The following is a 67009-nucleotide window of genomic DNA, read 5'->3' on the forward strand; positions in this document are numbered from 1 at the left end:
GGACGTCCCTCCAAAATTGATGAAAAGACGAGAAGAAAACTGGTCAGGGAGGCTTCCGAGAGGCCTACAGCAACATTAAAGGAGCTGCAGGAATTTCTGGCAAGTACTGGCTGTGTACTACATGTGACAACAATCTCCCGTATTCTTCATATGTTTGGGCTATGGGGTAGGGTGGCAAGACGGAAGCCTTTTCTTACGAAGTAAACATCCAAGCGCGGCTAAATTTTGCAAAAACATACATGAAGTCTCCCAAAAGCATGTGGGAAAATGTGTTATGGTCTGATGAAACCAAGGTTGAACTTTTTGGCCATAATTCCAAAAGGTATGTTTGGCGCAAAAACAACACTGCACATCACCCAAAGAACACCATACCCACAGTGAAGCATGGTGGTGGCAGCATCATGCTTTGGGGCTGTTTTACTTCAGCTGGAACCGGGGCCTTAGTCAAGGTGGAGGGAATTATGAACAGTTACAAATACCAGTCAATTTTGGCACAAAACCTTCAGGCTTCCGTTAGAAAGCTTAAGATGAAGAGGAATTTCACCTTTCAGCACAACAACGACCCAAAGCATACATCCAAATCAACAAAAGCATGGCTTCACCAGAAGAAGATTAATGTTTTGGAATGGCCCAGCCAGAGCCCAGACCTGAATCCAATCGAACATCTGTGGGGTGACCTGAAGAGGGCTGTGCACAGGAGATGCCCTCGCAATCGGACAGATTTGGAGCGCTTTTGGTAAGAAGAGTGGGCAAATATTGCCAAGTCAAGATGTGCCATGCTAATAGACTCCTACCCAAAAAGACTGAGTGCTGTAATAGAATCAAAAGGTGCTTCAACAAAGTATTAGTTTAAGGGTGTGCACACTTATGCAACCAGGTTATTGTAAGTTTTTTATTTTTCCCCCTAAAAGATTTCAATTTGTTTTTCAATTGAATTGTTCATGTTATAGGTCACATTAAAAGGTGGAAAAAGTTCGGAAATGATCCATCTTCGTCTCATTTTTTTACATCACAAAAACCTGGGATTTTAACAGGGGTGTGTAGACTTTTATATCCACTGTACATTCAAAGCAATGATTGGCATTGCACCACAAGGTCCCATCACCTTTGTGTCTGCATTCTATGCAGGTTCTTGTGGACATCCTTGTTCACTGCAAGGTATAAGTTTCAGTGTGGCTTGCTTGATGGTAATCTACCCGAAATGACCACTGATGTAAGCATGGGCAGGTAACTGTTGATTGTAACTCGTGGAAGTTACAAACTACAAATTAATGGAAGTGGATGGGCTTTGCAAGTGTAGTAGGATTAAGGCTGCAATAATACTTATGTTATCACTATTTAATATTTTTGTCTGTTGAAGGCAGTCAACACCAAATTGTAAAATAAAGTCTTACTGTTTTTCACTTACTTCTCATGAAGTACTGTATGGATCTTGACCAGCTGCTTGACTGTTTTTGCTTCAAACAAATGAACCAAAATCCAGGCAGAAAAATTACCAGCCACCACTTAAGTTGCATTCTTCAACCATGTTTGTCCAGACTTTCTGTATTTACATTGCACTTTTCTACAGTGCATCCATGTGCAGCACTTTTTATATCAGAATTTGGGGCATTTGGAGTTCAGCATCACTATATATTGGTGTCTTGCCAATCCTGGCATGGGAAGAGTGGAATCACTCTAACCCCTGAGCCACAGCTGCAAGTAATACTTATTATTTTCAATATGGCTAAAAGGGTGTGTTCTGAGGTCACAGTGACCTTGACTACCAAATTCTTATCAGCTCATTGTTGACTTCAAGTACCAAATTTAAAGACATTTCTTCACAGCGTTCCTGAGAAATGTTCATGAGTGGTTCGGAGGGACAACATGAAAACACTGCCATTCTGTCTTCTCTACACTGCCTGTTCATTCTGAAAAATGTATTTGTTGGTCTTTAAGTATTAGTACATTCGGGTTTTTGCTTAATAAATGCTGTATTTTCAGCCACTTAAAATAGCCACTGTGTCTGTTTAATTACAGTTGTACAAGAAACCACCAAATTCCCAGAGAAACATACCTGTGTGGAAGTTAACTTCCTTGAGCTGTAATGGCATAGCTGTAGTTTTATATACTAGAGCTGTCCAGATATCAGTCGGTCACAATACATACAGTATCATTAGTTACATTTTATTTACTATTTACATCCACTTTGTTATATAAATATATTACATACTTTTCAGAAAAGCTGTCAAGTCAATGCACACAAGATCTTGATCACAATACAGAGGTTAGAGAGATGGGGTAGAAGGAGGGGGCGGTGCGGATTGGCTGGACATGAGGAAATCAACTGTGTGCACGTAAGGACATTGATGGTCGCCTGTGGTAATGAGGGTGTAGATCACACTGAGAAATGGCAGGAAGACAAGGTTCAGTTGTCTGCCTCCATCTTTGCTCAGGACTTCAGGAGAAACTGGAGGCTTCACAGCTGTAGACTCAATAAGAAGGCAGCTGAGTTATGAGATGTACAATATTCAGGATGTAAACAGCTTATTAGGATGTCACAGAAAGAGAACTGCTCAGTCCATTCATGACTATCAGTTCAGTATTGTTGCAGGCTGAGGTTGTTAAAACACATTAACTGCATCCTTCCAGGATTAAAAGCCAGTCCAACTGAAATGGACCAAACACACACATGTACCTCAGAGATGTGAGCCCTCTAGTAGTGTGGCTCAACATAGACATGCCTTGTTCACAAGAGGAGCAGCTGACTTCTAGTCAGTTTTAAACTTTAGTTTTACACCAGAGTCAATATTCTGGTCTAACACCAGCAAAACATGTACGAATTAGGTTCTTATCACAAGTGGGTGTTTGAGATGCTGGTGACAGGGGAAGATGGAGACAGTTTATGTATGGAGGTCCAGATGGTACAAGGGTAAACCTGTGTGAGGAGGAGGAGGATGATGATGATGATGATGACGATGACGATGACGATGATAGGGGCTGTGTACAGAAAAAGTCACGTGCAAGTGACACTCTTCGATGCTTTGCTGATGAAACGCAATAGTTCTGAGGCGTATAAACTGTCAACATCAGCTCACCAGTCTCCATAAACTGCAGTCATTTGTTTTAAATAAACCTTTTTCTATAATAATCAATACAAAACATCTGCGCATCCTGCTGTCCACTATTATTCAAGAAGACCAAGTATGGTTGTGTATAGACTCGCTGGGAGACTGGTCATTGGTTTGTTTGTCCACAGAGTCCAGACTCCTTGTCTGCAGCCCAAGATCCTTTTCTCAGGCATTGGTGATGATGATGAGAGCAGGACTAGCAGTCTGCTGACTTGTCTCACTCAGAGCCACCTGCTTGGCCGGCTTGGCAAAGACTCTGGGCGTGTTGAGGTTGTAGACTCCTGCCTGGAGGAAGCAGGCTCGCAGGGTCAGGCACAGCACCTCCTGAGGCTTCAGCTGCATCTTGTACTGGGTCTGACCCACCCACGTGAATGAGTTGTGGACCTCCAGAGACTCTTGGCTGAAAAACACAGGTGGATCAAGATCAGAGAAAGTGGGTTCACTTTACCCAAGACTTGTGATGTGTGCACTACAGTATGTGTTACCTAGTTAAATAACTATTTTTTATCTATCTATCTATCTATATAGATATACACACACTATTGAATAGGGCTGCATGGTATTAGGAAAACGTGCGATAACGTTTAATATCGCGATGACGATATGACTTATATCGTCATGACGATATAAACATTCCCTGGCTACGGACAAAAGGACCACGGACAGCTCCAAAGCAGGGAGAAGGTGCACAGCCTGGCCGCAGCACCACCAAACGTGATCACTACGTTTCCACAGAAGAATTTAGACGGGAGGAGGAGCAAGATTTGACGGAGCCATCAAGGCCTCTTGTCATCAAAGAAAGTCTGTCCGATTTAAAAAGCAGCAAGTCTCCACTATAAACTGTGAAAACTCAGTTTATATGAAACAACATGTGAGGAGTTAAACTTGTTTTGGGATGAGCTGTTCGCTCACTTCATCATGGGGATCTAAACTGATGATTATTCCTCAGTGATGTCTTTGGTGACTCTGGGAAAACTTGACCAAACCTTGATGTTATCAGTGATAGACATACAATATAAATTCATAACAGAGCCTGTTTCACAATGTGGATATCAGGAGTTTGAAAGATGCGAGTGTTAACAGCAGAAAGGATCAAATGAAGATGCAACCAACTTGAATTATGGGAATTTCACACATAGGATTAAAAGTCAGGTTACAGTGACCAGTGCTGAAGATTGTCAACATGTTCCTCCTGTCTTTAACAAGTGGCCACTCTTTATAGACATCTAACACTGGAGGGCTCTTATTAAAATGACATGTTCAGATATTTACAGCCCTGATAAAACTATCACAAATCTGTGAGATCATTGAAGGAGCTGCATGTGTCTGTAATCATCCCTCCTCCTCCACACTGGTTGTGAAGAGCCGAATTCCATCACTGGCATAAATTAAAATCAGCATGTTGCTGAACCTCTAGAGCAAACACATGTTTTAAGTGGTATTGTGTTATGAGGGACTAATTACACATAGAACATATTGTATTTGTAGAAACTTACCTGGGGGTTTTGTGCCGCAAGTCAATGAAGACGTCCACTTGCGCCATGGAGCAGTTGGACAGAGTCAGAGTAACTGGAACCAGACAGAGACTAGAGACAGAAAACAAGCTTCACTGAGCACTTCCTCTTAGATGTCATCTGTTCTAGCCTCTACCAAAGATACTGATACTGTTGATTTTCAGTTAGAGCCATTTAAACCTTTATTCTATGGCAAGTCAGATGAAGTGAACATACCACACACAGGCTCGAAACATCTTAAAAAGGCAAAGTGGTCCAGTGCTTTAGACAGTAGTTTGGATTTGTTGGGAAAACACAGAGCAATGCTACACAACCTGTCCCAACTTACTGTATGCAAGTTTGTTAGACATAAGAATTGTCTTGACTATCTTTGATATCAATCTGCATTTATACACACACACATACACTTCTTCATGCAAACACTGATGACTGATGGGTACAGCAGGTATCTTTTCTGTTTCCCTCCATAATCTGTCAGAAAAAACTTTTTGCAATGTGAGTATCCTAAAAAAATATGTTGGAATGATTTCTTCATTTTAGACCAAAGTTTGGTGTAAAGATATCTCTCATATACTGTGTTACAAAGCAATTACATTTATTCCATCTGGTACAACATGTCCAAAAGTGAGTAGAGTACAGGAGCAGTGCCAGGCTATAGGTAATCTTTGTTCACTGCCTCCTGTGTAGACAGCATTTGTCATTGCTATTTTGTTAAAAGTTCCCTCAGCTTCTCTGAAGTTCCCTACAACTAGAGGAACATTCAGCGAAATAATGTCTGAATGTGTGTGTGTGTGTGTGTGTGTGTGTGTGTGTGTGTGTGTGTGTGTGTGTGTGTGTGTGTGTGTGTGTGTGTGTGTGTCTCACCTATCTTGGACAAACGGATGTGTGTACGTCTCAGGGTAGTGCAGGTTGGTTTTGATGAGTTGGGACAGCTCTACAGAGGGCAGAGCGACTGGAAGAGGCAGCTCTGATTTAAACTTGAGTAGCACCATCTCCTGAGCTTCCTGAAACAGCAACACACACACACACACACACACACAAACACAAAGTTACAGTACACAACACTTGCTCGGACATCATCTCTCTTTTTATGACCTCATCTATACAGTTTTGAATCTCTACTGAGATATGAGGCCTTACATCAGATATTTGAGATACTTAGGAATTGTAACGCTGGCAAAATGTCTAGTCATGTAATTCCAAATGTAACACCAGGTCTACTGAGGAGGTGTAATGTGAGCAGCATGTTAACTAAACAGCAGCAGCAACTTCAGTGCTCTGTGTGGGTTTACACAAGATGAAAACAGATTATATTGTCCTCTTGCTTATTTATAAGATCATTTTAGGGTGTTCTGTCCGTGCAAGTGTGCGAGCGGGTGAGTGAGTACTGACCTCTTTGGGAGTGAGAGAAGTGGCCTCCTTGCCGATGGTCTGCAGTGCCACATGGAGCTGGCCCTCTAGGATCAGCTGTTTATTGTCCTCAACCACATAGGCCTACACAGAAGCACAAATCACAAGCTGTAAACTCACATACCAACTGTGTATTTAGAGTTTCATTTCATTTACTCCATATTTGACTGTGAACCCAATATTAAAAGAGTTCATGTGGAAATCAGTCATCCACAGAGGCCCTACACTGGTTGGTAGGTCTTTCATATGGATAAATGTGAGGTTGGACTCAGTGGTAATAAGCACTTTAATTCACCACCTTAGCTTACTGTCCCCGACTATGAAGAGAATGATAAATCTGAAATATCAACAGTGGACCAGTGCTGCTGCTCAACAAAACTGACATTTTGTAAATAGTGATGCAAGTGTTAGGAGCCACAAAAGTACCAGTAGTAGTAGTATTTATACTAGAGGTATGATTTAAAGAGTTAGGTTTGCTTCGATAAAGAAGTTAAGTTAGAATAATAGGTTTGGTTTTGAAATGTATATTAAAAAAATACGTTGCATCCTATTCTGTGTTTTGTTCTGCTCTCTGTTTTATCACATTATAAATCATACTCATATTTGATTGGTTCTGGTTAGATCCAACACGTGTCTCTTGTCTGTCTATATTAGGGAGGTGGTCCTACATAATCAGGCTCTCTGTCTGACCAGGCTGTCATGGAGGTGCTGATCATCTGGCTGTTTCATGTACCTTCCAGATGACAATTATATTGAGGTCCAGCTCGTTACACTTCTTGACAATGTTGGTGATGTTAGCGGCTCTGTCCTCAGGGGTCTGACTCTTGCAGCTTGACGATGTTCTGGACGATGTCAGGTCAGCTCGCTTCGGCTCTGGGTTCTGGGGACGGCAGCGAAAAAAGAAATCTCCACAGGGTGTAGAGGAACTGATGATCTGGTGAGGAGAAGCCAGGGGAGGGTAGAGAAACAAGTGCACGTTAGGAACATGACTTCATTACCAGCTATTTTTACTCATCTTCCCATATGTGTTTCCCCTACATGCTTACACGTTGCCATGGCGACCTTTACTATGTGAATTTGTGTGAAAATTTTGGTTTATTTGCCTCCTTAATTAAATTTGGCTCTATTAAGCCTCTGGTGCGAACAGACATATCCCAAACACCAAGGAAATGCATGTTTTTTTATCAGTTACTGTGTTGTTTAGGGTTACAATCAATATTCTATGATTACAATGAATCACATCATTATAGTGCCTTTCAGCTCATTTTCCTGGCTTTCAGATTTGGTAAAGCCCCAAAAAAGCTGAAATCAAAGTGAAATTTGGACTTCAATGCATCAGGTAGAAATAAACAAGACTGTTGCCCTGTGTATGGTTGATGGGTTGTTAGACAACTGTTTGATAGTATACAGCTTAAAAGGAGTTTCCACTATCCTAAATTAGACAGAAAATCAATTAGAACAGATTTGCATCACAGAGTACATCAAATTTCCTCCATAGATGAATGTATAAAAAATATTCTAGATTGAGTAAACTGTAGCTTGAATGTTGTTTGAGAAAGTACCAACCACTAGAGGTATGCAGAGAGTGAAATCGAGCCTTTGTGTGATCACTAAGCTCCAAAAGGGTCAGACAAAAAAGTTTAACTATTACAAAGTATCATAATGAAAACATCTGACAGATTAAACTGACAACAGCATTGTAGAATTGGGGCAAGCAACACTTCTTTCTCTTATATCAATGTGTACTTTAAAGTTACCCGTTCATTTCCCAGATTCAGGTCTGCGAACGTGTATCTCGCTATGGCATCCGAGGTAGCTACAAAACAGAAAACCCAGTCAAATCTTTGCTCATTGAAAATTGCAAATTTAATCAAAGTAGATTGATGTGATTTGTTTTTTTCTGTATGGATTTACCTTGTTGGGGCTTGCACCGTGTGGCCCTGAAACACAGCTTGGCTCTTTCTCTGCTGGTGAGTTTACAGTCTGAAGTTGAAGACAGAGGCAGACAGAGAGTAGCAGTGAGTGATACTAACAAACAGGTTTGTCTCAAAGAGAACATCACATGTTTAGATTCAGTAATAAGCCATATTTGACAGTTAAATATAGCTGTACACAATAAAGAACAAGAAGAAATATTGAAATAGACCACGGAAAGAAGAAAGAAAGAATAAGAAATAGAGCATGAATGACTCGGTGTGTCAGACACACCTGTATCCCTGGCTGGGTTGATACACTTGTGGAGACGCCAGTGTTGGCTGCTGCTGGACACCTGGACGATGTGGAACTCACGCACGCCAGACTCACTCTGAGAGCCGAGAGGAGGTAAATTCAAGCAAAGTTTGAGCAGTGATTGGTTGTTCAACTTGACAGCAAAAGCAAAAAAGAAAAAACTACATATGATAAATGTGCATCTCACCGTGTTGATGTTCTCCACGTCAATAAAGACCAGCGTTCCACCGCTGCCTTTGGCATCTACACTGTGATGTGGAGGGACACTGCTGCGGGAGGCTGATGCTTGCACACTCAGAGACCGACTGGCACAGATAAACACTGTGTGTCGTAACACCCGATGACTGCACATGAAGAGAGTATGTAAGAGATAATTGAAATGGTTGAGCGGTCTGCTGTATTAATGCAGTGTCATTCCTCAGCCTACATCCATAATTGTAAATTCCTAAATATTTTACAACTGGTATATTATAATATCAGTGCTTTCAATAAATGTTGGCTGTCAGCCAAAGAGCAGAGTTATAGATATAGCTGTTGCCTGACTCACTAGCACTTTTCTCTTTCCAAGTTATTTGTTTGTGCTCTTAGATTATTTGTACTTGGATTCTTACTAAGACACCAACTAGAGAAATATGTTTTAATGTAAATGCAGTTAATGCACATTACGAGAAATGTCCAAACCTTGTCCTAATTGATACTAATAGCCCTCAGTGCTGTTTACTGTGGGAAGGAACCTCCACACAAGGTAAAGAACAGATGAAGATCTCGAGTCTGGGCCCATGCAGTTCACGTATTTGAAAACATGGTTCCAGTGAAATGGATTGATTTTGGTCTGAATTTTTGCTCTTATAAATGCAAATGTAGATAAATACAGATTTTCTGTAGATTGAACATGCTCCAAACTGATCATATTTATTAATTATACCAGTTTTTCCTTTGTGGTATAAACTGCTTCCGTTTATGTTAAGATGAGTAGGATGTACCTACAAATCTTAAATTGCCTTCAAAACAGTTTCTCCTAATTTTATTACCTGATTTTGTTTCCTTTCTCTGTGCTCTCATAGTAAAACAGGAAGTTGATTTCATGGACCCCCTCCTGGTCTGGTCCTCTCAGCCACAGAGGTAGTTGGATGGACTCCCCTGGTTGCAGTGCCTTCCCCCCTATTGGGATCTCCATCACATTGGAGAGCTGGCTGAAATCCTCCACTGACACCAACATCTCAGATGCCACAGAGCCTGGCTGTGGGGTCATGGCCAGTGTTTTATAGGCTGAGCAGTTCTCAGCAGAGGTCGGGCTGAGCGGCGTGAGGGGTGTTGTGGCCTGGCTGCCAAAGGTGAAGAAATCTGGGTGTGTGGACGCCACTCGCAGGCCACACAAAGCAACGCTGCTGACGTTGCAGAATTCAACATAGGCCTTTCTGATCTCACCACACAGCAGAGCAGTGGGGAACTGCAGGAAGAAGACCTGACACACACCACACACACACACACCACACACACACACAGTTAAACATGCAGCATTGGCATAAGTAAATAACCCTTTATTTATTTATATTTTGTTAGTGAGGAGTTCAGAGGTTTGCGGATAATGAGCAGAAAACTATTGTCTTTAAAATAATCTACTCAATGGGGGTGAAATGTGAGTCTTTTCTCATCACACTTACTGTGATCTTTTAGAGCACTGCATTGCCTGTGTTTGAGATCTACTGCAGTGGTATATTAATCAGTAGGATTTTTGTGTAGTTTCAACAACACAACTCATTAATAAGTACTAATTCAACATGGGAAAGCAAGGACACCAGTCTCATATATATGTGCTGAATGTGAAATTAGACAGAGGGATTCTTAAAGTTGTTGTTTTGTATGATTAAATGATTTTGGGTTAGGGGTTTGCACCTTGAAGATAACTGATACATCACATGACAGTATTTTTTTGAAAATGTTACAGAATAAACATCGCTGCAATACTTTTTGTTTTCTGAGATAGACATAGCTTCCTTTTGGTAAAGCAGGTGCACTGAGGAGCTGTAGTCTGAAGGAAAATATTATTAAATTGCATTGAATGCTAGTATCATCACACACCATGCTCAACATTAAATGACTCAAAGTAAGTTTCGGGCAAATAAAAAAAATGTGTATATGCTTCAGTCTTTAGATTTTCCAGACTCTGTTAGCATTGCAGGATGGAATGAGTGTCTCTACAGTCAGTGAGTCACTGTTACCTCCATAAGGGGCATGGATGCCGTTATGATGGGATCCAGACGTCGATCAGGACCATGTCGAACCAACATCTTGTCCTCTTTAGTCAGGTTGAGCCGTTGGCCCTGAATCTTCAGGTCCTGTTTTCCACGAACCACCATCAAATCCATCGTGTGCTGGCCTGTGGGCAGGAGGAAACCCACACCGTGTGTTAGTGTGGAGGAAAACACCAAACAATACAATTCAGTCACATAAAGTCCACACTTCCAAAGTCAACAAATCCTTTTAAAATAAAACAATGGATGCTATATTAAAATGCTTTAATTTAAGTAGCTTTCCATCAATGTCGAATTAATTGTTTGTATAGTTCCTTTAATGTAGTGACCAGATTTTGACAAACTCTTCATGGTTCAAAGTTAATTGGACACTTGGCTACAAATAGTTTTTTCAGTACTTGTGACATTTAAATGTTAGTTAATGCACAAAAAAAGCTCATGTGATTGAGAGCTGCCATTTAAATGGAGGTGTTTTATATTGGTATGAGTAAAGAGGTGACTTGACAAAGTACATTTCAAAGAGGCAGGGGTGTAGAGAGAAACTAAACAAATGACAAACAAGCTGGTCAACTGAGCAGCACAAGTCACAGATGACTGAAAAATCATTGGCATGGAGAAGAAAACGTCTTTGTGACTTTGGAGAAAGAGCTTCAGGATGAAGGCTGATGCTGGAACCTTTGAGGATTCGCCACAAGATGTAACTACTGGTACATCTCAAAAACAGACCAGGCTGCAGCCAACAAGGATTAAAACTGAGCAACATTCCATCTGCTGAAGATAACACTAAACAACGTGATGTTTTGTGTGTATTACCATCAGTGCTGGGAGCAATCTCTCCAGGGGAGGCTTCAGCCAGGTTGTACACCACGCCAACAATGTTCAGCTGTCCAGTTCTGTGTGGCAGCAGCCTGAGTCGGGCCTGAAATCAGAAGGGCACAGTGACTGTTAATATCACAGTTAATATCTAGATATCTGACCAGCCTCTCATGAGCCACAGAAGGTACAGTCTAAATATTTTCTGGAGATTTTAAAGACTAAAACTGTCAGTCATTTTAATGGCCTTTATTCTTGTCTATAGCCAACAAGAGCAGCGGGGGCCTTACTTGCTTCTTAAAATCCATGCACACATACACACTGAAAAACCTCAACTTAAATTTAGTACCGACATTTATTAAAACCTTTTCTAAATTGAGAAACCCGATTTCCTCTGTGAGAGTTCTGCTGGAAAAAACTGAGTTGTTGGCCAGGTAACCATATCAACTGGTGTGTATGTGGCTTTTCACATGTGACAATATGCAGATAACAAACCTGAGACGGGGACACTATTGTTGGTAAAAGAGTGAAAGGAGAGATAATTACAGGTACTTGTGGTCAGAATAATTCTAAGGTATGACTAAAACTGAGGTTTCTCCTGTCTCCTGAATGTTTGGCTCTTTGCAAAATTCATACACTTAAAAATCATGCTGTACCAATGCAGCTTGTCCTCTCACTGTACCATTAATCTAGTCTAGTTTCTGAAATAAGATGAATAATCTGAATTCTCATGAGCATGGCTTTTTTTGTTACTGTAGTTGCCTAAAGTTAAAAAGTTTCAGACAAACAAACTTACAGCAAAGTGTTGCTACAGATTTGATTCTTCATCGGGTCTATGATCCCTTCTTCACTTGAATTATCAAAGATATTAGACAACTACTAATAAAATGCAGATACACAAGTTTGTTAATCTTCACTTCCATCTATCACAAATTTGCAATAGTCTTTGTGCAGCAGATCATAACATAAACTATCTACTATATCAGAGGTTCCCAAACTTTTCAGCCCGCGACCCCCAAAATAACGGTGCCAGAGACTGGCGACCCCCACCGACCCTGGATGTGGTATATAATGTTGCGCACAGTCACGCACACGCACTATTAGGCCTATGCAAACACGGGCATTAATACAACACAAAAGAACAACAGCCTTACAGCCATGATATTATTTTATAGCAATTTTAAGAAATAGAATATAACCAGGGGAACTCCCTGTATAAACAGCAGGGCTGAGTGAGCACATGCTGTAAGTATAAAAAAGTGCGCAGGTGATGTCTGTGCGCATCTGTATGCAAAACTAGCAGCAGACACCTTATTGCTGCCATGTGCAAAAACTTTAGGGTTATTTATTTTAGCCTAAACATTACTTTCATTTCTTAAACTCACTATAGGTGGGCAATATGCATGGAGCAGAGCAAGTCCATTCTCGGCTTTATTTTGGAGACGGCGACTCGGAGATCATTCTCCACGTTTAGCTGTATTTATTCTTTATGCATGTCAGGGCTGAGAAAGTCTTTTCACACAAGTACGCCAGCCTTGTTAACCAGTCAGGGTCAGTGAGGTGGTCAGCGAGCTGGGATCCATGCTCCATCAGAAATATGTGCACCTCGTCCCGCAGCTCATGCAGGCGGCTCAGCACATTTCCCAGCAAGAGCAAGTCTGATATTAAGTGGACGTGTTTTTATGTAGTTGACCATTTTTATCGCAATGTCAAGAATATGTTTAAGCTTTGGTTCAAGTGTTTTGCTTGCAAGAGATTTTTTCCCCAGCATCGCTCCAGCCCTGTCCCGACACACACCAATACAGTTTCCCGAAGATAGTCCCTCTTCTTTTAGTTTTGTAAAAATGTCCTCACCTGTGCACGTCCACTCCAGCGCGGAGCAAAACAGCATTACGTTTTCCGTCAAAACTTTATCTGATGAAAACAAGCAGCTGGGCAGAGTTTAATATATCTGTGGATTCATCTAACTGTAAAGCATATTTCCCTTTCTTAACTCTATCCACCAGCTGGCACTTTATGTCCTGGGCCGTGTCGGTGATGCGCCGGGCAATAGTCCCGTTAGACAGCGGCACTGATTCCAGATCACGGGCTAATTTATCCCCATGCATGGCCCGATTTACAGCTACAGCAGCGGGTTTATTTAATGTTTCGACGATTATGTGTGGCTTTTTTGCCTGTGCAATTAAATATGCCACCTCATATGATGCCCTTTGAGCTTCGGCTGGGATTGTCTGTCTGTTTAGTAAGGAGTTTCTTTTGGCCTTGCAACTCTCGCTCGTTCCGCTAATCCGTGTCGTAATAACCTCAAGGGTCAACAAAGAAAAAGGAAAAAACTGATGGAAATGTTTTTATTGCATGGTATTATTCTAATTTCAACTCATATTTATGAATATATTTATACAATAATGGGTTAAATATTCCATTTTAAATTATTTTAAAATTGTATTTGTTTTTTGGACGGCATCTCGCGACCCCCCCCGGGGGAACCCCTGTACTATATAAGCATCAAACAGCAAGACACTGCACTTGCAACTCCACAGTTTATCTTGAGTCATGTGAGGACCTTACCATTTTAGTCTCCTCAGGACCCATATGAAAATCAAGGATGGTCTCAGTGGTGACAATATCATCTTTCTGTGTCATCTGCAAGAGGACAGACACCATGAAAATCTTAGTTTTGGTTTTAAGTAAAAATCACTACATGAAAAAATGTTCAGGCTACCCACCTCTAGAGCCAAGGTCTCCTCATTAGTGATGAAATCTGCTTCTGACTCTTCAGTTGTCTTCTCCTGTGATGGAGCGGAACCTTCGGCAGTAAACCTCCAGAGGAGCGAGAGGTTGGACAGAGCCAGAGGAACCTTCAAAGGGTTCCTCAATGTCAACTCCACTATGACCGGCTCTGCATAGACAAGAATGTCCAGTTCAGTGATAGGATGGCTCATATTATCATTCTATTATACCATGACAAAATAGGGACGCAGTGGTCGGGTCTAATACGGCAAAAATTAAGGCAAATACCACATAATAGGTTGGACTCTCTAGCTCAGAAAACCTTGATGCATTTCATACTGCTTTTTCTCTCCCCACATTGCCTGTCTGCATCCCAACTACTGGTATTAAATAAAAGTCAAAAATGCCAAAAAGTCTTTGGCAACAATAAATAGTAATTCCTGATTGACTGTCAAGCGTCTGTTAAAAAATGTATGTTGGAATTCCTAGCACTTAGGTGTAGACGAACAGGTAGCAGCCTATATACCATTTAAAAACTAGTCCCTCTGTGTCTTACCCTCCACCACAGCCAGTGGGTGGCGCAGGTTGTCCGTTTGGCTGTTCAGGCAGCACTGGTTGGGCTGGAAGTTTGCTGGGACAATTCCCCGGTTGACAGAAGCCACAAGCTGCTCCTCAAGGCGGCACCACATGGCTGCCAAACCCTGGTCATATTCCTGGTCTAGGGACACATGAGTCGCTGCCTGTTTTTCCCCTGCACATATCAGATAATTAGAATCAGAATTAATGCTTTATTGTTGAATATGATAACTAATAATATCTTTCTCTGTAGTTGTATGGATGAAGCCTACTTTAAGCTTGGAAAGATCAGAATTGATTAATCAGTGTGTTACCTTCTGCAAGGCGGCGCTCATGTCCAAAGTAGACCCTTGTGGCCGAGCTGTGGATGCAGGGCAGAGGCAGCTGGGGGAGGCTCAGCTCATTTCCCCCTATCACACTCTGAAAAGCACACACACACCTCGGTGACTTATGTGACTACTTGGTTTTTATCCTCTTAACCGGTTTTGATTTCATTCATTCATTTTATTTGATTGTCTGTCTATAAAGAGTGCTATACTAATAAATATGAGTTTACGTTTGAAATCGTTTTAAAGAAACCATAACTTGCATCTACACTCGCGTGCTGGATGACCTTCCAGCCTGTGTCTGTTCCACTCTTGTAAGAGGAAAAACAAGCTAAACTTTAAGACACTCTGAACTTCAGCCGTGCACCACTTTCCTCAATAGCCGAGTGTGCTGCTGTGCAGGCTACCACTTGAGCTTAGATGTTACTGTGAAAGGACATTTGATACAGAGTCTGCTTCATAAGGATAAGGATGGTGGCACAGTTTTCGCAATTACAGTTTTCTCTGTGCACCACCACAATGGGTTTGAAATAAAAGTATAGACTTTTAACTTTCACTCAAGAAGTTCAACAAAAACAGCAGATTAGCCATTTGGGAGCGCCAGCTATTGTTTTCATAGTTGTACCATCCAAGTGTTTACATGATGTGTAATGATGTGTAATTTTAGCATTTATTGTAAAAGAAGTAACTGTAGTTACCTTATAAACATAGAGATATTCTCTAAGAAAGGCGCCCTGCTGCGTGGCCGTCTGTCTGCTATCATTGGTCAGGATCTGTTTGAAGGCTATTACAGCGTTGTCTGGTTGGCGAAGTGTGAAGGACTGACGGCCGATTGTGAAGTTGATATGGTCTTCTGCCAAAGACCAGCCCCTCTCCTTGTACACCTGCATGGCTTGGCAGTAACAGCGCAGTGCATGCCTCCTCTACATGTAGAGACAGAAGAGAGAGCAAGTGATAGGAGAAAGAAGTGTGTGTGAGGTAAACCCAGAAAGATAAAGAAAGAGAACAATAAATGTGATGTCCATTTAGTCAGCCCATTAGACATGATTCATAATGGATTGCTGAAAACACAATTCAATTATTATTTGTATACATCTTCCAACTAAAATAAGTTTCACCTGACCTGAGTGTGTTTATTGTGAATTCAAGATGCCAGGATTCCTGTCTCATATTCACATAGTATTTCACATAGTAAATCTAAGTTTGTGTGATTACATACATGGCATCAACTAGTCAGCCTTAAAATATAAGGAGAGTTAAATAAAAGGAGAGTTATCCCCAAATGTGTCATAGACAAGCTCATCACAACATTCAGAGGTATAAACTTGGGCTCCAGCATCAGACCACATAGAACAGTGGTGGTTGAAGAGCTCACCTGTCCCGCTTTGCTGAAACGATGACCAGCCAGGATCATATGGAAGGCAAACTTGCGCACCATGGGGTTCCGCATATTAATAAAGCAATGGGCGGCCTGTTCCAACAGCAGAGCACTGCGCAGGTCAGAGTCCTGTACAAAAAAAGTAACATTTTCAGAGCAGAATTAATCCACCACATTTTCACTTGATGATTCTACCTCTGTGTACTAATCAACCTAGATACTCAGGCCTACACATTTATGACTGTAAAATTATGGAACATCTGTCTACCTACTAATTGTACAAATGTCTGTGTGTATGTATGTGGAACACATCTTGCAAACCATTCATTTTATCGGCTTTAGACTTGGCATGTGTATCTTTAATGCCCCGAAGAAGTGCAGTGTTGAATTTTGTGCAAATTGGACATGTGATAGGTTGAACATTAAAAAAAAATGTTATTAACAGGCAAACAGCGCTTTGAAGTCAGTGGGGGGCAGGGCTAAACAGGCAGCCTGTGGACCAAGTTGAACATGTCTTTCTTTACGGCCCCTCATAACCTGCAGACAGCAATTGGTGGCCCGCGGGCCAAAACTGCCCCCGCAGCAATAATATTTGGCCTACATGATCATTTTGATAATTAGACTTTATTTATTTCACCATATTGGCCTGACACAGACATTCAAGGATGCTCTGTCATGGCAGCAACGTTTATAGAATCAATTCCTCTTTTTACAATTTGTCTTCAAAGTAAAAGCACAATGTGTATACTAGGGGGCGAGCCAGAGAAAAACCACAGAAACTCTGAAACTATGATGTGTGGGGTTCCTCACCTCGCTGGTCATCTTTATGAGGAGAGTCGCAGCCTCAGAGTACTTTCCCTGACTCTTGAGTATCTCAGCACTGAGTAAAGCAGAACGCTCAGCCAACACCATGTTCCTGTAGAGGGCAGAAGGAAGAGGTGCTGTCAGGAGAACAAACTCTCATATCCTCCAATGAAGAGGCGTTCACACGTGGATCACAGGATATTTAGGCTAAAAACATGATGTAAATGACCTCGTTTCGAGTCGAATATGAATGTTGGGGCTTGCGAACACTTGGATGACACCACAGGAGCAGTATGGAGGCATTTTCAGTTGTTTTTTTACAATTTGCAATGTTGTGTTCACTCAAAATGCATTTTCATAGTGAAGAGAGGTTTGCAAGCTTCATGAGAATTTGGAGAAACTGTGATGAGGTAAACTTGTTTCAGGTGAAGGGCCAAACAATACAGAGTGCCGTTTATGCGTGACTGATGTGATTGGGTCAGAAATATTAAACAGAGCCTTGAACTGAACAACAATCTTTGTAGTTACATCTGACTTGGTCTGGAAGTGGTCTTTGCATTTGATCAGGTGCAGCCTGAAAACAATATATAATAGTTTTGTTTTTTGTTACATTTTCTAAGTAGTGTTTATTGATAATTAAAAATCCGATGGGATTTACAAACCTAAAACCCAGAGGATAACTGTTTTGCAGTCAGAGGGTCAAGGCTCACAGTGATCACACAATAATACGTGAATAACTATGAAGTAGACATTTTAAATTTACACAAAATTTGAATAAAAATAAACATAATGGCATATTAAGCTACTGAAACTTTGGTTGGCCAAACTACAACTTAAAAATACTCTGATAAACTGTAAATTAGCATGAAAGCCAGAAAAAAAAGGATTTAATGAGGTCATACTTGCAGACATCCCTGTACGTCTGTATTGAGGTGTCCATGTAGTGAGCTGGATATGGTCGGGGAGCTCCAGCCTGCAGAAAGGCTGACACTGCAGCCATTTCCTACAGAGGATGACAGAATGGACGGATTTTATCAAGACAGGAGGGCAGAGAAAACAGAAGGATTGAGATTATGATTTCACATGTAGGATTTTAAGTGAGACTGAGTGTGTAGTTTTTAAACGGAAGAGCAAACCAATTCTCCTTCCTACAAATGACAACTTAAATTGATAAGCAACGACTGCTCAAGTCCATCCACTCAGGGGTTCAGCTGTTACAGCCTGTGTAATGTTAGATATTACTGTGAAACTGACTGGACCAAACAAAATAACTGATGATCACAGTGTTTGGCAAAAATCTCCCTGAAATTAAAGAAAAACATTGCCTGAATATAAGACTGTTTTAGGTTTCCTGCCAATCTTCTTCTGACTTAAACATGTAATGTTAAGAATGTGCTCTGTCAATAACCACACTAAGTTGATACACTTAACAAAAACAGAGGATTACAAGTTTCACTCAGCAAAAAACCTGTGCTCATTACTTTAAAAAAATTTGACCTGAAGTTGAACTACTAGCTCGACAGTCCTGCTATAGACCAAGCGTTCTTAATGCAGCTTTAAAATTTAAATTGGGGTATTATTGCCATCAACACATGGTCCACATAAGAACAGAAAGACAGATGTATGCGAGTGTCCATGTTCTCACCAGTGCCCCTGCAGCATACAGCATGGCCTGGTCTGACAGGAAGTCTTTCTTGGCAGTGTGGTAACAGCTGTAGGCCAGCTCGTAGTGCTGAACTAGGAAGCACAGGTCGGCCATCTTTCTGATCTGCAACTCAGGGGCTTCTGGGGGATATCTGACATCATAGAAGTGAAACAACAAACCAGACTTTTACAGTAAATACATACAACAAATATTTACACTAGATAGTAAAGGGTCTAGTTTGATTAGGACTCAAAGCACTTTAAATTACAGTTACAGCCTTCATGTGTATAAATGCACGGGAGCCTGGTTTATATCTCATATAAAGCAACAGAGAGCTTACAGAAGGCCACAGGTGCTCTTTGGTTCACTGATGCTCTTCTCCGGAGCTTTCCCACCACCAAACCACTTCTTGGTTGCAGTGAACAGAGACCGACTCAGACCTTTCCTGGACACCAGCTGCAGACAAAGAGGCAGATCATGTGTCTTAGTGCTGGAAGGTTGAGGTTGAGAGGGGCTCAATGCAATTACTGCAACTCAGGGTTCAACAGTTATGGGGTAAAACACAAACTCCTTATCAAATAACACTGCTCCCAGACAACACCAAAAAACATCACTTATTCCTTGCTTGGCCAAACTTTTCAGAAAATTTCAATGAAATATGTATTAATGTTTTTTTCAATATCATACAAACAAGATCTAATGAAAACATTTCAAATGTGACAGGTGAGAAGTGCAATTTGAAATCTACAGAAATTACACGCAGTTGTCAACTTGTGCAGTTGAATACAACAGTCCTGCAATATATAATCATTCAGTCATGAAGGATATGATGTTCAGTTTGTGATGAAACTGTTGATTTATTTGTACTATCATTTTGGGGGCTGCAGTGTGGGCGACTGTTTAACTACATTTAGTTATACTGAGAGGACATTCTATTATTTTGTCCACTCCTTTGATTCATTGATTAATAAGGGTAGGCTACATAACAAATATTTCTATGTATATTTCAATACCATTTAACAGTACCACAAACTACATCGTCCAAAATGAACAAACAATTGACAACAACAACACTTCAACTCTGATTTTCCCAATCAGTTCATTTTAAGGGAGATGCATTTGGACCAAAAGACGTATTCTGTTCACTGTAAAAGTTGTGAATTGTTTTGGTAATAATTGAACATATTTCAGGAGAAACAGAAACTGAAATAATGTCTGAAGCATGGTGGGGGGGGTCAAGACCTGGCTATGTACCTGGTCGTTGAGTTGCCTAATGTTCTTCTCAATGTGTGGTAGGAGGCCTCTGGAGGTAAACTCTTGGATGAACTGTCGGATGTGGTCGTGGTCGTTCAGGGTCAGACATGCCCCGTGGCTCCCTGCTCCTCCTGCCACACTCTCTGGATCTCTTGCACCTTTCTTGACAGCAGTGTTAAGTGCACTGAGAGTGTGTAGGCTCCCAGAGCTGCTCACTGTGTCTAGCTGGAGAGGATGGTTTTCCAGGCTGTTAGACACTCCATCTGGTAGCAAACAGGAAACAACATCACAACATGATCTTTAGTCTTCACTTGCTTTATCAGTGCTGGATTTGTCACAGTAACCAAAGAACTCACAGCAGCCGATTCAGACAACTTGACACAAAACATTACAGGACTCTATATCCTGTTGTTTATGCAGGAGATTTTTGATTAAAGTATCTTATCAGTACACTCATTTCTTTATTCAATTTCAGTCCTTTCAAAGAAACCTGTTTATAATAAACTTTAACTTTATTTGTAAAGCACCTTTCATACAAGAAATGCAGCTCAAAGTGCTTTTTGTAAGAATTATGTTTAAATATGGACACAGACAGCACACTAGATTTTTTAGTAGTCATTTTGCAGCTCATTCCATCTGTAGGGAGCATACAAATGTGAATATGTGACACAATTAATGTTAAAATATCATGTGACCTGACGTTGTAAAAACTGTAGTTATACTAGACCAAAGCAACGAGACAGTGTTTGCAATAGACACATAAGCCATTTTATATATTTACATTTATATACTATTTAAATGCATATGCTTATATACATACAACCATACATGTGAATATGGTCCAAATGTCTGAGACCATGTTAGTATATGAGGGAACTGTTGAATTAACTGACCTTTTTCTGTTGAGTAATGGTAGTCCACTTCAGCTGCACTGACACTGTTCTCAACTGGAGCACTATTCACAGTTAGATCATCAAGTATCTCCTGTAGTAAGGTTCACAAAGTTAACACAAGGCATATTTTTAGTGTCACATATAACAGACTAATACACATGGGTTGCACATGGTTCAGTCACAATCAGTCCTCTTTTGTTTGTATGTTAGTGGAAGTGTCCTTAGGGTAAATCAAACTGTGACCAATTGGTATGATATAAGCTGCAGCGACCACTCTGTCCATGACTGTAGTTACTTTGGCAATAAGCGAAACACACTTGAGTGTGTTATCTCCATCAGCGGCTTATACAGCCTTCCAGTCTCCCGTCCTTGCAGACTTGACACCAACGGATCAAGCCACAACTTTAGTGCGCAAAGCCTCAGTTTGCAAGTCTGGAAGGTGAACGCTTGGATTCTGCACAATGGGTCTAAAGCTTGAAGACTCACAAAGACACTACATTGTTGTTGGCGTACGCAATGATGCTGGACCGAGTGCAGTCACTGTATGTGTAGGAAGCTGCGTTGCTTACCTGGTTGTGCAGATTATTCCTGTGTAGGTATTGACTCCAGGGGTCTGGAATCTGTTCGTCTTCTTCAGTGGACAAGGTACGAGAATTCATCTTCAACAGATAGCAGCCCTGAGGACCATACCTCTGTTTCATATCCTCATACACTGTTTCTGCCCTGGAGAGGAAAGAGGGAACACTTACTCTTACCAATGCCAAAATATGAATAATATTCCATAAAAAATGGAACATCAAGACCGATACACTACCTTAGATGGTGTAATGTACAGTACTACAACACAAACTGACAGATGTGCAGAAATCTATAAATGTGAGTAGTAAAGCTTCTTTCAATACCTCTGTTCATCCCCCTCACTCATGTCATGTAGTAAAACGTAGTACTTGAGGGTGTTGGGGATGAACCACTTGGGGTTAGTGTATTCTCCACTGTGCTGAATCCTGTGCTGCTCCTGGGAAAGCTTGAGAAACTGCTCCACAGGGACTGCCTCAGTGGAGGACACCACCAGGAGGCCTGTCACAATCAGGACGTCAAGGACACAACACTAAACCATGAAGAGCAATCAGAGAATGGCAGATATACCAAACCAGGAAGGTCTATGGGAGCAGAAGACTACTGCTAGTAATACTTAAACTACTTATCATAAGTAATAATTTTATTGTACTGAGTAAAGTTGTCATTTCATGGATTTATCATATAATACAGTAACAGCATTATCTAATGCTATGAATACACTAAATGGCATTGCCCTTGCTGCCATTGAAACCGGAGTTATCTGTGATCGCAATTTGTCCTTTGATTCACATTCAAAACAAATTTAAAAGACTTACTTTTTTCACCAACATAACATTGCAAAAGTCAGGCACGTCCTGTCTCAGAAAGATGCAGAAACATTAGTCCACACCTTCGTTAATTCCTGACTTGACTATTGTAATTCCCTATTATCAGGCTCCACCAGTAAGTCTTATAATACTCTACAGTTTAACCAAATTGCTGAAGCACTTGTACCGACAAGAACCAGGAAAAGAGATCACATTTCTCCTTTATTAGCTTCACTACACTGGCTTCCCGTTAAATTTAGAATAGAATTTAAAATCCTCACTGACAAAGCCCTTAATAATATGGCACCATCATACCTTGAAGAGCTCATTGTATCATAATCACGCAACTAGAGCACTGAGCTCCCAGAATTCAGGCTTACTTTTCGTACCTAAAGTCTCCAAAAGTAGAGTGGATTATTATTGCGACTAGACTGACTAGATATACAATATGCCTAATTAAATAGACAAGCATTTTTTGCAATACTGCTATACTTGAAACATTAATATACCTCTCTAACTTATGTTAGACACTTTCTTTTCTCATCAATGTTGTAAATAGTTATTTTGTGGATGTACTCTGTTACAAGTGCAATCTATTGCACTCTGAGGTTTCTACATTATTTTCCCCTGCTAACGGGCCATTTTTGGTAGTTTTTCCTTACTGTTGCTGAGGGTTAAGGGCAGAGGAGGTAGCACCTTGTTAAGCCCTGGGAGACAAATTGTGACTTGTGAATATGGGTTATACAAATAAAATTTGATTGATAGATAACAGCATTTGTGGTAGTGACAGCTTTTCGACTAGTGAACAATTTTTACTTGTAATTGTATCAATTATAATGCTGAATTAATTAAAAATACTATGCAATTGATAATCTATCTTTCCCGATTGATATTGCAACTTCAGCTTCTATTGCAAATATTTTCAAAAAATATATTATTGATACATTTATTGAGGAATTGAAATAGTTGCATACTTGAGTTATATTCAAATACAATCATGGTCTGTGTTATATTCAATAACCCAGTATAGATGATAATGACAAACTCCTGGTATTCATATGATGATCCCTCATATACTGACTAAACAAGCGTCTCAACCCAGAATACCAAAGGTCCAGGGTCAGAACCTTCACAGACCATGAACACCTGCTTGTTTTTCAATCAGCTTCTTCTTATGAGCTGCACGGTTTTATATTATCTCACTATCAACAGCCAAAATTTGAACAGTTTCCCTAATATCACACATTTGGTTTTAAATATTACCAAACTGATTTGAAGTAAGACTGTGATGTCATGTTCTTCTAAAAATAAGTGAAAAGTACAACATGTTATTGCAACACTGAGCCCAAACAAAGCTTAATCTTATTATAATTCTTAAGATTGACCTGAGCAGAGCATGTTGACTCTTGATGACCCAGTTTTGTATGCTGATTGAAGGATACAGGCGAGGTAGTGATTGAGGAACTCGTGGTCAGAGGCAGGCATTGATTGGAGGAAGTTCTCTCTGTAGGTTTCAAACCAGGGCGTGGTTGCTAGAAACACAAATATAAAGTGAGATAGATTATATACATCATCAATTGTTTAATACTATATAGTTTTTGGTGTCTAGCTGATAAGTAAAAAAATCCTTGCTTTTAGTTTGTTTGATTTTGTTGTGAAAACATACATAATGACACATGCCTATTACTAAAGTAGTTGTATCCCATATTCATCAAGATAAAACAACTTGCACTGACAAGTGAGATGTTGCATTTTCATCTTTAAGCCTTAATATGTAATGGCTTTTTATGAGTTGCTAAACCAAACAAGCACAGAGAAAATTGGTGCAGGGTATGTGCTGCTTTCAGCCCATTCATTTTGGTGTCCGAAGGTCAGAGGGGGGGATTAACCAGAATGCATTGCTAGCACAGTGACTGCCTTGATACTAATCTACAGACCTTGGTTCCATGTCATTTACTTACCATCTCTCATTTCCTGTACTCTAATTCCTATTTAATTAAGGCAGAAAATGCTAAATTAAATGATCTGTTTTAATAAACAGTAATGATTTCATAATAATTTGAAGAGTATCAGAGGTGGTTTTGGTTGCATTTGCTCAAACAGATTTCTTAAACTGCCACCTATCCTCTGTAAAAACAAGGGTATGGCTTTATAAAAATTGAATCTACCCAACACCAATACTGCACCTGTTTGATTTTGGACAAAGTAAGCTAATAAGCATCTCCCATGTCACAAAAATATATTATAAAATAAAGATGACATAGTATTGTGGAACTGGGTGCACATGTATAAGTTTTCCCTGCAATGCCCCATTTTACCATCCAGTAAGCTATATATGCACCCTCTAACCTATATTTGCATACTGATACCATTCTTTGACTCTTCAGACCTGTCAAAGGGAAGAAGTGAAATTTCAATGATTGCGTTGCATTGATGAGGTGCTCCAACACAGGAACAATTACAACACAAATGTTTTTAATTGCAGCACCCATTTTATATATTAATATAACATTTTACAGTTTTAAAACTAATTACATGAGGACCTGTAAACCATCATCAGCAATGATATACCAGTCGTTATTATTCATTCCACATGTGAAAAACGATTAATAACGCATATATAGCTCTCAAGGTAAAACATACTTCAGAAAATACACAATTCATGGCTGCAATGTTAATTAAAAAAGAATGATATCAGTCATCACTCATTAACAGGAATTTGAGATAATTCTTATAAATTAGCCTATAATTGAAATTTGTTTAGATAATACAATCAAGGAAATACAAGAAAAAGTTCCATAAGATAGGATCACCGTGTATTGTAGAAAAGTGTGTGCACACCTGCTCTACGTATGAGTGAAGTGTACATTCTGCTTTTATAAATACCAGTTTGTGTGTGGAAGATGGCAGGAGCATGGCTTTGTGTGTATGCATTGGTATCTTCTAATAGTTACAAGACAAGTTATAATATCATGTGTCACATATCAAAAACCATCCACCACTGTGTATGAAGCAGAGACACCCAAAATTCACTGCAGCTATTGGAAACTAGAGGGAGAGGAGGAAGGCAGGTGTGGAGTCGAGAGGACTACGACTATCCACACATGAGCCATGAGACAGTGATACCTGTGCAGTGCTCTGAGGTGCTGATTTCCAACAGTGTTTCTCTCCAGACACTGTACCATGGGAGGCTAGCTTTAAGAGAGTGATCTGATAGGTGGAAGCAGAGAGCCAGGGCTAATGTTAGTTACATCCCATTTCCTTCAAGGTCCATTCATTCTAAATGAGTTTACAGATGATCAACGGAAAAACCAGGGAGAAGAGTCATAGTAGAGGTCGGACACGTCATTATTGAAGTCCCAAGGGCTTTTGTCATAAGTTTAACTACTAAAAATGCTAATGGTGTCATTTTAATAGTACAGATCAGACTCAAACATGTCAGTAATTCTCAAATAAATTAACAGTTCTCCTATTTCACTTCTTTCCAATTATTTCATACATACAGTCAAGACCAGACAAATTAGGACAGTTAGAAATGTTTGTTCAGGACTCATCATATGCACATCACTGTCCTTACTAGAGGTTGATTAAACTGTAAATGCTAAAAGGCATAGTTTTTCAGTAAAGGGGAAGACAGCCAAATGAGTTGTTGATGTTAAGCATTATACCACTTGTACCTTACTGAATCTTATTGACTGTGGCAGTAACCAGTAAGATGTATACTGATACATTTCTGTAGCTCTTTTAGGTAGGTACTTGACATGAGGTGGGCACAGGCCATATACACACCACAACAGTGAGTTCTACTATAAACAAGTGTTAGCGCTTTGTGATTATAGGCCCATGTTGCAGTTTACATCTCTGTCTGTCCAGAATCTAATATATGAAACATATATCAAATATAGATAGTTAGACGGATAGATAGATAGAGTGAAGACTTTGGGTTTATGAAGTGCATTTTATCATAATTAGCATTTGAATTATTTAGTTATGGCCAAATGTTTGACTAATTAGGTCACAGTGACCTTGACCTCTGACTTTTGATCATTAAAATCTTATCAGTTCAATCTTGAGCCTATGTGAATATTTGTGCCAAAGAGGAATGAAGGAATTCCCCCAGAGAAGCACTGATATATAGTGTTCACCAGAGTGGGATGGGCGGCCAGACAACACAAACACATCAAATTGTATTAGTTTGTTAAATCGTAACTATGGTGTAATTTATTTTTGTCTATGAAGGAGTAACCTTGATAACACAATTACCAATAATAATAATAATAATAATAATAATTCCAGGGAATTTCAGTGCAATAGTTGCTGCTGGAGCTTTTCAACTGCATATTGTCCCTCAGTACATAACTCGAAAAGAAATCATTAACTACACAAAAAAGTTTGTTTATGTAATGTGTTTTGGTGATAAAATTACAATTGGCTGATATATACACAGTATAATTGACTTTTACAAGCTCTTGTCCTTACCACTGAAGTTGAGGTCATAATCTCCTGCTGTGATGGCATTGGTCACAGCGCCCTCTTGTGGCTGACAGGCTAACACCACTTCATTGAGCAGCCGGCGCTGGGTGGGGCTGAGAGCAGCAGATGCTGTGTTTGGGCTTGTCACCACATTATTGATGCAGATGCGCAGGTTTTTCACGACCTGCACCTGGTTATTGGGGTCCCGGATGTGACCTAGAGGAGACAAACACTTTGTTCAGTCACTCAGGAGAGTAAATCACTGGATCGCACAGTATTAAAAAGTTGCAAAGTTTAACAACATGGCTACGTTCTGGAGGCTTATGACAAATAAATGGTGAATGGTATGTATTTATATAGCTCTTTTCTAGTCTTGATGACCACTCAAAGCGCTTTACAGTACAGTTTGCCATTCACACACACACATTCATACAGTGCATCTATTAGCAGCACTTTTTGTCTTCCTATGACGGACAATTCGGGGTTCAGCATCTTGCCCAAGGACACGTCGGCAAGCCGATGGGGAAGACTGGGGATCGAACTGCTAAACTTCTGGTCGATTGCTCTACCACTCAGCCACAGCCGCCCAAATACATTGTGTATTTCTGTTGTGATGTTGGTCTTCTTGTGGTCACAATTGTACTACTGCATCAATGATTTTACTAAATCCTATTAAGAATCTAAGAATTATTTTGTTTGTTTGTCAGTCCATTGATTTTCTTGACTATTGCTCATCTAATAGACTTTAAACTTTGCAGGTGTGTTGCTGAGGGAAGTGCAGTGTGGATTGAATTGTTTTGAATGAGCAGTGTTTGAAACTCCAAAACTAACTCTAACCTTCCCTTCATTTTAAACTGTGCTTGCAACAACAAAGTGTAATTTAAAATTAACTTTATTACAACTGCCACCTGCTAATGTGGCAAGTGGTTGTCAAGGTGCCAACACTAACCCAAAGCTCAAACCTTCAGTTTCCACTGCACTTCCTGTGGTCCTCAGATATACACCTGTCAAGTTTGAAGTCAATCAGATGAACATTTGTCAAGAAAACCAAAAGGACAGACAGAGATTTCTCCATTTATTATTAGGATGAATTTTGTATCAACTTTATCATATTGCTGGCAAAATACATTCATGGATCTCTTTCCAATCACAGGTATTATCTTTAGGCTTTGAGAATGACTGCAGTACATTTGAAGTATTTGTACTTTGAAGATTGAAAGCCAAGCATGCAAGGGGAGAACAGGCCACACTGAAAGACCCCGGCTGGCTGGAAGGTTCATACCCTGAACATTCTTGATGTGAGCATATGGTGCTAACCACTGCAACTACAGGCATCCTAGATTTTTCTCTTCACTTCACTCTTAACAGCTTGTACAGACTGAGACGGGTGTCAGGATTAACATTTGATTAGTCAAACACATTAATAATAGTTAGCATTTGTTTAACAAAATAGTATTTTATACCCTAAAATAAATAGTTTTGTACATGATTATTGCCCCTAAATGTTGCAGTTGTAGGTAAAACTAATTATTCAAATTCAAGCAGTAAACAGCACTACTGTTAAAGATTTTAAATCCAATAGACTGTCCAGAGTAATTGATGAGGTTAAATCATAGATAACTCTTAAATGACAGAAAAAAAAGATAATGAAGAGACACTGACAATCGGAGGTTGGAAGCCTACACCTCACACAGGGACACTAACGAAGGTCCATGAGAGGGCCTATAAAATAACATCCCACTTCCAGTTTTTACCATTTACAGAGTTATGTTTTTACTTCAAATTGTCATTACTGTTTCTTTAAGGAATGAATTATCTTTAAAATTTGATTTAAACCCATGCAGCATGCTGGCACCTTCTGTCTGTTCTACCTTAAAGGGGCCCCTGACCTTTTTTTATTGGAGTTTCGTTGGATTTCGTCATATAAATAATTGATTTGATTTATATGAGTAGGTTTTATAAGTGACAACATTTGTCAAAGATCTGTGGTCTGTTTTGAATTTGTGTCAACAGGTTTTGTTCCTCCCCAGGGATAATTAGTTGCGCTGCGCTACAGTCCCACAGACACATTAAGGCAGAGAAGCTGTTTTTGTGATTCTTGCTGCATATTCTTCTATTAATTACATTTTGCCAGTATGAGACAAAGAAGGACTTGTTGCTTGAAGGATAATTTCTTTTTTGAAAGAGGACCAGCCAATACTGAGCCACACAGAATGCCTGCATTTCTGTGTTTGGGAGAGCAAGAAAATTAAAAACTAGTGCGGGTGATTTATGGCTGTAAAAAATTAATATCTGGTTTACTGTTCAACTCAGACCCATGATTTGTGGACTCATCGTTACTGATGTGATGTTGATGTCGTGTGGCAGACAACTGTGTGCATTACTGCGTGGCATCATCTTTCTCAGTAGTAACCTGGGAATAAAAGCCAATAACACCGAGTTGGGTGTGGCAATTCTTCTTTAGGAATATTATTATGTATATTAGGTGGATTATTATGTATAACTTTGCTCAACTTTGCCTGTGGCAGCAGCAAACCTTAAAGTCTTCAGCTATATGCGGCATCTATTGTACTTCAGTCCGTCCTGGGGGAGGGATCCTTCACATGTGGCTCTCTCTGAGGTTTCTATGTTTTTTCCCCTCTTAAGAGGGTTTTTTGGTAGTTTTTCCTTACTCTTGTTGAGGGTTAAGGACAGAGAATGTCGCATTAATAAGCCCTATGAGACAAATTGTGATTTGTGAATAGTGGCTATACAAATACAATTTTATTGATTGATTGATTGATGTTTTGCTTTATTCTATTCCCTAATGAAGCAACTTAAATCTTTTGCCAACAAGTAGAATGTGGGGATTAATTAATGATTCATCAAGTAAATTAGAGTTTAAACCATGGACAGTGTCATAATTAGATCTGCTGAGGCCAACCTCCTTCAGGTCCCTATAGGACCAAGTGCCAAACCTGGTATGTGACAGGGCGTGTTCAGTCGCCGCCCCCACACTGTTATTATTCAAAAAGGCCCTCAAAAATCCACCTCTTCAGACTCGCCTTCCCCAGCTAAACCCTACCCCATGTTTGTATTTTGTTTTCATTCTCTTATTATACTTCATTATCATCATGTTCTTTTATTTGTTTTAAAGAGTTAGATGTTTTCCTTATTTTATCCTAGAGTATGTAAAGCTTCTTTGAGAGCTATATTGATAATGGCAGAAACAAGTCATGACCTGCAGATAATAATGTGATGAAGTATTAAAATCTAAATGCAAAACTAATGCAGCAAATCTCCCCACAGGCTGCAGGAAGTCATGAATAATATCCACAGGCCAACCAGCAAGCACTCGACTGTGAAAGGAATAAACAACATAAAGTGTCTCAGTAAGGTGTTGGGCCACAAGAAGAGTTTCAATGCTCCTTGACATTGATTTTGAAGTGTGGAAGTGTACTGAAGGGATGAAGACCATTCTTCCAAATCAAAGTTCATCACTTGGTGTTTTGATAACGGTCACATGTGGTGGAGAGAGCTGTCCAACGTCTCGTGTAGGCTGTGGCAAATGATTCACATAATTTCCCTACTCATTCAACCATTCAATGACCCCCTGCGTCCTATGGATCAATGACATTTTGTCACTCTCTCTCTCCATTCAATATTCCTTTAATTTGTCACCCCTCTGTATGAGAGAGTTTTTGCCATGAAATAATAGATAAACAGATGTGTAACTCGTCACATTCATTACGTTTTAGCAAGACCTGTGTTAATCTAATATTTCACGTCAAATGGCTGCTGTGAAAAGGATTTATATGGGAACTTGATGATTATTTAGAGTCGTGCTGCTTTCATTTACATGGCTGACAGTGAAGTGAAAGCTGACCTCAATGGAGGATATTTCAGTTTATATGTAAAACTGATTCATAGCAAACTCTCTAAGAACATAAGTAGACAACATTAGATGCTGTTACGTTGATAACAGTTTGTTAAGTGTGTGTGGACTGGAACTAAAACCCATTAGCCAATTAGCTTGCTCACTACCCCAGCAAACGATGGAGCAGCAACAGAAGAATTAGCTGTCCGTCTGAAAGTGATACTACAGGTCAGCTTTCAGAGACTGTCAGGTGTCCCTCGGTCCTCTCTGGTGTCTAGTGTGGACTTTATTTATCCTCCTGTCAACACACAGCTGCTTAGTCACAGTCCAGTCTACTAGCCGCCTGTTAGCGCAGAGCTAACGTCGATGTGACATCAGGCTAAAGATGCTAGCTACCGGACCGAAGCTCGGTTTGTGACAGCTTCAGGGCGACAGACCACGGACAGAGTGGGTCCTAAACAGCGGTCCTTACCTTCGGACGTCAGTCTGCAGAAAGGCCTCAGCAACTCGGCGAAATTCAGATTGTTTTTGCGAGTCACTCTCTCCGCTTCTTCGCTGCATAGGACGGCCACCATCGGGACAAACGAGTCCTGGACGAACTCCTGCACAGATTGAACACATTGTGCCATGTCGGAGCAGCGTCAGCAGCAGCTAACAAACAGCACTAGTCAGTTGTCCTATAATGTTGTAGAGCTGGACTATTTCATTGCTAATGGCAAGTCCTTCTCTATTTGCAGACAACAGCCATGTTGAATTCGCCAACCCACTTCCTGTGTAGAGCTAAGACGGTCAGGTGACGCCTGACACCGCCTTATGTTATTCCACCCCTGCTGACTGAAGACCCGCCCATCACCCGTCTTTCATTGGTTAGTATGGTTAGTACTCGTTGCCTTGGTTTGTTCTGTGAAGAGTGATGATTGGTTAGGCTTCGGGTATCAATGTCAGGATAAGCCAATTAGAGGCGCGTAAGGGGCGGGTCTTCAGCCACCTCGGGTGGGGGGAAAAGAACCATCTTGATCTGACACGGAGGCTGGGTACACACTTCCGTTTCCGTTCCAACAGGTAGTGGCGTGGACGTTGGGCTTGTGTCAGAGAGCAGGTGTAATAACGTTCAAACTAAACTATCCCTGAACTCTGACTTGATGAACCCTAAGATGAGAATGTCACAGTTGTAGGTTCCAGATCAGCTGATCTGAGTTAGTCCAATCAGCTTTGTTCAGTTTGCGTGGTGAATGAAAAAAGCCTCATCAGCGAAGCATACAATTAACCATGGCAACGGGTAAATAAAGCTCAGAGCTTTATCCAGTAGAGTACAAATAATCATGTGAAAATACAAATTCGTCATTTAAAAAACTGCAGCAGCAGTGATCTGAAATAATGTCAATAATTTAAAACTGTTACAATGTATTCAGCTTGTCCATTCATGTATTCAACATACATGAATATCTTTAACCCCACATATAGTTATCTATAGTGATGACTACAGTAATGTACAGTAAACATGTCACATTGGCGACCTGACAGTTGTCTTAATATAGTCATATATGACTGTCTCTGTCCTGATGGAGATGACTGGTTAATCATGAAGGTGCTAACAGCAGTCTAGATAGAACTTGGGCAAACAAATACCCTAACCACTAGGATTTCTATCTTTTTCTCACCTCTCTTCTGGAGCAGATTAGGTTCACAGATTATGTTACCACAGTAACTGAACTAGAGTTACAGTATTCCATGTTTGTGGGACTGAAAACTGAAGGGTTAAATGAAATCAGGGTCAACAAAATCAGAGTTCTCACTCAACTAATTTTCTGAAAAACACTCCTGCTAACATAAAAAAAGATGTAATGAAAACACAAATATACTGTGTGACATATCCCCATTGTATAATGCATTGATTTATTATTGCCTTCATATTTCTTTTGCATATCGGTTTTTGGTTATTTATAAGGATCCTCTTTGAAAGATATGACTCCTAATTCCTAAAAGTGTTATGGGTGAAAGTTGAGCTTTGCCAAAAGTGAGATTTACAAATGACATTTTGCTAAAAAATGCGCTCATAATGCATAAAGTGCAAAGGTTTGAAAATGCAAAACTGACCCTGGGTCCCATGTAACATAGGATGTCACTATGTCACTTAAGGTTTCCTACAAAATTAGATCCTGAGATATATATATATATATATATATATATATATATATATATATATATATATATATACATATATATATATATATACACACACACACACACACCCCACTAGTCATGCAAAGTGGAAAAGTAAATTTGAAGAGAAAGCTGATAACTCAGTTTTATTGAAAATATTAATATAATCATATCTAATGCCCTTCAATTCTACACTGGGTTGTAATGTGCAACAATCATAAGCACACTGGGTCTGAAACTGCACTGTGTTCTCCCCTCGTTCACTACAGCCAGTTTTAACAAACAGTAGATGATCAGGCAGAAGCTACTAGTTCACTATTCAAAGGGCTAGACATTGGAGAGCAAAATGTCTGCATCAGTGTCTGAAGATTTCCAGTCATCCAGGTCATGCTTTCTTCAGGTGTACAAAGAAAACAACAAAACAGTCTTCAAACAAATGCAGTCAAATCCAGTTCAAGTCATGAGTCCGGAAAATTACTAATTAGACTAAAACTACAACACAGTCTCATTGTAAATACCTTCCCTACATGGTCAGGAGTGCTTCTAAATTTACACACACTCTCACACATGATCCCATTCATCTATGCGTGGACACCTTCTTTTGCAATGGTTACACACACAACTGATAAAGGAGGCCCCTGATTCCTTCTGACTGTGGTCAAAGGTTTCTCTACACATGTTGCTTTACATAATAGGGCTCAGGATTCACCAACACACTGAATACACAATAGCAGCATACACACATGAACTCAAAAAATGTCAAACGGTTTTCCCTGTAAACAGCAATGACTGTCCCATCTTCTGCTGCACATGTAACAGAGTGTTAATCACATCAGCATCATGTGATTAACACTCTGTTCCAGTCAGGCGTTGGTAGGCTTGTTGTCTTGGCTTTAACAAACCACAAGAATGGTGTATCTGTATCTTACACTTTAATGCAACATCAGCAGCACTGTAGAAACATTATGTACAATACAGTCAATATCAATTGGGTCATAGGGTAATAAAAAGATAATAAAATTATGATAATTTCTCAGTCTGAAGAGTAAAGAGGCACTGAGAAATGTGTTTCTCATGTTTTCTCTGTATAAAGGCAGTAACGTGGTATTTTACAGGTGGCAAGAGGCACACAAACCAAACAGAACGCCACCTGGGCGGTTATTTGATATTGCGTAATATGCGTCGAGAGTGGCTTGTTTTCATGGCAGCCAGAGCGGCCTCCAGTGTGGAGATGAGGTGCAGGAGGGTGCTGGGGTCTGTCTGGAGAACCCTGCTGCTGTCGCCGTCACAGCCTCTTGATAGGAGCAGGCGCATCGTCAGCATGGGAATGACCTGCTGACGGAGCGAGCGACTCGCCAACTGGAAACCGAAAAAGAGAAGCAAAGGGATGAAATCAAAATCAAATCTGAATTTAAAAAATCTAAGTGTGAATAACCTAAATCTTAAAGCTTTAGTCCAGACGAGTGGTATCAGAGGGTATGCTATAAAGATGTTGACTAATTACTTCACTCAAAATATGTCTTCATCGTGTATCATGTATCATGTATCATGTATCATGCAGAAAACACCATATGAACACTAAATCCTAATAGATTATCCATTTGAAATCACAGCAGATAAAAAACAGATTTTAAATCATGTAGCACGCACACACACACCTGCACATCCAGTCTCCACTCCAGGTTGTGGTAGGCAGGTAGAGTGGAGGGCAGCTGACTCAGAATGCTGCGGACCTGACTGTGGTGCTGCAGGTAGAGCTGCAACAAAAACACTCACGCTCAGCTGGGGTGCAGTGAACTCACCATATTGACTGAAACTCATTTTAAGTCATCTCACCTGTACGAGGATCTGGTTGAGCTCATCGCCAAACCCCAAAGCTAACACAGAGTCCAGGAAATCCACTTCAGAGATCTACACACGCACACACAGAACAGTGACCATGGGAACCGTTAATGTTCTCCACGGCAGACATTATTAATCGTTACTAACAGACATAGGACAGGTATATTTATAACACTCCAGTCCCTGGTGCTGTGCATTCTGTCTCACTGACATGATGTACCTGTACTAAATGAAACAAAGTCGTCATTAATGTTGTTATAAAAAGTGGCACCTCTGTTACCTGTACATAAAGGTGCATTTAAAAAAATGTGAATATCATGAAACAATTTAATATTTTTTCGGCAGTGCTTTATTTATTTAAAATTTGACAATTACGGCCTGCAGCTAAAAAAACGTATCTTCAAATATCAGAATATTTCGTTTATATTTTCATCATACAGTATAAATACCATGTATCTCTCGGTCTAGTTCATTCCAAGCAACCACAATCAAGGGAAAGACTTGACTGTTGACTTGACAATTGTTCAGAAGACTATAATCGCCACCCTCCTCTAGGAGCGTAAGCCACAGAAAGTCATCGCTGAAAGACCTGGGGTCTCATTTATAAAACAGTGCGTGGGATTGATACTTAAATTGTACGTGCGCACAAAAGCCAGATATGGCATACGCAAAAGAAAATTCTGATTTATAAAACCATGCGCACGCACACCTGAACGCAATGTTCACTTTACAAATCACAGTCCACCTGGAAACTTTCGTACTTGGATCTGCCTCATACTCCGCCCTCTACACGCCCACATTCAACCATAAATGGTCAATGCAAAGCACCTCGTGAATATTAAATTATGCTGCTGACCAATGGGTTTACCACAGTGAGTCATGACAGAGTCACGGCATCAAGCGATGAGAAGAGGAAGCGAAACTTTCTGACACTGACATCGAGGTGTTTGTTAGTGAGGTGGAGGTGAAGAGAGATTTTAATGGGACAGCAGTGATGTCATTAATAAAGAAAATACACTGATACTCTGCTGCTGCTGTGGATAATACAATGAGTGAGTGAGAGTGAAGACAATAGAGAGAGCGGAGCCTGAAGTAAAAAAAGATCCAATTCAAAGGTGGACGCAAAAAAAAACACACTCTCAGAATTTGAGGGAACTTTTTGTAACTCATGTTTGTATTTTAATCATCCAAAACTGCAGGATTATCCTCAATCTATAGAAATTAACAGAATTATCATTATATGCTCGTGTTTGTACTGGGATGGTTCGGTTCCGTCGGTCGATCTGTGTGATACTGGACTAAGTTCAGCACAAAGATCACAGATCAATAAAATTTATATCAGCAGATCAGACATCGCTGAACCCTCGTTTCCTCCTCATCCTTCCATTCGCGTGCATCCATCACGCACCAGTGTCACGGCAGTATTGATTTATTTTTGAGCATCCAGACCGATTACCTCACATCAGTGGATCCTAACCTCCACTCTGGGATATTATTTGGAAAGTTTCTTCATTTCTTGTAAGTGATCTCCAGTGCGCGCTGAGCGCCTGATGGCACAGTCACGTTCACTGCAGCGATTTGATGATACATGCAGTTAGAAGATATTGTTAAAAACTATTAATGACTCGGATCTGTAACTCTGCTGTTTAATGGAATCTAAACGTAATTTGCTGTAAGTTGTTTTATATATTTTTCAATTAAAAGGTTCGTGTGGAAGAGTTATGTCGCGCGAGCACAACTAAAGCTGTTGGTTTTATTGTAAATGAGGAAGTGGATCAATAATCTGGCTTCAGTTCACCACCTCACGTCTGCACCGCCACTTTCCCGTCTCCAAAATGTTCGTATGCATGGGTCAGAGTTTGCGTGGAAATATGCAAATGTTCCTGTCAAGTTTGTTTTTATAAATCCCAACATTTGTGTGAGAAGTGGCATACGCACGTTTCAGGCCCCGTTTTGTGCGTACGCAACGGTGATAAATGAGACCCCTGGCTGTTCGTAGAGCGCTGTGTCGAGGCATAATTATGGAAAGTTGTGGAAAAAGTGTGGTATGAAAAGGTGCACAAGCACCAGGGATGGTGGAAAAAGTTTTGTATTGTACATTTTTGGGATAAATCTTAGGGAATATTTGAATATTTTGAGATATTGGATTTCCATTAGCTGTCAGCTGTATTTATTGAAATCAAAACAGAAAAGGCAAAAAGCTTGAAATATTTGCCTTTACCTGTAATGAATCTAGAATATATTTAAATTTCACTGTTTAATTTAAATTATAAAATTTTTTAACTTTTTCATGATATTCAAATTCTTTGAGATAGAGAGTTTCAGTTCATGGTTATACCAATTCTCCTATTTCTCTCTCAGAATTCTCCTTCCTACTTATTTTACACAATGAGAGTCTGAACAAACTGCTATGAGTGTGGAGAATGAAAGTAAAAGTGAAAGTTGCACTGATCTGTTGATTGGATCTTGGAAGTCAGAGTTTAAATTAGACAGTGTCTTTATGAACCTGTAGCATTTCAAAACAGAAAGAACCAGGAGTGTGTGGGAGTCACCATATGTTTGGAGCTCTCTGTCATCAGGAACATCAGGCCTTCCACTCCGTGCTGCACCATATCCACAGGAACACAGAGCTTTCCTGCAAGCAGTGGAGTATTATAGATTAACTAGCAGTCCTGGCACGTGACAAACATCTATGTGTGTTTGTCAAAGCCACATGATAAAAAAATACATACCACATTATTTATTCATTTCTGTTTAGCACCAATAATGATTTATGTTAAACATTAGTATTATCGTGTGCATTTTGGCTTTGACAAACATTCACCAGTACTATTAGCAACACTTGAACCCCTACTTAGCCAATCAAGTGGCAGCAGTGAAGTGTATAAAACCCAGCAGATATAGATCAGGAGCTTCAGTCAATGTTCGCATCAAAAATCAGGATGAAGACAAAGTTCAAATGATTTTTGGTTTGTGTATTTCTGACACAGTTTATCCCCTGAGATTTTCACACACAACAGTCTCTAAAGGTTTTTTTTCAGAATGGTGCCAAAAATGACAAACATCTAGTGAGCAGCAGCTTTGTTGGTGAAAGAGGTCTGAGGAAAATAGTCACCCTGGTTGACAGAAAGGCTATTGTAAAGTAGAAGTATTAAAGTATTAAATTAAAATTTGAAGAAATAAAAGGTTTTAATGTCTGTTGCAGGGGTTGTATTTCCTTTAACTTCATGAATCATCAAAATATGGAATTTAGCTAGAGGTGGCCAAACCTTTTGCTTTTAACTGTATGTAAAAGACAAACAAACAAGAGACTGGGTGTGTGTAGCAGCAGTGTGGACTGTAGAGTAGCCATTTGCTTAGTAAAGCCCAGTTTAACATTTTCAGCCCAATTTTCCAAGCCCTTGATCAGTGTGTGAACTCTTCAACGACACGATTAGAGAGGCTCGCCAACATGTCCCCAGTGAGTCGTAGACTCCAATCAGATTTCCAACCTGCTGAAAATCTATTCAGAGACAGTGCCAACTCCGGCAAATTCCAGCTAATGTAGTGGTGAGGTGCCCCCTGATTTTTAACACTGCACATGTCTGTAATCAGGGAAATCAAGCAGTAACCATGTGAATGGGAGACACAGTAACACAAACTCAATGCAGCTTCTATTAACTGGGTTTATCAGTATGCAGTATGTAATGAAGGTGCAGAGTCTTACTGGCTGCTGCCTCATAGATCTTGGGGCTGCTTCCCCTCCTCAGGAACTCCAGTGCTATGCGACCAAACTCAGCAACCACTGAGGGAAAAAAAACAGACATGTATGCTCAATTCTTGAAATCTAAAATGCATCAACGTGTTCAATTGATATTTGGGGTTATGACTGTATATAGTCAGTAACTCTGTTGTTCTATACAGGAGGTTGTACTGTGTCAAAAGCAGTTCTTCAGAGACTGAAAACCACAGATGTTTCAAACCTTTTCAAACAGTGGCCATGGTATGAGCCATTGGCACAGGGCTGCTTTGTTGTCATAAATGGTTTGAATGAACAGTTAATCACATACTTTCCAATGTGTTTCTTGATTCCTTCATTTCCTTACTCCATCAGCTCTAGTTTTACACCTGACATCTTTTGTACCACAGAGCAAGAAAGATGCATGCTATCTACCTAATTCCACAAACGTCTGTCTGTATGCGGAATGACTGAATGTGTGTGTGTGTGTGTGTGTGTGTGTGTGTGTGTGTGTGTGTGTGTGTGTGTGTGTGTGTGCGCAAAACAACCCAACAACATATTAAACTGGGAATATTACTTGGGAGGTTATCCCGCTTTCCCTATCATACAATGTCATATGATAAGTGACGACATTAAGATAATCACAATGCAGTCAGAAAATTACGTCATGCATGGTTTACAAATGCATTGGCAGGTATCTCTGTATCCTATAGGAGTATGGACTCCATTGTTCTTGGAGAAGATACTGATCCCAAATTGCCACTGAAGGCTATGCCGACAGTTGATAATGGAGAAAAATCTGTGCATGAATGTGTGTGTGAGTGGGTGAATGTGTCTTGTACTGTAAAGCACTTTGATTATGGTTTAAGTGTTAAACCACTACATCAAAGTCAAAAGTGTTCCAATAAATAAGAATCTCAAAGATGGTCAAAGCTCAATAGGCCAACCTCTAGAGACTCTGTATCCCAACAGTGAATACAGACCGTGACTGTTCAATGTAAATTGAATGGAATTGAGCATGTTTTAGTGACTGTAAAGTCATATCTTAACTTATTGTTTGAATATGATGTGGCACAAGCAGCTGTGACACAAGAAAAGCCTCTCTGACAATAAAGAATTACTATCATGTAACAACAAAACTGAAACATGACACACACATTAATAAACATTATATATGTATAAACAAACTACATAATGTAAGACTTTTCTTTTTAAGATTTACTATACTTGAGTACTTTTACTTACTTAGTGTAATACAGGTTTTTGAATGTGTTCTTCCACTACCATATATTACAAATGTAATGATAATGTAACTGGGACAAATATAATGTGGATCTGGTGAATTGTTACAATGACACAAAATGTACATATTGACATACATATACTAGATGATACTGAGTGTGCGGGTTAACGTTTAGAGCAGAGTATGAAGTGTTTCCTTTATAAGTCACATCATCTCCAGTGTTTGACGGTCATGAGACGTTCAGCTGACAGTCTCTCTCTCTCACTCACTCACTCACACACACACACACACACACACACACACACACACACACACACACACACACACACACACACACACACACACACACACACACACACACACACACACACACACACACACACACACACACACACGCGCACACAGTGTTAAACACTGTATTTGACTGTCCGGACACTGAGGGACGTTACCTGCAGTGTCGACCTTCGGCAGGAAGGAGAGATGTTCTTTATGTTCGTCAGACAGAACCAGCAGCATCCTGCTCAGCGTCCTGGTCCAAACTCAGCACCAACAAACACCCGGAAAATGACTTGAAGTCTTTTTTTTTCTTCTTCGTTGGTGTCTTCCTCCTCTTCCCGTCATTTACTTTCCTGCTTAACGGCTCATTCTTCTTCTTCTCCGCTGTGGATCTGCCTCCACCGCACGCTGCTGCCACCTTCAGGTCAGGATGCGACTGCGGTTCGAAATGTTTGTTGTCTTTATATACAGTCTATGCCATAGAGTCTATGGCATAGACTGTATATAAAGACAAAAAATAGAAAGGACAAATCATAGACTGTATGATGCTGAGCCCCTCAATGGCCCCTCATAGATGTTTAATCCTATAATTGTAAATTGGCAAAATGACATGTAATGTGATAAATTAGGAATAATTTGTATAGGCAGTGCCTGTTCTGAACATGTCTGTTGGAGTGGGCTGTTTTCTTGGACCGTGGTGATGCTGGTTACAGCTTTCTTCTGAAAACTGATGTTCAAATTTATTACTTTTCAAAATGAAAGCTCTGTAATAAAAAAAAAAAACTGACAGAGATCAGCACCCACATTACCGATGTTGTAAAAGTTAGAATTTTTTTTTATTAAATCATAAAAATGATCTGGCTACGATTTTGACCCAGTTACACCACCTACTGTAGTTTATCAGAGGACATAGAAGAAGACATGCTCAACTCAATTATCAGACTGATGGCACGCTGCTTAATATTGCTTTGCAAGGTTGATTTCTACCTTGCTCATACTTGTAGAAATAATACTTAGAATATTTCTACACCATAAAACAGAGAACAAAGTTCTATAAATACACAATTTCCCCCAAAACAGAAGAGTTTCTCTTTATTTCTCGCTCTCATGGCCAGAAGTTCTGGAAACAGGTCATCTAATGGTTAATTAACAGAACCAGATAGTCATGTAGATAAAGAGTTTTATGTTTGGTATTGAAGACACACAGTAGACAAAATTATCCAGCAAAATTAAAAAAAAATTAAACCACATACTAAAATGAAAAGTTTTCATTTCCCCCTGGATTTTCTTAGTTTAATTTAACTAAATATGCTTTTCTTACCTTACTTTATTGTCTGTATATGTTTTCTAGCTCTTATATAGTACAATGTAGTGTTCTTTTTTCGACATTGTAGAATGAACATTTTGTAATTGTTATAAGTTTGTAAATTCCCTGGTACTTCCCTACTGAGTTGATTGGAAAGCGACGTCAGACTTTTCACACCCCATTAAAATTAAGAAAATGAATTTATGTGTCTGTGTTCACAAACAGCCGACAGAAGAGAGTGTGCATGGTGGATAAATGATGATAACACCCCTCAGGTTTCAATTTATACACCATTAAATATACACTCAGCGGCCACTTTATTAGGCACACCTGTTCAATTGCTTGTTAACACAAATAGCTAATCAGCCAATCACATGGCAGCAACTCAATGCATTTAGGCATCTAGACGACTTGCTGAAGTTCAAACCGAGCATCAGAATGGGGAAGAAAGGGGATTTAAGTGACTTTGAACGTGGCATGGTTGTTGGTGCCAGACGGGCTGGTCTGAGTATTTCAAAAACTGCTGATCTACTGGGATTTTCACACACAACCATCTCTAGGGTTTACAGGGAATGGTCCGAAAAAGAGAAAATATCCAGTGAGCGGCAGTTGTGTGGACGAAAATGCCTTGTTGATGTCAGAGGTCAGAGGAGAATGGGCAGAGTGGTTCGAGATGATAGAAAGGCAACAGTAACTCCAATAACCACTCGTTACAACCAAGGTTTGCAGAATACCATCTCTGAACGCACAACACGTCGAACCTACAGCAGCAGAAGACCCCACCGGGTGCCACTCCTGTCAGCTAAGAACAGGAAACTGAGGCTACAATTCGCACAGGCTCTCCAAAATTGGACAATAGAAGATTGGAAAAACGTTGCCTGGTCTGATGAGTCTCGATTTCAGCTGCGACATTCAGATGGTAGGGTCAGAATTTGGCGGAAACAACATGAAAGCATGGATCCATCCTGCCTTGTATCAACGGTTCAGGCTGGTGGTGGTGTAATGGGGTGGGAGATATTGTTGAATCTATGCTACGAAGAATTAAGGCAGTTCTGAAGGCAAAAGGGGTCCAACCCGGTACTAGCAAGGTGTACCTAATAAAGTGGCCGGTGAGTGTATACACAGACATCTTTAATGAGTGTCAGATAAATAGAACTAGTATGAATCAAAGGTTCTTTAAACACTGACACACTACTTCCTGCACTTATATACATTTTGTATCTATCTGGATTGATCATCAGTTTCCATAATGATAGTGAAATAGATCACTTAGTAAATGCTGGACCCAGTTGTTGATCAGCTCATCTCAACTGGAGGCTCGACAGTCACAGAAAACTAATCAAACTGTGGGTGCATGTGTAAATAACGTGTGACGAACACACTCGTGAGGTCAAGCTGTGAACTTGACTTGTGTGTAGCAATAACCAGCAGTGAAACCACAGGTTTATATGTAAAACATTTATTGTGTGTACAAAAAGTAGTTCAACAACAGTTAATCATGAATGAAAACTGACATTTAGCATGCCCCCGCCCTCCCTCCCTCCCTCCCTCCCCTACATGAACACCAGGTCTCTGCTTTACCGATTAAAACCTGATGTTTACAGTTCATGAGCTACCACAGTCACATCTACGCATAGTGGAGCAGAACTAGTCAGACAGAAGACATCAGTCCCTCCAGGATATGACCGGTTAAAAACTCAAACTTAAGTTTAATGTTTGCAAATCAGCTGCAGAATGTGACTGTTTAACCAACACACTGGTAATCCTGCACACTCATATGCAATGATAGCATACCAAAATAAAATAACTCCTCCATCTTGGTCAAGTTGGTCAAGTTGTTGTTGACATTCAAATTTAATTGTTTGGCTTTGGTTTGTGAAAAATGGTGTATATTAAATGAAATTATAAATATATATCTTTAAAAAATGCAGTTATTGGTACTGCAAAGTAGCACTGGCAGTTTCACCAGTTTACATAATTAAAACAAATCTCCTGCAAATGATGCAGGCATCGGTTGAATTTACATTCATTCATGTTTTAACTGAAATACTGGATTCCTGAAGGGACTGAATTATCAGCGTATAGTAAAAACTTTAATATACACAAAAAGTCTCCATTTTTAGAGCTATTGAAATCAGACCAGTATTATCTCCAAAGTCAGACATTCTTAAAATGCCAGACCTCACCTATATTGTATGCATGTTCAAAGTCGGTCACTAATCAGTTCTTAGACAGGAAGTGATTGCTTCTGCCAACATGAAATCTTTTTCATATCCTTCAGTAAAATACTTTAAACTCACAAAAGAACAGTACAGAAGTAGTGTTCACTATTGTTTTTATCAAAATTCTGAAATATACCAGAGCCAAAGAGTGAGTTTAGTCATGAGCACCCGGCCTATTAATCACCCCAGAAAATCCGAATACAAAATAAATGAAACATTTTGTAAATAAACTGATTACATAGACAACAAAGCTATATAAAAATAACTAGCATTGTAAAGCACAGCATACAAACACACACAAAATAAAAAAAACTGAGTTTCCCAAGATGGCACACAAGGTGTGAGAGCAACACTCGTACAATGTTCTGCAATTCAAAATAGCTCATGAGAACAGAGATAATATCACTGTGTCACATTGTATCATACTAGTGTTGCTTTCACTGCTCACCTCATGCATATTTTAAAAAAACGGAGGCAATGTTGTCAGTTTAACATTTGCAATGGACAAAGCCAGTTACACGGCCGTTATCATTTCAGCATTACGATAGGGGGTCAAACACCAAACCCACATCCACTGTAACGCCTGCCAGGAAGACCAAGTCATCCACTCTGTCCTAACCTGGTATCAACAGAGCTGGCATGTCCGAGAAACACCTGAACACATCATGAGTAAACAAATTAAATGGCCGCAAACATGCCCACTTATCATATAGTACAGGTATCTGGTTTAACTGAGACTACGCTCTGCACTGCTAAGTTACAAGTTGTGATCACCAAAGTCTGTTCAGTGTCACCTCTCTGAATTTCTTTACGTTCTATGTTGCAGGTCTTTAGATTCTGCACGTTTGAGGTTTTCATCCTAAAATATTTAGATGAATTATTGGATACGCCCCTAATGTCACCAGGTAAGCAGGAGGAAAACATAAGGGCTCCCAGGTAGCACAACACATCTTCAAGCCTTCAAAAACTGGGCTGGAGTCACTGAGGTCACTGCCAGGAAACAGGCCAGGACACAGACCAGACCACAAAAGGCAGCAGAGATCAGCCACAACATTTACACATTACAGTGGTTTCATGTTGTAGGTGATCAGTGTATTTGCACTGAATCAAATCATGCAGCCAAGGGGTAATAAATTCAACTACAAACTGAGTTTCAAATCATGTTACTGATGATTCAGAATGCCTTTCAAACAGGCCACAGATATACAGTGATCAGCCTTTTTACCAGTAAAGGTTGTAATGGCTAATGAGTGTATAATTGCTTCAGACATCAAAGGTTGCTAGTCAAAATAAATGTAGTGTTTCTGCTTAAGAAGAATAGGCCGTGCTGTAGGGAGCCCCTCCAGCTAATTGCAACAGTTTAAGTGGAAGATATCACATGACTCCAAACCGTTCCATTAAGTTTCAAATGTTTGTCTCTAGTTTTATTCAGTTCTGCCAAGTAAGGCCGATCAGATGAACAATCAAGTGTCACTGCTTTCTTTCCAGAGGTAAAGCAGAGTGAAGGAACAGGAGACTGAGACACAGCAGAAGGATGGAGTGTGGACCTGCTTCAGGAGTGTGATCAGGATTCTGAGAGCAGGCCATGTAATAACAAAGATTTGGATTATATATTCTTAGTGGTCTTCTACTGCAGTCAAACACACGCTAAGTTTTCTTCAGGGGAATTATGTTTTTAGCACAATCACAAAAGAAAGCTGAATTTCAAAAGGCTATGATTAACGAATCAATAAAACCCCAATTATAACTGTATTTCTATTCATCTTCAAATGAGGATGAATGAAAATATGCAAGTAAAATGTGCGGAGAGAAGTTTATCTGGGTAACCACACATGCACGTTATAGATGGGAGACAATGCAAGGCCTATTGTTAAACAAAATGTTTTGATTTTGGAGGGAGAAGACATTTTTCTCATGACATGTTTAACACTCAAGTTATTCATTCATTCTATCTTCATGGCTATAGATAGTAGGTCCTTATCTTAACAACAAAAGGGTATTTTTAGTTGATCATAACGCAAACTGAAATGTTTGCAATGATGAATGAAATAAATCTGAGCATGTAGAGTACTAATCGCAGGAGTGTGAATATTCAGCTGTAACACCACAGTCTGACAGTTTGGATCCGTCATCTTTGCTTGGCGCACACATGATGGCATTGTGAAGTTACATTTAGGGAAATTATTCATATTAAAGCAGGCCCAAAATATAGAGAGCAGTAAAAAGGGAGCCTATTTGTCCAAAAGGTTCTTACATTGTCTTGGACAATAAAAACACCAAATGATGAAGCACTAGACAGGATCATATCTGATAGAGTGGGGGAGTCAAAGCCATCAGCAGAGCAGGAAGGCTTCACATGATGGCGCACTCTCTGGATGACACCTTGCCCTGGAGGAAAAATAAAAAAGTTCAACACAAACCAACCTTTTAACATTCTTAAAAGGAGAAATAACTACAGGATTTTTGTTGGATTAGATTTAGCTAGGTTAGCATAATAAACCGGCAACTCAGTGTGTATAAAGAGGCAGGATGAGATTATGGCTAAAAGGTTAACTAACAATAAACTATATGATAAAAGTAACAAAAAACAAAGACAAAGAGAATTAATCAATATAAACATTCAGTTAAACTAGGGGTGGGCGATTTTTCTTTTCCTCGGTAGAAATATAAGACATGGTCGATACAACGTCGATAGAACTCATTCCATCAATATTTGACAGACAACACAAACAGCCAATTATAATGATGCCGCCGAGAACCAATCGCGTGGCTGGAATAGAGTTACAGCCAGGTCAGGTTATGTTGATTTCTCTATTCATATGACTGACAGGTGTGTAATAACTAAAGAAAAAGTTTAAAAGATAATGAATAATCAATTAAACTGATTAAAGTTGAATATATATGACAAATACAGTCCTGAGCTCAGAGTATGAGCCAATATTTGAGGATTAAAAAGTGTATTGAAAAATAACAGTCAGTTAAGTTGACTTGAGGTGGTGAGAAGGATGGCAGTGTAGGCTCTCTGTGCACCAACTTCCCTTGTTACAATCAGGACAGAGGACTGTCTCAAATTAAACATGGTATTAGCTTTATATCTGTGACTTTGAACATGATCTATGCATTGTGCATGAACAGAGAGAGATGTCAATGACCTTTTTTAAAAATTTGAATAAAAAATGCTCACAAACAAGAAAAGTATACTCACTGTCTGTATTTCTTCCTCCTCTTCCTCTCCGTTCTCTACCTCCAGCTGAGTCTTAATTACACTCCTCCTGGCCACCTCCTGCATGACAGACAGACAGTCCACATCACTCAACAGACACACATGAACAGAATCAGCTTTATTGGCCATGTATGCGTACACATACAAGGAATTTGACTCTGTTTTTTACGTTGCTCTCAACGTACATACAGAAATAGAAAAATAAACAAAAAAGCAAGGACAACAAAGCAGAAGAGTTTAAGCTAAAAATGTAACTACGATATATACATTTAAAATCTGAATATACAAATATATATACACAAAAGTATACATATATGAACATAAAAAACACAACAACAATCATTAATATAGCGAGGTGGTCTGTGAACCAAATCAAGGACACGTGAATGTCATGCACTGATCACTTTACCTCGCCATCATTGTTGATCAAAGAAGTCACTATGTCATCTCCTGTGCCCCAGGAAGCCTGGCTCTTCCACAGCAAGTCAGATGGGGGACTGTGGGCAACGCCGGCATCAGCAGACCATACCTGCATACACAGTGCGGTTAAATACATCATGTGATCAAGAGTGCCCAGACTGAAGAACTTGCAACCTCACCCCTAAAAAGGTTTGATGTTATTTGGCTTCAAACAACTAATGCCATTACAGTATTTATAAAAACCAAAACACACTCAGACGTATGCTCACTGCTGAAGTGAGTACAAAACACCACACAAAGCAATATTGGTAAAACAAGGCTCAGTGAATAGATTTTCTCACTCTCTTTGCCAAACCAGAGTGTTTGGCTGCTTAACACCAAACACTATGGTATCTCTGGAGTCGGATCTGATACATTTTCCTCTCAGAGACACCTGTATCGAGCTAATGACATACGAGAGAAATAATTCTTGGCTAAAATACTCGTATTTGCTTCTTGATGCATTTCTGCAGTAAAGACATCAGGAGACACTTTGGACTCTTGTTTCCTGTTTCCTATTCCCTCTGTGACAGCAGAACTTGTTACATCAGCCTTTAAACCCCTGCAGGTTAAACTAGACTAAACCAACACTTTAAAATTTAGAAACCTTTACCATAGACAGACTTGAAAACGATCGCCAGCCTGATGCAACAGTCTATAAAAGACCATTGTTACACTTGGTGACGTCTACATTCATTGAGAATATTTAATGTAATGAACATGTAATTGTCTCATCATCAAACATAAGATGACCCCACTTTTTTTAACCTAATTTCCAGAAATATTGTCTTATATTCAGGCAAATACAGTATAATTTGTCTTCAAATCAGTGGAGAGCTCTCCGCATAGTTCTCTGTTAATTCATTTTAGGCACTTGGTAGCTGCTGTTCAGCCCGTCACAGTAATGACTCGTCCTCAGAAGCACAGCTAATGGACTGCAGTTTTTAAAGTGTCTCTATGACAAGACTGCAAAGCTTCATCTGCATAAAACAAGTGCATTAACCCCTATATTGAGAAAACACACACACACACACACACACACACACACACACACACACACACACACACACACACACACACACACACACACACACACACACACACACACACACACACACACAGCTTTGTACTTTAGATTTCTCACCGTGACTGACTGTCCAGCCTTGAGGATAAACTTTGGGGAGAACTTGTAGACAATCTCGTCCCCATCGTCAACCTGTCTCTTCAACCTCCAGTTGCCCAAAGGCTGGTCCTATAAAACACAACCAAGTTTGACTCTTTTCACAACACAAGATCAATTGATGTATACACTAACACACACATCATCTGCATAGACTAGTAATCATCCAGTCTTTTATACCTGCTCAGTATCATTAGTCAGTGTGACTGCATTTCCATCCATGTCAGTGGGTGATATGGTGACTGCTCCACTAGCTGTGGCCTCTTCCGACACTAGCAGCTGGTCCTCTCCTCTTGCCACATCGGACACTTCCTTAGCATCCGCTCTCTTCCTCTTGGATGAGTGCGAGGAAGAAGATCCTGTCTTCCTGGAAACAGTGACTCGAGCTGTTGGGCTGGGGGACAGCTTCAGTCTGAAAGAAGAACAGCAGTCACAGGTGAATTAATGTTAACAAATGTTAGCAGAAAGGAAAGTAACCTACTGCCATTCAAAAGACAAATTGAGAACAGCCACCATTTAAATGACTACTTGTAAAAATAACTCGTCTGTTCTCCATGATTCAAATTAATTAAAAAAAAATGTAAACAACAAAAATAATACAAACATCTTAGGATGAAAAATAGATATTATACAGATAGAAGACTCGGACAAAGATTTCAACTTAGAAAAACAGAAACAATTGAGAGCTCTGGTGATAATAGGCGCTCGCTGGTGTCAACGTGCAAAAAAACAATGGCATCACCATAATTAATAAGTAACGTCTTGCCTCCTGCACACCCGGACCCACTCAGCAGATATCGGTGTTGTTGTGAACACGCCTAACCTGCTCAACTCGTCATATATGATAGGCAAACTCTGAAGAAAGGCCAGACCCAATTGTTTGGACATTCTCCAGAATTCATGTCTAAAAACTGCTTCAGTATGTAGTCATACGTGTTGTACCTGTGCTCCTCTCCCTCCAGCAGTTTCCTGTATGCATTGATCTCCATATCAAGAGCCAGCTTCACATCCAGCAACTCCTGATATTCACTGAGCTGAGTGTTCATCCTCTCTCTCAGTTCACTCATCTCCTGTTCTTTTGCTTCGATGGCATAACGGTGCTTGTCACGCTCTGCTGACAGAATTTCTTCTAGCTCTCTGATACGATCCTCTGAGGCAGCCACCTACAAACACACATATATCAACAACCAACATAATCACCAACTGGTGAAGCAAACTGGCAATGTAACGCTTGAAGCTAAAATCCAGTAATGTACGTTATGTGTGTACAGTACCTGTTTCTGCAGGGCACTCAGCTGATATCCAAGGCTCTCTATTCTCATACGGGACTCCTGCACCTCCTCCCTGGCTGTGCTCACTGCCCTGTCATTCATCTCTGAGGACACTTTGGCATTTTCCAACTAAAGACAGGCAAAGACAGACTATGTGTGAGAGTCAGAGCATCAAAACATAAAGGAATATTATATTATTATAAAATTATTACTCACCTTGGCCTGGAAGGTTTGCTCCAGTTCTTCCTTATAGAGAAAAACTTGCTCGTCATGTTGCTTCCTTAAGTCCTGGTGGGAATCAAACAAACCTGATTAATGCTAATTCTGAAATCGTGCAAATGTTTGGACTAGGGCTGCACGATATAAGGAAAACATGTGATAACCTTGTTGAATATCACGATGACGATATGACTTGCGATAAATAAATAAAAGTATACGGTGTAAAAGTCTTTCTGGTTTGGTTTCACTGCTAACATAAACCCAATACAGTAATTGGTCTATGCAGACACGGTGGGAAAATGTCAAATGCATTATTTCCAACAACATGGTTTTATTGAAGAATTCCACCTGGCTACGTACTAAGGGACCCCGGACATTGCCAAGTCTGGGGCAGATGCCAAGGGAGCCACACACAGCTCCACTAAGTCCCCTTGCAGTGATCGTTTGGGGTCTTTTCATACATGTTTTTACCGGCTGTCAGTAATTTATTGCTCCTCTCTGTGTGTCTATCATTCGCGCTGGGCACTGCGCCAACTGCGTCAAGCCAAACAGAGTGCGCCCCCCTTCTCCGACTCTCCATACATTGACTAAGTTTACTGATCCTGTTGTTTTTACCCAGTCTGAGTGAGAGAGAGTGAGATGGGCTGATGAATGCACTCTCTGCTCTGAGGAAAGATTTAACTCATTAAGAAAAGTATCGATCATTATGTTATGATCAGTGTTAATATTTTTGGCATCATTTCAATAGAGGTCTGCATCTTCACTAGCCTCACGCTTCGTTTACGATTCAGCAGTCACCGATTCTTGATGCAACTCGATGCATTTCAATGTATCACATCCACACTTTTCTATATACGTAAGTGAACATGGCTGCTTTTTCATCAGTTAATAAAATCTGCAACAATGAATCTGCGGGAGGAAATTCTGTCTGCAGGAGTTTTTGTGTGTGTGTGTTTCTGCTCGTCTCTGTCGCTCTTCACACACACAAACTGATAATTACATGTATTTAGTTGTTAATCGATGATGTCGTATCATGCGTCACGTCTCTTGTTGTGTAGCAGGTTTAAACGTGTGTCTTATAAACTCTAGAGCGAATCAAACAAACAAAGTAAATGTCAGAACTGGTTGTTGTTTATTGCTGTCCTGGTCCTGAAGCAGCGGTGGTTATAATTATTCAGCGGTGAAAAAATGCTAAAACAATGAAGGTAGCGGAAACCATGCATCTAAGAATCGAGAAACTTCCACAACTCTACATTTCAAATAAATCAACATTTCAAAACTGTACTGAGTAAGAGACGTCAGCCGGGTCTGAGAGAGAGAGATTCCTCAGATTCTGGGACTATCATAAATACGCTTCACAATTCTTTTATATAATCAACAAACGTGATCACTAGGAGTTCCCACAGTTGAATCTACTCGGGAGGATGCGGAGCGAGATTTGACGGAGCCGCCTCGCAATTCTCTTTCTCTCTCTATTCTCTTCTTCCAACAATGATTCATTGATGGAAAAACCTGTCAATGAATATCTGCTATACAATGTGCCTACTCACATACTCCATTATTGACAATAACTCCTAAATTAATTTAATTTCCATTATTTTACAAACTGTTTATTCTAGTCAATCTTGTAAATACTGTTATTTTGTTGATGTTCTCAATTAGTGGAGTAGTGTGGACAGCAGGAGATAACATAACAAAGTGGTGTTTTTTAACTAAAATGTATTGGTGAGGTACGCAAGTAGTTTTTTAATTTTAAAAGGTCTTTCAGTGATAATTTTCACTAATATGTAAGTTTGCACCAATGTTTCTCATGTTGCAATACTCCAAAAGGGCCATGGTCATGGTATTACACTTTAACTTTTACCACAAACATATACGGCTGCTTCTCTAAACTCACCCCCCAACATACCTGTAAAGCTTGCGCCAGTTTGAACTCATAGTCCTGTCTGACTCCAGAATCCACCTCCACGATTCTCTGCTCCTGTCGACGCCGTGAGTCACGCACCTCCTGAACACAAAGACAAACAGCAGGCAATTGTTATTGTAATGGTGAACTATTCAGCATTTTTTCTTTTGAACAGGATTTTTTCATTTCTGCATTGACTGTTATTTAAGCTCATGGATTCATTATTAGAAAAATAAAAGTTGTGGCAGTTACAAACACTTCTTACCTCTTCAAACATGCTCTTCCTGAACTCCAGCTCCTCACTCAGTGATTGACAACGGTTCTCCGAGTCTACACGCATCAGTGTCTCTGCCTCCAGCTGGCGCTTAGCAACAGCATGGCTGTCCTCTGCCTAAATGCCACACAATGGCGTAGGAAATATTAGCACATGAACACATCAAATCAAGTTTGACTAACCGACAGATTTTGAGGAATCTGAGTCACAACCCCACACTGAAAAGTAAACGTAGACCTTATTAGGTGTGGCAACAACAATCAACTACATTTATATTAGGGATGTCACAAGAGCCGACACTTCGGTACCAAGTCGATGCCAAAATTCTAAAAACGTCACGGTACGGTACTTAATGTTCATATATTTTTAGAAAAGAGTGTGTTGAAGTAAATGGGATTTATTGTTTTGTTTACATTTTTTGCCATTGTATCGAGAATAGTGGAAATTTCGGTATCAACTACAACATTTTTGGTATCGTGACATCCCTAATTTATATAAATATCACACTGTACAGGATGTCTCTAATGGGGATCTGGTCTCAGGTGTGTCAAACTGTATATAAGTTTTGAGGCATGTCAGAATCAGAATCGTACTAATACCATGTAAACAGATGTACACGAGAGCACAGGCACATTATTAGCTTGTGTTTATCTGCAATGTTCTTATGTTGTGAAATACAGCCTATTAAGGTTTTCTGATGGGTTTACTTCATTGACAGAAGTATAAAAAAGTATTCCTTTTACTTCCATCATTCTGGCGTGTGTGTGAGAGAGAGATTTAAATGTGGTTTCCTGTTTATTTGGTTGGTCTGGTTCATTTGTAGATTTGAGTTGTAGCATTAGACGCAATACAAGAGCTTTGTCCTTAAGTTCTGCTGTCAGAGTAGTTTGTAAGTTAAATTTTTAGATCCTCTGAAATGTAGGGAAGTGCTCACCACCTTCCTGTTCAAGCACTCAATGATTTCTCAGGCTGTTTAACTCTTTCTAGTTTCTTTCTTCCCTCACATTTTTCCCTGAGTACATAGTGCAGTACACACCTTAGCCAGCAGGCTCTTGACATCAGCCAGCTCAGAAGTCAGAGCAGCATTCTGGCTTACAGCTGTAGAAAGAGCTGCTTCACTCTTGTGAAGCTGGCCTTCCAAACCACTGGCCCTGGAGAGTGCTGCAGCAAGATCACCATCCTTCTTCTTGACACTGGAACACACAGACAGAGGAAGAAGACAGTTATCACCTCCAACTGGACACTGCCCAAAAAGTGACCCTGTTTCCAAATTCTGACATGGTTGGTCCCCAGACAGATTACTAACAATGTGACCTGTGTGTACTGTATCACATTACCTGCGTGTGGCTTCTTCCAGGTCAGCCTGAGCCTTGCCCAGGTCTATCTGGAGCCTGGCTCTCTCTTTAGCAGTGTCGTCCAGAACACGTCGAGCATCAGCTAACTCTGCCTCATACAGAGACTTCAGGCCTGCCACCTACAGAGAAGGAGGACACAAAAATATCATTACTTAATAGCTATTATGGGTGAAAAAGTTTAGTTTGGTTGAATTTACATTTGGATGTTAAACAATAAATAAGCTATATACTAACACTTTATCAAGCCTCAAAAAGGTGTGGAGTTGGATTTGCCATAGGTCCCCATCTGTGTTTTGACCTTAAATTACAGGGAAAGGTTTCTCACACCCAAAGAAAGATCTCAGTCATAAACATGTAACTTAGGTACTCAACTCTGGATAGTTATTTTCTCCAATGGCACCTATACTTGCGCACAAGAAACTTCCGGAGCAATCTGTTGCTCAGGAACATTTCCCAGTTCTCCTGCCTCAATGAACTTATATCATAACTGAAAAGGATTCTCCTACAGAGAAGCTGTGCTTTTGTTTCCCTAAGGGCATCAAAACACAGCTGTTGCTCCAGCATGTCAGAGGAAATGAGAATAAAACTGACATTTATAGTTATTTGTATTGCAACACGCGACAAGAATCTTAAATCACAGGGAAAGAGCCAGGGTTTTATATGAAGGGTTCAGCTTTTACTTTCTGTTGCCCTGTGAGCTTGCGGTTAGGCTTTCCTTTCACGGACTCACATCACATGTGAGCAGATAGAGGGAGCGCAAACAACAATGGCTGAAACCAGAGGACTTGTACTACGAAGCGAGTTTGTTTGTTTTTAGCCTAAATGTCTGCTGATATCCTCCTCCTACTTACGGCTGCAGTGCTCGCGAGACGAGATCAGATGTGATACTCATGGGTACTGCAGCAATAACTAGGAGGAGGATAACATCGGACATTTAGGCTAGAAATATGGTGTAAATGGCACCATTTCTAGTCGAATTTGAATGTCGGGAATAAAGACACTTGGATGACACCACAGGAGCTGTATGGAAGCATTTGATGTTTTTTTGTTGTTTCTTTACGTTTGAAGAAGTGGTCGCCATTTACGTCAATATTGGATTTGGCTGCAACACCATTTACCCCTGAAACTCCAAAAGTGTTTGGTGGACTCAAACACTTCACCCACCCCTCCATCGGCATAGTGATAGAGAAGATAATGAGTGAATTTTCATTTCAACTATCCCTTTAAAAGGAAGGATAAAGTATAAAACTATGTCTGGTTATCCAGACGCTAACACACCCGCTGCATCAATATCAGTAACTCCCATGAATAAAGAAATGTAGATCAATGCAGACAGTCTGTGTTACTCTGAGTATATTGCTCCTACGTGTCAGGTTGGTTATGTTTGGCTCCAGCAGTTGACGAAGGTTTATTATTCCCTTTGATGAGAATCTATATCTTTCATAAAGATACTCATCAAAGTATGTACAAGGATTTGTCTGAAGACACTTGTCCTCCTCAGAGACCCTCTAACAATCCACACCCAGCTCGACCGGATCTTTTTTTTTGTTGCTCCAAGTTATTCTCTATAAACGGCGACGTCATGTTCCAAGGCAATTGATTGGTCAGTGGGCTGAGATTTTATAAGGGTTGATCTCTTAACTTAACCTGCTCCACAGGACAAGCAACCGCTCAGCATAAATTACCATGGTGATTTTCCCCTGATAAGAAGTGAGCAAGGTTCTCAGGATCGGAAAACTGGAACTCAACCTGAAGTTACCCTGATGAGCAAATGTGGCTTCGTAGTACAGGGCCCAGCTAGGACCAGACTGTATGTAAACACCACACGATCATGTCATGACTATGCTAGTGTATTACATCACCTAGTGAGATTTAGCAAGTTTCCAAGCCGGACATATTTATTCTTCATTGAAAGTACTTCGGCTCCAAAACAGTTTTCAAAAATGGACATATATTGATTTTGGTCCGAGCCACACTTTCTCACGCCAAAACAGGCTGAATGACAACAAGCTCAATTGTGACCAAGATGGCTGTTGAAAAACCACTATAATTTTGTGGGTGAAATCATCAACAATTACATTTTGTAGTTTGTACTACAATAGGAAAATATATTCTGACGATTCAAACACTTGGGCGGGATCAGCCACTCCTACTGCCTTGGTTCAATTCATTTTCACTCATCTGCGAGCGCGCGCGCGCGCACACAAACACTCCCTAACTTTAACAACATCAAGCTCGTATTTAAAGTTACTGAAACACGATGTAAAGTAAAGTTAATGTCGCTAGTCCCCGTTGGCTGATTTCATTGTGAAGCACACTATGAAAATTATAGGTAATATTTGTTAATAGGCGCGAACCACCACGTAGTGAAAACGACTAACTGCACACGAGCACATTGAGCACTACTATCAATGCTGTGTATCATGGCAGCTCTACTCAAACTGGAGCGTATAACTGAACCCCGACTATTTCCAGACGAACTTGAAGTCACTTTACATGTTTTACGCCCAGTTGTTACTTCTAATAAATAGTTTTGTATTACTTCGAGTCGGTAACTGAACGTGGGTGTGTTGTTCAGACACAGTCACTGTTAATGCTGCGCTTGGTGACCTGACCGCTGCGCGAGGACCAGGGCGAACACTTTCTACTATTTTGGTTGGACTCACCTCTCTAGTAGTCACCTCCTCTTTCTCGGACACTTTGACGATCAGCCGGTCATTCTCCAGCTCCAATGACCGGACTCGGTCGATGTAGACGGCGAGTCGGTCGTTCAGGTGCTGCAGGTCTTGTTTCTCCTGCAATCGAGAGATCCGGGTCGGGGAGAGAGGAGTAGAGGCCGCCGGCCGGCCAGCTTCACGACTTGGAGTTGCAGTCGCCATAATGGTTCTTTCGATAATCCCGAGTTTGCTTCACCGCTAAAAGCGCAAATAGAAAACAAGCTTATCCGCGGTTTTCGTTGAATGCGAACAAATAAACGGCGTATCTCCTAAACTGACGGTGTCTTTCAATGAGTCGCAGGACCATGCAACGCCTCAGACAGTTGCATGAAACAAGGTTGTGATTCCAAGATGGCCGACACCGCTATCAAGACCGCGCCAAAAGCACAGAGCGCTTCCTGACTCGCAATGGCTGATGGGAGAATGGTGAGCAAGGGAGACGGACCTCTTTCAAAAAGCCACCGGTCCTGTGTGTTACTGTTCGATGTGATACACGAGCCACTGGAACCAAATGCTTATTAAAAACAATACCGTTTACATGTATACAAACAGGAACAGGCTATGTTTATTTAACACTGCACATGTCAAATGATCCATCCAGATTTTAAACTTCTATAGTTTATCTTATTAAACAATTTATTATCAGATTTTTTCCCCCATTATTTGTGACACAAACATGTAGAATGACAGAAATGGTTATTGTCAACAATAAGAATGATCCATGTATTGTCTGCACCCTTTATAGTACTGATTATTTATTTATTATCGACTGGCAAACTCCTCTAGTATTACAACACCTGCTGACCCGAGCTCCCAAAGGTATACCAAACAACGTTCCCCCCTGACTCCTCCAGAAGGACACGTACATTTCTGAAGCATGTGTTTCTTGGACAAAATAAATCTTTTTTTTCTTTTTTATGATGATGAAATCAAAATCAAAATGTCCTGTTAACTATTACTGACATACTCTTCCATTACTGACAATGACTCCTCAATTAATTTACTTTCCATTATGTTACGAACTGTTTCTTTTAATCAATGTTGTAAATACTGTTATTTTGTTGATGTTATCAGTTACACGTGGCATCTATTGCACTTCTGTCCGTCCTGGTAGAGGGATCCTTCACATGTGTCTCTCTCTGAGGTTTCTATGTTTTTTCCCCTGTTAAAGGTTTTTTTTAGTAGTTTTCCTTACTCTTGTTGAGGGTTAAAGGCAGAGGACCTTGTTAAGCCCTATATAGAAATTGTGATTTGTGAATATGGGCTATACAAATAAAATTTGATTGGTACTTGTCCCCTAACTTTCTGGTTCAACCAGTGGGGCCCCAGACGGCATTTTTGCCAGGGTCCACTAGTCCAGTCACGAAACCACATTTAATTTCATTAGATCCCGATTTTTATTTGGATCTGCACTGAATTGCTTATGCTCATATATATCCGTCCCCCAAACAGGCCTGATATTTTTCAGGTGCAAACACCTTAGGGAAATTATCAGAATTATCTGAAAAGATTTGATAAATACGTAGTCGTTTATTGCTTTGATAACTTAATGTAGGTGATGTATGATGTCATGAAAACTACCAGAGCCAACATCACTGAAATGCCTTGACCTTAATTCAAAATTCCACTTCACTCTGCTCAGTTTGCATAATATATTTGACTTTTCACACACACTGTCCTAAATGGAGTTATGTCTTCTTCAAATCTGTATGACGTTAAAATATATTAGGAGAGGACAGGAGTTTGATGTCTTTTCAAAATTATCATATATACAGCTGTCCACTGTGGGTATGGATCAAAAGAGGTACAACAAACATTTGCAACTGCTCAAGTACTGTATGTATGCCAGTTCATTCCCTTTGTTCCACGTCACATGTTCTGCTTTTGTACTGTATGTTTTCCCAGTTGTCTGTTTACCTGCCTTGTATCTTGTAAATAAATAGGTGGTCTGACTGTAGGCCTGTTTATGCCTTAATAAAATATCCTCAATGAATCTGCTTGTCTTTGAGTCTGCATATAGGTCCTTTCCCATGTGTTCATATCAGCCATGACACATGTGTAACATTGCAAAAGTAACAGAGCCTAAAAAAGGCACAGGTTACAGTGTGAAGATTAACTGCACCCCATGGAGGTTTCATTAGGTTCAATAAGGAAACGTTGATCCCGTTTATCATAGGGCCAACAACCAACAAAGACCAACGTCCATTCTTACATTAACACTTAAGCACAATTTAGAGTATCCAGTTAACCTAAGCTGCATGTCTTTGGACTGTAGGAGGAAGTCCAGAATAGCTAGAGAAAACCTACACAGACACAGGGAGGACATGCAAACTAAAGAAAAAAAGGCCCTCGTCGACAATCAGGTTTGAACCCAGAATTGTCTCGCCATTCCTCTGTACCACCCTACTTACAAAATGACACATGACAATTAATTTTGTATTAATTCTGATCTATATATTAGAGTGAGCCAGCAGAACTTATGTGAGCCACATAACTGTAAGTCCACAGACATCAACTCATTCTGGATCTCTCATTAGCCATCTCATTGTGTTATGATAAAGTTGGGTGTCAATGAGGATAAGCTTGAGAAAGCTTTAATCTCTTAACGAATACACTTGTAGGCTTAACAATCACTAAGCAGATGGTGCGTACATATGGTCAACAGTTCAGTTTTTTTTACATATCTGTACAATGAGGAGTATACTCCCTTGTTCAATGTCAATAAAATGTTAAATGATTCGATAGAGTACCATCTGACAATAATTCTGATATTTTTAAGTCTAAGTTGTGTTGTAGTTGTTTGAAGCAACATAGGCAGGAACACAGAGACACAAAGGATAATGCATTGGATTAAATGAACAAAGGCGGGGATTCAGGTTGATAAACAAGAATTGAGACAGGCAAGCAGGACACTAAACACATCAACAGTAAACACACAGGGAAATACACTAAACTGAACCAATGAGGAGGAACTCCGAGGTTGCGTCTGATGCCAATCATTCTCTTCTTCCCTGTACTTCCCAAAAGAGGAGTTGAGGGAAGGTGAGAGGATCTCCAAAAATATTTAAAAGAAATGAGAAATTCTATAACAATGTTACGTCTAACAATGCATCATCTGTCCGATTTTCTTTGTCCCCACACAACCTCTAAGGTGCTTAAAACAGATTAGAGACAGCATCATTTTAGACAGGCAATTTACAGCCCCACAGGAAACACTGAGACATTGTTTTTTTCTTTGTTTGTGAACTACTTCCTGTGTTCCTCAACCACAGCCAGGTATACAAGGAGTCACAAGTCACTGGTGCATTTGTTTTGGAAGTCGGCGTGTGGAACCACTGGTCTAGGGCAATCTGTGTAGAGGTCATTTTCTCTGTGCCATTAATTACATCTGTCAAATAATTAGAACTCACCACTTACACAATGTAACAAATACAAAACATATGGTGTCAAATACAATGTTTTGTTCTTTCAATTGAAGGTTGTTCTTTGGAATTGACTCACATTTCAGGCCTTTTATTCATTTTTTTATTTATTTTTTCTATTCGGTTTTTCACTTCTCTTTTTTTTTTCATTGTCCAATCTTTTAACTACAACATTTTTTTTATCTGATTGTCTTGTTTGTGTGTTTCTTTTACATTTTCTTACTGTGTTTTACGTTATAGGTAAAAAAGAAACAAAAATGTTTTTTACATGACAGCTCACTAATGAAGGGTGTGCTGACTTTTGTTGCAGTGGATTGTAACATGTGGAGCTTTCATTCTAGTTTAATCAGTCAAAACATGTCTATAGACAATACAGAACGTGGAAATAGCACTTTAGACCGGGCAGCTTTTCCTGCTCTCCTCCATTTTTTCCTTTGCTCTCTCAGCAAGGTCATGAATTCCTTTATCCTACCCCGTCCCTCCATCTCTCGTCCACACCCCTCTCTTCATTCATGCATTTTCTATAAAGCCGTGCACTTTCTGCTGCACTATCGGGCTTGTCTTGAGAAAAGCAATGATTTCATTAGAAAATATGTTTTCGTTGATGACAAAATAGATTGTACTCCGATGTCTCTATGAAGTCAAAGATTTTGAATGCTAACAGAGAGGCCTTTAGCGGAGCCTGATGGTGTAGCTTCCCTGAAACACTGATTAGTTATTATTGTGATCAGTCTTCAGTTCAATGTCTTGCCAGTTCAAACTGGTATGAACAGCTAAGTTGTTTCTGTGGCTTTCACTGTCCTTCAATTTATGAGCTTTGGGTAAGTAAGTTACCACTTATCAGAGCTGAGCTGACAACAGTGCATTAACCAAGGATGTAAAAAGCTGCTTTAGCTTTTTTTTTTGCTTTCGGTGTCATCAGTTCATCTTGAAGATTCATCTTTTAAGATTTGCTACCTGCACGACGAATTAAAATTTTCACCTGAGTCAGTTTGTTGGTTTCTTTGTTTATTTGACAGCAGAATTGTGCATAGGGTACTGAGCCAATTCTCACCGGACCTGGTGAGTGGATGGGGTCATATAGGTAGGGCGAGAAACTTTTGGTTGGGATCTGGCAACAGGAGGGAATCTGGAAAGTTTTTATAATTCTCCTTAACATTGTGAAGAAGGGCACTTTTCGACAAAGTCCTCAATTTCAATAAATAACATTTGGACCTTGATGTAAGATTTTGGTGCAGATTGTCAGACTACTTTCTTTTTCCTTTTATTGTTTTAAATAAGCTGGACATACCATTTGGACTTAAAAACAGCATTCGAGTTGGTACATTACTTTTACAAACAAAGTATAAACAACTACTCCTAATCCGTTTTTTCAAAACACAGCTTTGGTGCTTGGATCCGTAATGAACCAACAGTACCTCCTCCTCGCCAGCAGGGGACACTGTTGTACATATTTTGCAGAAATGTCTTCCGGGTCAGCCCGTGTATTACCCCGCCTCGCTCCTGCTTCAGTCCTTCCGGCCTGACCGCCATCACAGACAGCAGGTAGGATTATAGTGTCGAGCACTATCTGCACAAACCCGTCTTTAATCTCTGCCATCCGTCACTTTCTCCTTATTAAACTGAATGTATCGCAGCCTGTTGAGTTCGCCAAACGTATACCTCCAGTATTGTGGCACATAAGCTAACCTAATAAATGAAAACATGTAGCCGCATTGGTGGCTAACCAGTACCTGGGTCTGTTCGTGTGTAAAACACTGTTTCACCTTATCAGCTGGAATTTGTTCCGGTCTTCACTTAGTCACAGACAGCAGTTTATTCTGTAATGTGGAATACATGAACCAGAGCTTTTGTCTCTGTAGCATCACCGGTTTTGCATGTAGCATGTAGCATGAAGCTAAATCAGAAGCTGGACGCTGTCGGCAGCCTTAGATTTACGGACACACTGTACGAGACTTCGGTCTCTGTGTCTTTTCCTGAATAATTTCCACCAACTACAACTTCACTATCCTACGTTGTTGTTGGGACCAAAGCAGCTCAGTGTAGCATTGAAGCGGTCAGTGGTGAACACCATCACGCCTTGTTGCAGTTCAGTGTAATGAGCACTGTCGACCTGGATGTCTCCTGGTTTACTCACAAGACAAATTTACTTGTTGGAAGTAAAACGGGCTTTGTCACAGGCAGGGTTCAAAGAGAACTACTTAACACTGAGCACAATGTGCCCATGCATTGATTGAAAAGAATTGTTCAATAATAGCGACAGGTTTGTCTAACAAGTAGAAGTCTCACAGTGGTCTTGTCAAACCTGTGCTTCCAGGGACAACTTTCCTATTAAGGGGGTGTGTTTGTATATCAATAGTTTAAGCATGTCTGATAACTAGATGGGGAGGTGGGAAGTCCCCACTTCATCTGGTCAAGCTGCTAAATTAAATGATCTGTCGTTTACACTTGAACTAATTTGTATGTCTGTGTGTGCTCTTTAACAGACATGGCTATTCGCTACCCTATGGCCGTTGGCCTGAACAAAGGCCACCCAGTTACCAAGAATGTAACTGCTCCCAAGCACAGCCGCCGGCGTGGGGTGAGTACCTGCGGTTGGGGGACCACAGTGACAGGAAGTGTAGCGCAACCATGGAGTGTGTTTTTGAAGTAATAAGTCAGTTAGTATTGTTTGTTTACCTATAGCCTAATCCCACAAACACATTGTTTACACGTTTCAGTATCTAATTTTTCTATTAAAAAGTTGGTTGGACACACAACCAACTTGTAGCTTTGCACAGCTACAACATAAGCCTCATTTCTTATAAGCCAGAATGATCATCATGTCAGTAAATGTGTCACGTAAGAACTTTCACATATCATAGTTTTGTTTCAAATCTTGTCAGGACTGGTCTAAAAGTTTTGAAGTTTGGAAAAGGTCATCACGAATGACCAGAATATCTAATATCAAAGAATAAACTGATGAGGCGTCTCAGAAACAATGACCATGTATGTAAGCTTTGTTGTAACATTTGTCTTTCCTGTGCAGCGTCTGACCAAACACAGCAAGTTTGTTCGGGATATGATCCGCGAGGTGTGTGGTTTTGCTCCCTACGAGAGGAGAGCCATGGAGCTGCTGAAGGTGTCCAAGGACAAGAGAGCTCTCAAGTTTATCAAGAAGAGGGTGAGTGTATTAGTTTTCTGTCAGAACACGCATCTCAACTGACATGGTGGCGTTCCCCTCATTTGTTAACCATGAGAGTGGAAAATAGACATGTGCACATGTACACAATTTGAGTAGTTGTGCTTTATACTGAGCTACACACTTTTTTCAAACCAAATGCAGATTGTGCATTTGTTTTTGCCTTTGTATCTACAAAGTTGTAGCTGTCTGAGCTTTGCAGGGGTTTTTTTTGTATCATTTTTAATGCTTTCACACCAACAACAACTGCACCGAGAGAAAGCTCAGGGTCTAAACAGTGCTGAAGTGAGTTGGTCTAATGCTGCTGTGTTTCCTCCTCAGATTGGAACTCACATTCGCGCCAAGAGAAAGAGAGAGGAGCTGAGCAACGTGCTGGCTGCCATGAGAAAGGCTGCTGCCAAGAAGGACTAATCTGTCTCTCTAATAAATGTTTGATAAACTATAAAGTCAGACTTGTGGGTTATTTGTCTTTTTTTATAAATGCAAAATTGGAGTTTAGGTGTGGTTCTCATGGTCCATTCACATAAGATCCAACTCTGCTCCATTTAGAGTTGATGTTGGGCTTCATTTTTGTAAAAACTGTAAACATACTTCAGAACATAAGCATGGTACACGGCAATCTGAGTGGGATGCTGAGATGCAATAGAAGTTGTAATATGTTTCATTACAGAATTGCATTACATAGTACATGTAAGTAAGGGATATGTAGCCTGTTGATCTTTTGATGTAGGTTTATAGTTGAGAACAAATTTTTGCATCTATCCCCCCAACTAAGAAGTATCACCCGCCTGGCCAACAGGGAGGCGAAGGACCGTGTGCGAGCCTTGGTTGGAATCAGATGTGTCAACCTCTCCAGTGGGGATGAAAAGTGCGACCAGGTGGTTAGGGACAGAGTTTGGAAGATGTCCCTCCAATATTTTCCTTGACTAGGACAAGTCCAAAACATGTGTATATGGGAGGCCTCACCTGTTTTGCATCTTTCACAGTAGGGTTTCACATCTGGGTAGAAACGAGACAATTTGGCTTTGGACATGTGGGCCCTGTGCACCACCTTAAACTGTAGTAGCCAGTGACGGGCACAAGGGATGTTGAGTTAACCAGTTTGAGGATTGTGTCCTCTACGTCTTCCAATATTGAAGAATTAAGATCCTGCTCCCAAGCGGTTTTAATTTTGTTTAGAGGAGCACTTCATACATTTGTCAGCGTGTCATAAATAACTGAAATAAGACCTTTTGTGTAGTGAGTGTAATCTAAGCAACTCCTCCGCGGCATTTGAAACAGGTGCCTCGGGAAAACTGGGCATCCTAGAGTCAGCTATAGCCAGGTCCTGTCAACCATCAAATCATTATTGTGGAACAGAACAAGATTGAAGTTTTAAAGGACCTTTGACAGTTTCTAAGTTTGGTCCAGTGAGCTCACTCACATCACGTCTGCTCCATAACAATGGATGAGCTGGCATGACTCCAATACACAGACACTGAAAGGATGTAGTTTGATGATGAACTTAGAATCTCAGCTGTCTCTCAATATTATTAATCAGACCTAAAACAGGGTGTACTGATCAAATTCTTTACATCATGAATAACACCAACTGAATTAGCTGTGATTTGATTTCCTTTCCACTGAATGATGAGTTGCTAGACCACAGAGTAAATTGTTTGCTCGATAGAAGTCTTAAGGTTGTTTCATATGAAATGTGTAATGTTGCTTAATTATAAGTTTATTTCACATCCACTAACCTATAAATCAACTTGTGTGGAGGACAGTCTATTCTGAGACCCACACCTGCAGCATCAGGGAGGAGTCGACTGCTTGTGTGATGTATTTCTGCTCATCTGTATTTCTGCTGCACAGGCCCTATACGTGCTCACACTGCAGGAGAGTGGACCTTTATTAGACCTGAGCATGGACACACTTGGGTATTCACTCAAGTACAGATTACGTATGTGGTATATGACACAATCCTGCTCAGATATTTTGTTGAAGCAAATCAATGGATTTACACTTACAGTCAAGTGACTATAAAAACCTTTAGGAACTGAGATAATAAATGAACAAAGATCTTAGATCAGGTTACAGTGCATTCACTAAGAATTCAAACCCCTTAACTTCTCACAGTTTGTTACAGTCTTATGCAAAATTAACAATCATATTCCCTCACCAATCTATTCTCAATGACCCCACTATGACAAGAATTTGTTCGTCAGTGGCAAAAAATATTTTTTACCTGACTGCTCTCTTATCTACGTGTAAGTGTAAAATCTGTTGAGATCATGATTCGATGTCATCTGCCTCCACAAATAAAAACAAAGACTGGTATTAATTCTCATAGACTGTCCATGGTCACAGCTTTTAGTCCTTTTCTCTCCTGTGCTCTTTTATTCAATGATGTGCTGGGAGAAGTTTGCCTAAAGGCCTTACTGACTTCTTTTCAGTCTTAGTTCAGTAATGTTTCGGCAACAAAATTACTTGGTTATAGCTTCCATGTAATATTGTGCTTTGTTTGAAAATTGACTCTTTCCCAATGTTAACCACATTCAAATTCTCTGGCAGAAACCTTTGAGGGCAAACTCGCATGTGCGCCACCTGTCTGCAGTCAATTGTTTTGTTTTCTGTCCAGCAGAGGGAGTCCCAGTTGACTCCTCTACTGGCACTGTGGTAACCACTGCAGATCATCACTGAGCTCTGATGAGATTGCTGCAAAGTCAAACTACAGTTGAAGATACTTGACTCGCTTTGTATTTGGTCGTCCACACAGGAATAATTCCAGATTCACCTGAGAGTCCTACAGTAGTAACCCTGCACAAAAGTGGAGATACCGGTGAAGTCAACAGCTACCATACAATATGTAAATCTGCTTTTTTACCAGAGTTCCTAGAGTCCTTGATTAATATGACAATTACTATCATACCATTGGATAAAACACTGGATGAAAAAACAGTCTGTGCTGCTCTTTTCATTGACATCTCAAAAGCATTTCTAACATCCATCCATCCATTATCTATACCGCTTATCCTTCTGAAGGTCGCGAAGGGGGGCTGGGGCCAATCCCAGTGAGATTAGGCGAGAGGCGGAGTTCAGCCTGTACGCCAGTCCATCACAGGGCCAACATAAAGAGGGAAACCACCATTCACCTTCACATTCACACCTACGGTCAATTTAGAGTCTCTGCATGTACCTGGAGAAAACCCACCCAGACACAGGATTCAGACCTGCAACCTTCATGCTGTGGGTCCAGTGCTAACCATCGCCCCATTGTGTATTTCTTACAGTTGATTGTATGACGACTCAAGTCCAGCCTGTATCTCCAGATAATATGCCACTCATTTGTTGCCATTGTTTTCCATTTGATTCCAGGGAGAACTCGGACTGCTGTTGCTGACAGTGCCCAGTCAAGCGCTCTCACTATCAGTAAAAACACTCAGATAGAGTCCCAAAGAATATTTTCAGAGAGAAGAAGATCAAGGAGTCCTACAGCAGATGGTCTGGACCCCACAGAGACCTGGTCTCAGCATCATGGAGTCAGTCTGGGGTCAAAAGGGGAGACAGAAGACACTGAGACGGATTGAATCTACATAACAACTGTGGCAGGTTCTCCAAGATACTTAGAACAACCTCCCTGCTCAGAAACTACTATATGTGTATGGAGGAGAACTGGTGCTGCAGGAAGGGGTTCTCACACCAAATACTGATTGATTAACTGATGAAACTAACGGAGAAATAAAAGGTATTAATGGCACCCAAGAATCCTCACTTTTAAAAGCAAAGTCCTTCCTACACTTTATTTCACATCAAATTTCACTTTCTTCCTTACCTTCTAGACTTGTATTTTCACCCTCATAGAAACTGGCAATGAAAAAAATAAAGTCAGAATCAGAAATTTATTTCCAAGTGGGTTTACATATACAAGGAAGTTTCTGTGGTATGTTTGTGCATAAGCAGGAATATAAAAATATAAAAATAGAGAACAGTATATAAAGTATTATAAACACTAGAGTGTGCAATATGAACATTAGATAGTCACAATATACAAATGATTTCTGATCAATCAGTTGCCACAGGTCCAATAATTAAAAGAAATGGTGAACTAGAAAACCTTCATAAAACTTAATAATAAAATATAAAACCATGTGGATGTAGTATCAGAACAGTCAGACCCCCTGCAGGGTCCAGTCACTAACAGGAGTGGACTTCCAGTCTGGATCAGACGGATCCAGAACACCTACATGTCAAAGATGAGATCTGCATGGATCATCACTATCTTCACAATGTTCCATTGATGAAACTGAAGACAGTGATGATGGATGGAAGGTACAAAAATGATGAAAGTGATTTAGGTTTAGACGTAATCAAAAAATAATTAAAACATGAGAAAAAAATG

At 40.1% G+C, this 67009-nt stretch overlaps 4 protein-coding genes across 6 annotated transcripts; 1 reads left to right on the forward strand and 3 right to left on the reverse strand.

Moving 5' to 3' along the window:
- Positions 1-2145: 2145 nt before the first annotated feature.
- On the reverse strand, positions 2146-31480 carry trappc8 (trafficking protein particle complex 8). Of its 2 annotated transcripts, XM_034584046.1 has the most exons (30): positions 31124-31480; positions 26802-27011; positions 25449-25532; positions 23765-23854; positions 21840-22014; positions 21507-21660; positions 20938-21028; positions 20045-20307; positions 19131-19246; positions 18791-18941; positions 18048-18148; positions 17152-17257; positions 16339-16470; positions 15662-15886; positions 14952-15057; positions 14618-14812; positions 14058-14230; positions 13900-13974; positions 11332-11437; positions 10486-10643; positions 9295-9728; positions 8451-8607; positions 8243-8339; positions 7949-8017; positions 7792-7850; positions 6768-6968; positions 6017-6118; positions 5489-5628; positions 4607-4696; positions 2146-3510 (listed from the first exon to the last, which is right to left on the reverse strand). In XM_034584046.1, the coding sequence occupies exons 1-30, from the start codon at positions 31278-31280 to the stop codon at positions 3276-3278; spliced, it is 4452 nt and encodes a 1483-aa protein (XP_034439937.1). In that variant the 5' UTR covers positions 31281-31480; the 3' UTR covers positions 2146-3275. The 2 variants fall into 2 exon arrangements, with proteins under 2 accessions (XP_034439937.1, XP_034439938.1); XM_034584047.1 differs by lacking the exon at positions 25449-25532 and having other exon boundaries at positions 3276-3510; positions 31124-31450.
- A 1465-nt stretch (positions 31481-32945) lies between these two features.
- commd2 (COMM domain containing 2) lies at positions 32946-40274 on the reverse strand. Its single transcript, XM_034584084.1, has 6 exons — positions 40067-40274; positions 38363-38440; positions 37209-37291; positions 34651-34725; positions 34473-34571; positions 32946-34173 (listed from the first exon to the last, which is right to left on the reverse strand). The coding sequence occupies exons 1-6, from the start codon at positions 40131-40133 to the stop codon at positions 33973-33975; spliced, it is 603 nt and encodes a 200-aa protein (XP_034439975.1). The 5' UTR covers positions 40134-40274; the 3' UTR covers positions 32946-33972.
- A 2609-nt stretch (positions 40275-42883) lies between these two features.
- lmnb2 (lamin B2) lies at positions 42884-56415 on the reverse strand. Of its 2 annotated transcripts, XR_004613723.1 has the most exons (14): positions 55975-56415; positions 53291-53427; positions 52990-53146; positions 51945-52070; positions 51683-51781; positions 49771-49842; positions 49558-49683; positions 49226-49446; positions 48464-48695; positions 48248-48355; positions 47054-47173; positions 46627-46704; positions 43558-45809; positions 42884-43447 (listed from the first exon to the last, which is right to left on the reverse strand). XR_004613723.1 is itself a non-coding variant. In XM_034584062.1 (13 exons), exons 1-13 carry the CDS (start codon positions 56185-56187, stop codon positions 45774-45776), a joined length of 1725 nt encoding a protein of 574 aa, XP_034439953.1. In that variant the 5' UTR covers positions 56188-56415; the 3' UTR covers positions 42884-45773. The 2 variants fall into 2 exon arrangements, 1 of the variants encoding a protein (XP_034439953.1); XM_034584062.1 differs by having other exon boundaries at positions 42884-45809.
- Positions 56416-60885: 4470 nt separating this feature from the next.
- rpl36 (ribosomal protein L36) lies at positions 60886-63073 on the forward strand. The gene is made up of 4 exons (XM_034584089.1): positions 60886-60992; positions 61934-62028; positions 62476-62610; positions 62950-63073. The coding sequence occupies exons 2-4, from the start codon at positions 61936-61938 to the stop codon at positions 63037-63039; spliced, it is 318 nt and encodes a 105-aa protein (XP_034439980.1). The 5' UTR covers positions 60886-60992; positions 61934-61935; the 3' UTR covers positions 63040-63073.
- The last annotated feature ends 3936 nt before the right edge of the window (positions 63074-67009 follow it).

Source organism: Hippoglossus hippoglossus, chromosome 4 (assembly GCF_009819705.1).
Source record: "Hippoglossus hippoglossus isolate fHipHip1 chromosome 4, fHipHip1.pri, whole genome shotgun sequence".
Taxonomy (NCBI): Eukaryota; Metazoa; Chordata; class Actinopteri; order Pleuronectiformes; family Pleuronectidae; genus Hippoglossus; species Hippoglossus hippoglossus.

Coding starts and splice junctions, on each gene's coding strand:
- trappc8 (XM_034584046.1), bottom strand. CDS start 31,280: ATGGCACAATGTGTTCAATCTGTGCAGGAGTTCGTCCAGGACTCGTTT. Junction 11,438..13,899: donor GTCCTGAGGAGACTAAAATG/GTAAGGTCCTCA, acceptor TTCTGATTTCAG/GCCCGACTCAGGCTGCTGCC. Junction 9,729..10,485: donor CATCCATGCCCCTTATGGAG/GTAACAGTGACT, acceptor GGTGTGTGTCAG/GTCTTCTTCCTGCAGTTCCC.
- commd2 (XM_034584084.1), bottom strand. CDS start 40,133: ATGCTGCTGGTTCTGTCTGACGAACATAAAGAACATCTCTCCTTCCTG. Junction 34,572..34,650: donor TCAACCAGATCCTCGTACAG/GTGAGATGACTT, acceptor TTTTTGTTGCAG/CTCTACCTGCAGCACCACAG. Junction 34,174..34,472: donor AGTGGAGACTGGATGTGCAG/GTGTGTGTGTGC, acceptor TTCGGTTTCCAG/TTGGCGAGTCGCTCGCTCCG.
- lmnb2 (XM_034584062.1), bottom strand. CDS start 56,187: ATGGCGACTGCAACTCCAAGTCGTGAAGCTGGCCGGCCGGCGGCCTCT. Junction 53,428..55,974: donor AGGAGGTGACTACTAGAGAG/GTGAGTCCAACC, acceptor CCTTCTCTGTAG/GTGGCAGGCCTGAAGTCTCT. Junction 51,782..51,944: donor GGAAGAGCATGTTTGAAGAG/GTAAGAAGTGTT, acceptor CTTTGTGTTCAG/GAGGTGCGTGACTCACGGCG.
- rpl36 (XM_034584089.1), top strand. CDS start 61,936: ATGGCTATTCGCTACCCTATGGCCGTTGGCCTGAACAAAGGCCACCCA. Junction 62,029..62,475: donor AGCACAGCCGCCGGCGTGGG/GTGAGTACCTGC, acceptor TTTCCTGTGCAG/CGTCTGACCAAACACAGCAA. Junction 62,611..62,949: donor TCAAGTTTATCAAGAAGAGG/GTGAGTGTATTA, acceptor TTTCCTCCTCAG/ATTGGAACTCACATTCGCGC.